The sequence below is a fragment of the Calidris pugnax genome, unplaced genomic scaffold, assembly GCF_001431845.1.
Source record: "Calidris pugnax isolate Ruff unplaced genomic scaffold, ASM143184v1 scaffold146, whole genome shotgun sequence".
In the NCBI taxonomy this organism is placed as follows: Eukaryota; Metazoa; Chordata; class Aves; order Charadriiformes; family Scolopacidae; genus Calidris; species Calidris pugnax.
This window is the reverse complement of record NW_015090869.1, coordinates 470,343-542,431: the sequence shown is the minus strand read 5'-3', so window position 1 is coordinate 542,431 and position 72,089 is coordinate 470,343. Positions and strand designations below refer to the sequence as shown.

At 41.8% G+C, this 72,089-nt stretch overlaps 2 gene segments (V, D, J or C); both read left to right on the top strand.

Annotated features, from left to right (window-relative positions):
* The window catches only part of LOC106890108, a 54,481-nt gene extending 46,644 nt beyond the window's left edge, over window positions 1-7,837 (top strand). Inside the window, 4 exon segments of the C gene segment in view lie at window positions 5,204-5,485; window positions 6,051-6,110; window positions 6,447-6,566; window positions 7,194-7,837. Of these exon segments, the coding sequence occupies window positions 5,204-5,485; window positions 6,051-6,110; window positions 6,447-6,565 (461 nt within the window).
* A 41,053-nt stretch (window positions 7,838-48,890) lies between these two features.
* On the top strand, window positions 48,891-69,577 carry LOC106890080. The segment is given in 5 exon segments: window positions 48,891-49,003; window positions 66,947-67,204; window positions 67,649-67,696; window positions 68,881-68,987; window positions 69,441-69,577. Coding segments are annotated over 5 exon segments (519 nt in total).
* The last annotated feature ends 2,512 nt before the right edge of the window (window positions 69,578-72,089 follow it).

Sequence of the window (72,089 nt, the reverse complement as noted above, 5' to 3'; positions counted from 1 at the left end):
TATTTCTACAAATTATGTTAAAATTAAGATGGGGAAGGACAAAGAAATCTAATGGTTTGGGTTCACCGTAAGAATTTTCTGCTGCAATAATCCCTAGAGCGCACTCTCTTCAGCCAGGGTTTCCAGCTAAATCCTCAGCTTGTGTCTGCTTAGGAAGGCTTCACAGGAACAACTGGGCTACCTCTGTATATCACCATTACTCCATGATCCCCAAACAGCTGGTGTGGACTGCTTAACATGTCATAATTGATTCCTAGTCTGAATAGCACTCTTGCCCAAATTTACTGTGAAGTGCCCTATCCTCCAGTGGATTTTCACTGTCTCATTTTGAGCAAGAATGCACAGCTCAGTGAAGAGCTGACAGTTAAGAGCTGGAGGAAAGTTTTGAGAGAGATCTTTAGCTCTCTGATATGAGCATACTCGTAGTGCCACCAGGCTAGTAATTCCACTGGCATAAAGACAGAGGAGGAAAGATGTTAAATATCCTTGGGCTTAAAGTTGTACAACTGCCTTGTATCCAAGACCACTTATAATGTATGAAAATTGGCTACCAAGTTGCCTAGGCTTTGAAAACAGACATGGTCAGTAGGGATTGTAACAAGCCTTAGATCTTCGTATCTTCATTTGGAATTTCATGATGTACAAAAAAGGTGGATGTCACCTAAGCTTTTCTGTGGGAGTGTGAATGTTAGGGCAGCAGAGGTGTTTGTTAAGTTGACATTTAGTTAGGCATCCAGGTGCCTAACTTACAACTTGTTACAATGCTTTCAGAGGTCTGCATGTCTTTAAAGTGCTGCAAAATGTACCATGTCATTTTACATACCTAAAACATCCTTGCATGGTACATAAAGGGCTGTTTTGGAACAATTTAATTCTACTTCCAATTCCAAAGGGACAAAGGAATGCAACGTTATTTTTCTGAAGAAAGATCTGTTCTTTCCAACCAGTGAATCCTCAGTTGCAAATGTAGGACCAGAAGAAAATGCCAGATTCCACTATTTTAACATCAGTCTATATTGATTTGGAGATGATATTTGTCAAAAAAAAAAAGAGGCAAAATATCCCATAAACAATAGTAGAATTTGGCAAGAAAAAAACAATCAACAAAACAAGCTGGCAGGTGGAAGACGTTGCCACTTCAGACGTGCAGAATTGTTGATATAATACTCTTGTTTCTCACATAAAGGGTCTCATTTTTTTTTTTAAATAGCTTAGCATGCTGGTTTGTCTCCTGACAAGAACAGATTTGTTTCTAATCAGCTGAAGGTAGCATGTGAGTCATTGGCTGCAACAAGTTATTCTTGGTTTAAGAAAACTTTTACAGTTTATTACTCAAATTTCTAAAATTACTTAATTGGGTTTCCCACAATTTGGGTTAGAGAACAACTCATTTGACAAGAGAAAGGTATTAGCCTCATCCTCAGCCTCTACCCTGAAATGTTTTAAATCATTCTTTCTCTGTTTTTCCTGCTTAACTAGTCTCTTTGACATCCTGATGCAATATTACATGAAACTTCAGTTGAGTGAAGTTCACATGCTGATCAATAATTTCTCTTTTTGTAGTTAAGGATAGGATGAGATTTTCAGAGATGCATAGACTTTAGGATTATGTTTGACAGTAAACAATGTTAGGCCGCAAGCATCTACATCACTCGTCTGTTGAAATACTTAATAAGTTGAAGCCAAAGGTTCCAGAATTTGCACAACCTGTCCCCTTTGTTGCTAAAGTTGGATTTCTTTGGGAGATACTAATATGCATTTTAGATGTTAAGAAGAGACATACTTTATCAACTGAATCTTTTGAGAATCTCCAAACACAAAATGTAGAAAACATGTATTAGTAGTCACTATAGGATATTCAATGCATATGCTCCTCTTGAAGGCTCAGTTAAGGACAGATAAGCTTTTTGTGTTGGTTTGGTTTTGTTTATTCTAGAGAAAAACTTTCATTAAGAAAAGTAGACCCCACAGCATTAAGGAATTTGTAAGATTAAAGGGAAAAAGAAGTACAACTTTTTGTGCTAATAAAATGCTGCTGCCAAAAGATAACCTAAAAATCCCTCCCAAAAGCAGTGGGAAGAATTCATGGATGTATTTTTAGGTAATGCAAAATGATGGGACTCAATTGAGACTTCTGGGGTCTGACAAAGAAACAATTCTTTATTAACTAGAATTGTTCATGTGTTCTTGTTGAGGAGCAACCCAGTAAGTTTTGCCAGAGAAGCAGCTTGGTAGTGTACTGGCTGTTTGGAAATACTGGAGATCAGAAAACATGAAAAACCTCTAAAGATCTTATTAGATAACAAAGAATGCACAGGAACAACAGGCTCTGTCAAAACCATACTACAGCACCTGGAAAGGAAATGTATGCAGAAGAAATAGCAAAATGAGCCCTTTTTGATTTACACATTTTAACTGTGTGTAACTGCTGCTCTTGTCTTTGGGAAGGGGACTCAACTGACTGTGGAGCCAAGTAAGTATTCTTTATGTATTAACCTCTTCTGAGTTGCTATTGTTTGAATTTTCACTTTTTTTCCTTTTCTTCCTCCTAAAATCGAGGCAGCCACTCCTCCATGATTTAAAGTCATGAGGGGAGACCTTATCAACGCCTACAAGTATCTCAAGGGAGGGTTGAAGGAGGAGGGAGCCAGACTCTTTTCAGTGGTTCCCAGTGAGAGGACGAGGGGCAACGGGCACAAGTTGGAACATAAGAGGTTCCACTCAAATATGAGGAGAAACTTCTTCACGGTGAGGGTGACAGAGCCCTGGAACAGGCTGCCCAGGGAGGGTGTGGAGTCCCCTTCCTTGGAGATTTTCAAGACCTGCCTGGATGCAGTCCTGAGTAACATGCTCTAGTTCTAGGCAATCCTGCTTCAGCAGGAGAGTTGGACTAGATGATCTCTATGGTCCCTTCCAACTCTAAAAAATTCAGTGAAATTCAGTGAAAAGTCACTAATTAGACTTTAGGCTTTCTATGCCTAACCTTTTGGTATGCAATTAGATAATTTAAGTATAAAAAACATGCTGGTTGCACCTCTTGGGAGTTGCCAAAGAATTTGGACTCCACCAAGGCAAGTCCTGGCTGCTATCATAATGAATTTCTTTGGGACCTAACATTTATCTGCTTACTGAGGCATCCTAATAAGCTTTTCATTGTAATTGTTAGGTTTCAAAGCCATGCTTGGACAGTAGTGAAAGGAGCTAAAGTTCCTGTGGCTATTGACATTGATAAATTCCTAAGAATTTCCATTCTGTGAGAGTTAGAAAGACAGCACTGAGGGGAGAGGATAACATACAAAAGCATTACATGTAATCTTATGCAATATTTCTGTACTAGTTTAATCTTACTACATTGTTCAGAGTTTGAGTTAAACTGAATAGGTCAAATGATTCCTATTTGGCATCTCTTTGCTGTAGGTGTTGACAAGCATGGAGTGGTGTCTGGTTTATTAGTAGAGCTAACCCATGCAAAATTCAAGGCCTAATGCACCTCTCTGTAGCAAAGAGGCCCATCAGGATGCTCCTGTCAAATTGGACATGTAAATATTTTTGATATGTGTCATAGCCTTTCCTAAGCTGAGCCCTTTTTGATAAGGAAGCATACTAGATTATTCCCTTCAGTTCCATGTTTTTATTATAATTCATGTTGCTGATCTTGTTCTGACATTGGTATTTGGAATCACCCTGGTTTCTTCACCTGAGGACAAAGATATTTCATTTTTTAAAAAATCATGGTATCATAATGTTTTTTTGGCTACTAAATTATTTTGAGGCCACTATTTTGAGGTTCCTGAAAAGACATGCCCTTCAAGTTTAAGCAATCTTATTTCATTACTTGTGTGTCTTACAAGAAATTATCAGAGAAGGCTGCTGCTATATATGTACGTTGAAATTCAGGCTTTTGCAGTTGTCAAGTCTTTGTCATTCATATACGTTGTTTGGAATTGGGAATTCAACTCTGAAATTATTTCAAAACAGAAAAAATACATCTGAAGGTTTCAGAGTAAGTCTTTTGAAAGATGCACAAGAGAGCAAGGATACCAAATCCTGTGAAAACTTGTCAACATCTTTCAAGTTCTTTCAAAATCCCCGTTCTAAGGCATATTTTTCATACCTTGATGTTTGTTGGTGACCTAGGGAACTATCACTGCATGTTATTACACTAACCTAAGGAAGATTGTAAGAAGATCCGTCCATAGATATCAGGTTCCTAGACCTTGGGATGTTCTTCCGTCAAATCAGTTTATTTTACTGCATTATATTAACTGCCCCCGAACCTGTGGGACTAACAATATGGCACAGCACATAGATGAGAAAGGTCACAGTTTTTGGAACAGGCACAAGAATTTTTGCTGAACTAAGTACCAATCCTATTCTCTTTTCATTTTCTCCAGACTAGGTTGTGAGGTTTTACACCATGTGCAATGTCTAGTGGGGAAAACCTCCCCCACAATTGAAAGTTCTTGACCTTATCAGATACTTCTGGAGAAGTGGAGACATGCAATTTACAGATTTCTGATTGCTTGCCTCCTACTTTCCCATCTTAGAGACAAAAATCCTTCTTATCTGAGCATTTGTTATGGAAAAGATCAACCTTGTCTCCTACTCCAGCAACATCACTTTATTTCTGCAAGTAATGTCGTTCACTGGAGTAACCTTGCACAACAGTGAAGCAACAAGCTGACTTCTCTTTGCCTTATCACTCTTGCTATGGTTTGAACATCTAGCCACATCAGAAGATGATTTGGGGGAGTGGAGGGAGAACAAAGAAAAAGCAGTTATTCCCTCATGTTTCATGAATATGCAAGACATTCCTTGATAGAAGTGTTGTTTTTTGGAATTAAATTGTTGAGAAAATAATTTAACTCTTGGAGTGGCATGCATAAAAGTTCTCTTCTCATTTGCAGGTCCCTTATAAAATAAAGAATTCACATACAGGCATGAGCTTTGGCAAAAAGAAACTTAGAATCCTGTGGAATTAAAGCTCCTATAAAAAAAGAAAAACCTACTCTAATACATTCTTTCTGACTTTGATCTGATCTTTTGGAAGTAGCAGCAAGAAATAATGACAAAAAATCAGTTAGTCATTGACAATGGTAGAAATTAGTCATAGCTGGAGTACATATAATCTTTATGTGACTTAGCACTCAGGCAAGCTTGCAATAAAATCAAATCATGCCCAAATAATGCTTTTTTTCTACAGACAATCAAAAAAGTTCTAACCCAGAAGTTATTGTGATGAAATCAAAGAAATGGAAAGATGACAGCAAAGGGAAAGCAGCTTGTTTGGCAAGGAATTTCTATACAAAGGACATCAGCTTGGAGATGTCTCCTAATGAGGTCGTATATGAACCAAGTACATCCATTTTGACATCAGAGTACTTCTACGATACTATTAAGGTGGTTGATGTAACAAAAGATCAAAAGGTGACCTGCAGCGCCAAATTCGACGACAAGACTATTACAGATAACATCACATTGTCAGGTACAATTTTGTGGTACAGCTGCCACTTAGTTCTGGAGGCAGTGTCTTCTAGCACTTGCTATTCTGTTGGCAGGCGTTTCTCTGGGTAATCATGTGAAACAGGAAAGACATCTGGTACTTAAACAGGTAGAGCTGAAAGATATTTAAAAGCATCTAAAATAAATAATCTTAACTGTTTAACAACTTGGAGTTACTTTTTTGGGAGGAAAAAAAAGACAATTTTTTTTTTTTTTAATGTTTGTTCACTTATGACTGAATACTTCACCGCAGAGCAGCAAACCTCCTAGAGCTCAGCCTGAAATAGGCTTTCTAAAAACAATAAAAAGTTAAAGTGGTGGTGTGGTTTTGGGTTTGGTTTTTTTTTTTTCCTATATGACTTTTTATATTTTGGGGAATTGTTTTTGTCATCAGCTCCTCAAATTAATGTTAGAATTAGTGACCGGTCATCTGAGCTTCAGACTGTCCTGCCCACATGTTCCTATGGGAAGGGTCATATGAACATTTTGTTTATTCCTTTTTAAAATCCGGATATAGTTTATAATGCCTTTTCTTTATCATGCTACAGAGGAGGCTGAAGAACAAGGAACAGTGAAGGTTTGCAACACCACAGACACCTCTGTACAAGGTTAGTTACCTAAACAGTTTGTGAAGTTATATTACTATGTTGGGGATAAATGCATGGAAATGCATTTTGTTGGGGCACAGGCATCAGAATGCAACATATTCATCAAGCACAACCTGCTTTTTAAGGGTATCTAGTTTCATAATCGACTTCAACAGGAAGCGCTATCCAATCTAGAGAGACATCCTCCTCCCCTTTTGTTCCTGTTTCTCTATCATCTTTTCCTTTGCTGCTGTTTCTTTCCCTGAAACTATTACTTGTGGTTTTTTCCACTTTCTGCCAATATCACAATGTCCAAATCTAGACCCTGATCTCTCCTATCTTTTCTCTATTACTAAGCAGATACCAAAGTGGAGAAAGCAAACATGCTGTCTATGGCTGTATTGGGTTTGAGAGTCCTGCTGGCAAAAAGTATCGCCTTCAATACACTCATGAGTATCAAGTTGTTTCTTTTCTGAGGTAAGGAAGCACATTGCTTGATCTGTAGAAATACTGGTAGTACATGCCAGGAATGATTGCCTCTATATCTCTAACTGCACAAACAATGATACCTGTTTATCTGCTCCTGTTTCCTTTAAATAACTCTTGTAAATTTCTGGAGAAAAATCCAACAATGAGGACAACCGCCCTTAAAAAAAACCCAAAAAAAACCAACCCAGAAAAACAACTACCACCCTTCCTCTGAAATAACTAATAAAAAAGCCCCCTTCTATATCCAAAGCTCAGCTCTTGGTGGTTGGTCCCCAAAGTTTTGCAGAAAACTTACTTTGCGAGAGCAACTCAGATATTACCAGAAGTGCCTAAGAGATATCTCATTGACTATTTCGAGTGGCAGAGCACAAAGCCTGGAGAAAAATCAAGTCAAATAAGGAGTCAAAAGCAAGTGTCCCAAAATGCAAACACGTGAAGTAGTGGGAGGAAAGAGAGGAGAGGGGGGGATTTTTAAATTAAGGTATCCAAAGAGGTACAAAAGACATTCCAGACTAAGTTTTGTAAGTTTACCTGCCTTGACCTGACAACTATCCAACAGTGGCATGTAGGCCCACTTGCATTAAATGAATTAAACAACATACTTCGCTCTTGCAGACAGCGGGGAAGCAAGGCAACAGCAATCAGAAGAACAACAGGAGGAAGTGTGTACCAGCAGCACAAGGGGGTGAACAGCCAGTGTCAAGTGTGCTGATAATAACCTACCAGAACACAACACAGCACCTTCTCCTTAGGACATTTTATACTATTGAATCCTGCCTGCTTGTTTATTTAGTTTTAACAGTTGTAACTGCTTTTGCTATTTCTTTCTCTCTGTGAACCGAGGAGAGTGTATTTTTCCTCATCCCACTGATAAGTAGAAATTGATCTAGGCTTTGCATCCAACCTGCTTCAATAGTTTTGAAAACTCCAATCCTCACTATAGATATTTCACTCTGTTAGAAGACATTTTACAGGCATGTTACATTACTGTCCGTAGAACTGATGTATCGCTGCTGAGAGAATTTGGGCACAGTAGATGCTGTTTATAGACTTAATGTTGTTTAGATAGCTTTAATAACATTAGTTTTCTAATGTAGATGAGAAGACCTGTGTTGGATCTGAAGTGATTCAGTTCAACCAGATAATGTTGTTGAGCATTTCTTTATTAAACCTGTATTTCCTCTGCAAAGTGTATGACATATACATCGTAGTAGTAGTTGATGTAGTAGTGACCAAATTAAAGTCTTTCTAAACCAAAACGCTGTGGTTTATTCTGTGCTTTTTGTTCTGAATTTGGGATGGAGATTGCTGAAATCTCTTTTGCTGAACTGTCATAATGACTACTGAGATTAGAAATACAGCTTTAATAAGCTAGATTTCCTGTTGGTTGAATTTTTCTTTTCCAGACTTTGTACAGGGAAGTGGAAATGCTCTTTGGCACATTACAAAGCTTCAGTAGGGCCATGAATTCTAGACTTAGGGGACTGAAATGAGGTCTGGTCTTTCAGATCACTTTGAAGAGACTCCAAAAAAATATTTTGTATCATTGCAAGAAGAGACACGTGTCTAAAGAAAAATCAGTTAAGAGGCAGCTTGATACGAGCATGATGAAGGAAAATACACATATCAGAAGAGAAGAAAACATGCTGTTTTTTCCACTCATTGGTACTAGGAAGGGGCCAACAGGAAATAATATACTGTGCTTTGATGGAGTGATAGTTTCCATAGCACCTTGGTCAAAAAGACCCCAGTACACATATTCTCCAACTCATCTTTCTCTCTCAAGCAACAGGCAGGATGCTGTGGTTGACATTTATGATGAAGTCACACCATGCAAGATTAACTCCCCCTTGTTTTGAAAAACAAGTTAACCACATCCTGAAGGGGAAATAAGGTTTTTCACATTCCGAGTTAGTGCTGGCTTCAAGACAGCCTCTGCAGCTGCATAGTAATTTAATTAAGCTTTGCCAGCTCAGTCCCTCAGACCCTGCAGAAACCTTGAAGACAACCCTCACCCTATACAGAAGATAAGTGAAATTTGCATAGCAAGTCCAAAACCAGTAAAATGCTTTTTATCTTGCACTCCACACCTTTTCACAGTCTCTCAGACTCAGACTGGGAGTACCACCATGGATGGTGACTCATCCACTTCCCTGGGCAGCTTGTTCCAAGGCTTAACAACCCTTTCAGTGTAAAAATTTTTCCTAATATCCATCCTAGACCTCCCCTGGTGCAACTTGAGACCATTTCCTCCTGTCCCATTGCCTGTTCCTTGGGAGAAGGAACCCCTGCCTCGCTACAACTTCCTTTCAGGGAGTTGTAGAGAGTGAGAACGTCTCCCCTCAGCCTCTTTTTCTCCAGGCTGAACACCTCAAGCTCCCCCAGCCGCTTCTCAAAAGATTTGTGCTCCAGACCCTTCCCCAGCTCTGTTGCCCTTCTCTGGACACGGTCCAGATCCTCAATGTCCTTCCTGTTGTGAGGGGCCCAAAACTGGACACAGCACTTGAGGTGGGGCCTCACCAGTGCCCAGTAGAGTACTTCCCTCATCCTAGTCATGATACTAATCCTGACACAGACCAGGATGCTGTTGGCCTTCTTGGCACCCTGGGCACACTGCTGGTTCATATTCAGCCAGCTGTCAACCAAGACCCCCAGGTCCTTTTCTGCTGGGCAGCTCTCCAGACACTTTTCCCCAAGCCTGGGATGTCCATGGGGTTGTCATGCCCCAAGGGCAGGACCCGGCCCTTGGCCTTGTTGAATCTTATACTATTGGCCTTGGCCCATCCATCCAACCTGTCCAGATCCCTCTGCAATGCCTTCCTACCATCAACAGGTCGACACTCCCACCCAACCTGGTGTCATCTGTGAACTTACTGAAGGCACACTTAGTCCCCTGAAGTGGGCTAGCCTGGTGGCCAGGCCTGTAGCTCCCCTAAGACTTTATTTCAGGTCAGATTACATGAAATAAAAGGGCTGTGTCACAGCCAGCCAAAATAATATTTCTGAGTCAGGCTACCAAGGATGGATGCTGAAGACAGCCCAGGCATCCTCATGCTGTAGCCAAAGAAGGTGCAGTCTGTTTTTCTCACTTTATGTGGAGAAAACTATTTAATTGTCTGTGTCTAGCCTTGTTCTGGAGGCAAAGGCAAGAAGCAACTTATGGTCGTTTAGACTAACTGGGGATAAGAGAGGAAGAGGGAACAAAGTGCATGAATGCACCCTTGGGGAGAAGAGAGGTATCTTGTGAGGAATTTTGGCATCTAGGTAGCTGCTTTCTAGAGAAGGGAAGATAATGGGAAAGGCAGTGCTATTTTAGACCACAAGATCCAGCTGGAATAAGCAGATACATGTGCAGACGCAAAACCCCTATACAGCTCTTAAACTTCTAGAAAAAAATGTGCTGGATTTATTAGTTGAACCATTTCCCCTGACGGAAGCTATCTAGGTCTAATTATTTTACTTTAAGTTAGAAAAGAGCCTGTACCCCTCTGTTCTATTTTCTGTCATTGTGATTGCCTCTGATTGCCTCCACTGGCAGTGGTTTTTCACTTTACAGTTGCAAATCTATAATTTTGAGCCAATGCAGAATGTGTAAGTTAAGAAAACAGAAGAATATGGTTGTTTGCAGAAGAAAATCAATAACAGGGAGCTTTTGTACAGCCCAATAGTAAGATTGTGTTGGTGTGGCTAATTCCACAGAAGAGGGCAGAGTCTGCAACTCTCCCAGCTGATATGAGCTAAGGAAAAGTTTTTGTAGAGAAATTGTGCTCCACAGTAAAGGCTCATGGAATCATAGAATGGCTCGGATTGGAAGGGACCTTAAAGATCATCTTGTTCCAAGCTCCCTGCCATAGTCAGGGACATCTCCCACTAGACCACGTTGCTCAAATCACTGTGCAACCTGGCCTTGAACACCTCCAGGGGTGGGGCAGCCACGGCTTCCCTGGGCAACCTGTTCCAAAGTCTTACCTCACTCAGAATGAAAATTTTTTTGCTAATATCTAATCTAAATCTCCCCTATTTCAGTTTAGAACCATTATTCCTTGCTCTACTCCCTGATAAAGAGTCCCTCCCCCATTTTTCCTGTAGGCCCCCTTTACATACTGGAAGGTTCCTCTGTTAAAATCAGCACCTTGGGATTTGCAATTATCCCTAAATGGGAAAAAATAACATTGTCCTGTAAGAGATCTGATGGTATCAGAATAATTGATGATGATGATAAGCAGAACTCTTTAGTTCAAAACATTTTAATAGTACTATCAGTATTGACTGACAGATTTAGTTGTGTCCATTTTTGATTGTATTCAGGAGGCCTTTGAAAATGTCCAGGGGTGGAGTCACTGTCTCTGGAGATATTCAAAAGCCAGCTGGACCTGGACCTCAGTAACCAGCTCTAGATAGTCCTGCTTGAGCAGGAAGACCAGATGACCTATGGAGGTCCCTTCCAGCCTCAATCATTCTGTATTTCTGTGATATTTTTTGTCATATATAGAATGTTTGCCTAGACATTTCAAAGATGAAAACCTAGGATAGGACTACAATTATTTGAATAGCAGAAATAAATTGCACATTAACAGCACAATTCAGTAAGGAAAAAAAGCAGCTTGTCCTGCCCGATAGTTGCAGATAGAGTGGTCAGGAGCACTAACAGAGTCAAATAAAGCACAAGAACATAAGTCATGAGGTACTTAACAAAAGGCAAGAATGCAGTATGGGACATGAGAAGACAGTGCTAGCATTAACACTTAGTACAAAGGCTTGAATATTTTTCTTTACCATCTCTCATGGTGAGAGGTGGAGGACAACTGAAGCTCAAATAATTTCAGTATTGCTGGTGTGAGGCAGGCTGTAGGCAGCTGAAGCCCACAGCTCTTGAGTGAAGACTGTTTTGAGCAGCCCCAGGGGAAATGTTAGAGGCAACGAGCAGAAACTTGGCTAATGTGGCAATTCAAGCTTCCAGAGCCTGAACACAACCTGAAATTTCTTGAAGACAGTGTAAGGTGAGCAATGTCTTATCAGACAGACAAATAGGTGGGATACCTTTGAACCGTATAAAAGTATTTAGCCTTCAAGGTCTCTTGACATGATTACAAAAGCAATAATGCTACTAGTGGAGCTGTATTACACTGTATTACCCTCCATCATCTCTGTTATCCATCCTGTGACAAATCCTTTAAAAATATATGTGTCTCTTTCAGTGAAGCTGCTTCCCAAACCTTCCACTGTAAATTCCTTTGCTTTGTTGGGACACCTACAGGGAATGGCCCAGCAGGTTATCTGCCCCCTCCTTTGCTTTCAGATTGCAGCAGCTTCAGTTGCTCTTAGTACAGGTGCGTGGGTGTTTGCATATTCTGATTTTTCTTCCTTAAGCCTGAAGAAGACCTTCTTCTTTTTGAATAGTCCTTGCTTGGACCTTTTCTGAGCATAGTATCTGCTGCTTTTGTCCTTCTTGTAGAAGATCCTATGTGATTTGTTAGCTTTATTTTAAGGTCTGCTATTCAAGTAAAACAGAGTTCACCTATCAGTGTGTTTGTTTAAAATATATATATAAAAAAAGAAACAAGAGAGGGAATAATTTACTGTTCTGAAGTATTATTTTTTTAAAAATACTTTATTGAGCTACTGAACTTCATTGCTCTTATAGCTACTTTCGCTCTTGTCAGGAGGCCAAACTGAGGCCAGACAAGGAGACAGGATGGGATCAAACAGGGAGCTTGCCAGGAAAGGACAGTGTTCAGTATCACTGTAAAGAGGGAGAGAGGAAGGAGCCTGAGGGCAGAACTGTTCAGGAAAGGGACTTTAGCAATCACTGAGAAGCTATAGCAAACAAATGCTGTGATAGCTTGGATGGGCAACTATATGTTAGATGTTTGATAGCAGAGACAACAACCCCTTCATTGTCTCATGGATGTACATACGGGAAATTAAGATCTGTCCAGTTTAGGGCTAATAGTTATTCAACAGTATAAATGAGAATTTTTATAGCACAGAAAAGTATTCTAAAGTCACTAGTAATGACTGTAGTTTGACCTTTCCCTCCTGTCCATCTGACTGCACCGTTTTTGTCAAAGAAAGTATTCTTCAAACTTAAGCCTGGCCTAGGATTCAGAAACTGCTCCCAATACTGTTACACTTTCAGAATAAGAACAAACTTCAGAGATACGTTCATCCAAAGTAGGAGCTTGCTCTTAAGTCCCTCCAAGCAGTATTTTCTCTCCACCCAGTGTTAAAGCCTGGAAACAGCTGATGTGAACATCGTCTCTATATGCGAGTGCACATATCCAAGGTGCAGTCTGTGGACTTACATCTATCTATCCGTGTTCATGGCTCTTCACAATGATGCATTCCTCCATTCTCACCTCTAGGCTTAAGGATCTCTCAAGCAGGTCTGAGCCATACTAAGTCACACAACAAAAGTACCTGTCTTGGGGCTAGCAAATACTCATCTTTGTAGGTAAAAGTCATGCATGTGTCAGACTAGGGGTCTGAATGCCTTGAAGTTGTTCATTGTGAGTATTTCCTCACCTCTTCTGTGAATTGCTGTTGTGTTTAGGGATTTTTTATTTGGTTTTTTGCTTAAGTTTCTGATTCACACCCTTTCCCCTTTTAATGTGAGGCTGTGGTGGGCCTCACAGATACAGTATGCTATCTAACACCTGTGTGTCACTTCTTGCTGAACAAGTCAAAATGCTGATAGCTCTCTCTTGTGGCAGAGAACATTAAAGCACGCTAAGTGAATACACATCTTTCTAAAATGTTACATGGAAAAGTATAATGAAGAACAAGGAAAACTGAATAGTAGGTAGAATATTTTGCATTTTATCTCATATCTTTATTTATATATGTGGAAAAAAGTCTTTATCCTTTCAGCCTATACATTTCTTGCTTCTGCAGAAATGTATGGGAATGTCCCAAGCAAGATTAAATAAGTAAGGGTTCAGTGCCTAGCCTCCCACAAGACACAAAGGATGGCAAAACTTCATAGTCTGAAAGGCTCTGACAGGACAAGGCAGGACTCCCTGTCTCATTCCTTTTGTGTCTTGGCTTTCTCAGAGCCAAGAGTGTCACAAAAAGGAGCACTTCAGGAACAGTATCAACATCTCTGTGTAGGGTGCCAGAGAAAAGTGCTTGGACCAGCCTCAAAAGACACACAGGATTTTGTATCATCTGCTGAAGTGTTACCACACAAATGAATACTTCAACCATAAGTAAAAAAAAAAACAAACAAAAAACCAAAAAACAAACCAGAAAAGAACTCAGCCCCATGAATGTGCACATATCAAAGATTCAGTCTTACCCTTGCAGAAAACCTTGTTTCTAACATTTTTTCAGGCAAAGCTGCACTGTCATCTACAGCTAGAATACTTCTCACTCTCAAATCTTTAAGCTGCTTATGTGCACAGCACATCAGCCTGACTTGGGGTTTATTTAATACTTTCTTGCTAAGGAGGATAGGGAAGCTTGGTAAGCTGCTCTTAAAATGAGTCTGTATGTAATGGGGCTAATGTTTTTTTCTTACTACTGTAAAATCCAGCTTGGTGTAAGAGCTGTGTCTATGATTATTACTGCATGTGCTTCTGTCTTCTTGTGCAAGGGTTAGTTTTGTAAAAGTAATGAAAATATGTGAAATGAAGTGAAAAATCACCACCCTCCCTTTTAAAATCAAATCTGATCAGTATATTCTTTTCAATTTAAACTTTATAATTGAGATGATGGTAAATCAGGCTTTATTTCACTTTCTGGTCATATAACCTTTTATAGATATGTTTTAGAAGATAAATAATAATCAGAAAACTGATGGCTTTCTTGGTATTGCAAATATCAAATTGCATGAGAATGGTAAATGTTGAATAGCTTTTTGTACAGGTGAATCCTTCTGTTGTCTTATAAAGCATTAAATGTACAATATAACAAAGATATTCCTGCATTCTGCTGGGAATAATCTGTCTTGTCTGTTCTGTTTCTCCAAAATACTAAAAAGTTCCTGATAAAATTAGACATACTGATGTAAACTGAATTTCTTTCCTTGTTCTCTCCTGCTACCTGCTGGTCAAATTGTTTATTGTTCTCACAATATTTTGGTTTGATGAAACCCAGTAAATAGATCAAATGAAAAAAAAGAACAAAACACCAAAAAAAAACAAACACCAAAACCCCATAATAGGTGTTGTCTCTGCACATACCACAAATTAAACCTCTTTGCTCTTCATTTGCATTCTTGCCTTTCCAGCAGGTGCAGATGAAAACCCTTGCTATGTGATATAGCTTTAGAAGTCCAGTGACAAATACAGAGGTGAAAAGAGATGAACACCTGAACTGAGATTCAAAGAAGCTTCATTTGAAGACATAAGCAAAAACAGTTGTACAGTTATAAGTGATTTGTAACAGAAGACATGGAGTAGAATATGGGAAACTCAGGTTTTGAAATTCATTAGTATTTCTAAGGGAGCTTTAAATTGTAAGTTATTCAAGAAACTCGGTGATGAGAATGTCCTAGGCTGGAAGAAAGGTGTCTTGCAGGGATTAAGAGATGTGTTTGTGCCTTGGAAAGCTATTATGTTTAAAGCAGGCTGGGATCTTCCAAAGGTATGGATGTCTCACTGAACAAGGAGGAAGTCTGAAACAGCAAAGAATGCAGTACAAACTTGTAGAAGAGGCTGATAAGAAGATGGATGAGTACAAGTGCCAAAGTGTCTCGGTCCCTAAGATAAAGGAATTGTAGCACAGGTTGTTGCATGTAGGAGGGCTACAGACGAGATGCACTCAGGAGCTGGGTTCTTCTGGTGAGGGTCTCTGCTCCTCTGAATGGTGAGGTTTTCTGCAGACTGGTTTCTTGCTGTGGAAGGACCAAGCCATGTCAGTTCCATCAGGTCCTGCCTACGGACCTGGCTACTTCTGGAAATAGGTAAGTCTACTGTTGGCCAGCAATTTTGCATGCTACAAACCTGTGCATATAATACTTCTTTAATTTTATCAGCCTGGGAATTCAGGGTGCTATTCATTGGAATCCTTCTCTTCATCAGGTATACTGCAGTCACAGTAACAACTACACTGAGGGGTGTGCTCTTGAACAGAGTAATCGGGTCTAGTGGTACAGTCAACCAAGGGGAGTGCAGATGTTAAAGGACTGGCTTTAGAGAAGGTCACTTGCTACAGGACTCCAGTAAAATGACTTGTCCTTTGGTGTCCACTATGTATGAAATAGGCGAGAGAAATTAAATTTCTTAAAACATCTTATGCACCCAAATGCTGCAGGGACTTTGAGGAGGATGGGACGACTTAAACAGAAAGACAGAATTAGTCTGTTCTTGCTTTTAATTCTGTTTTGTTTTATATTTTATAGTAGCCTCAGTGGGAGAGTTTCCAGTTGTTGAACAAATTTGTGTATTTGGAACTCTGGTGAGATGTTTAAAACTGCTGAATGATTTAAGCTGCTGCTTTCCATCCTGTAACAAACCGGGCAGTTTTTCCTCCTCATGTCACAGACAGCTTTTAGTTGAAAATCTTTGACTTTAGTAAGAATTGCACATACAGAGCGTCTTGGAAATCTAACAGTTTTGTATATAAATCATTTTTGCATGGGCAGACACAAAAGTTTCCCACTGTCAAACTTATAATTGGAACAATAGTAATTCCTTCCCCCACTTCCTTCCTCCCTCCCTCCCTCCTTTATTTCCTTCCTTCCTTCTTTTCTTCCTTCCTCACTATCTTGTACAGTCCATTTGGAACCCGGGAATGGCACTGAAAGAAAATTCCCAAATATAAATTGTGCTATAGCTGACCTACAGATAAAAATTCATCTGGATGTGCTAACAAGGAATTTATTATTTTTGTGTGTGTGTGACGTGATGTTAGGCTGTCATGCCGGGAGTTGAAGGGGAATTTGCTCCCGCAGAGGAACCACATATACGCTTCAATTCAGCAACTATAGCTCCGAGTAAAAACATAATCCCTGCTGTTTGCTACCCAAGAAAAAATTTGATCAGCTAATGATTCTATATTTTTATTCTTTCATTTGCTGCAAGTGAATGTGCTTGAGACTGCTTGACTGGAGGGGAACTGATTGGCTAAGCTATTCTGGAAAAATTTGCCCAGATTTTTCTTCAGCTGATCCTGGATATCCATTCAAAATGTGTTTCTTCTCTATACAGTGTGACACAGAAAGAAAGATTACATTCATGAGAAAAGTGAAAGTTTTAGCATAAATGTTCTTTTTTCGCTCTAAAGAAAATCTGTAAATATTCACTTATTTTGGAAGAGTTACCGCAGAATTACTTATTTCATAACATTTATGTCAGTTACCTTTTCTCACCAGAGGTGTGGCTGATTTTTTAGATGCTGTTCATTTTAATAGATTTTTCATTGCTTTGAATATTTAATCCCTGTGTATAATTGTCAAGTTGTTTAAAAATAAATATTATCAATACCTCTATGTGATAAGGAATAGTTAAAATTCATAATATGCAATGAAAATATCTTAAATTTCAGGAGAGTATGGAAGTCAAGTTTTTGTAAAGGGCTAAGCTGCTGTGGGTGCAACCACGGACAAGTTCATGTTCGTACGTGGAATACATCTAACAGTCCATTCAGGTAAGCTGCTCGTTTTTAGCTAGAGAAGTATAAGGCTGGTATTTCCAAGGATCTTGGTCCCATTTAAAATTCCCAAACATGAAAACTTTGACAGGAGCAGAAATCACTTTCTTGCCAACTTTAGCAGCTAGTTTTGTGAAATAAAAAGAAAGTAATTGGTAAAATCCTGCTTGCAGTAGGTTCTTTCAAAGTTATTGTCTAATATAGCAATGAAGCAGCTTCCCAAAGGTGACATTCAGAACAGAAAGAGCAGTCAGGTAAGAATGACTGGGAAACTCCACTGCAAATAGATGGATATGAGCAAAATAGATCATATTATTCCCTGTGCATTTAAATGAACTGAAATTAAAATAAAAATAAATTAGTGAGCCCTGTGTATTATTTTTCAAGGCCAGTATCAACTGAGATCTTTGCTACTAAATAATGTATTTTCATTTTTATGTCATTCTGTAAATTCAGACCTGTTTTCTGACTGGACAAGCTGTGATTGCCAAGCCATTAGATTGGCAATCTACATTAGAAAGGGTTTGAGAGTTACTGCCTGTTATAGACAGAAACACAATGTAGGATGGTTTGTCCTCAGGGGAAGGATTTGAAGTTGTATTTGAGAAAAGTAAAATTGGGAATCAAATCCTACAATACTTCTTTTCTGTACAGCAGCAACTTGAAAACACTGGATGTAGTGCGTGAAATGAAAAAATAATTAGATGTTTCAGTCTGCTCTGGATTTTGGTGTTTTTTTTTTTTTATTTTGTTGTTGGTATTTTTTAAATTCAAATGACTTTTGGCGGAGCTTTCAATCCTAGTGGAAACACCTGTAGTAAATAACAAATTAAGTTTTGTGAATTTTTGACAAAAATTCTGATTTTTTTTCCTGTTTTAATTTTTTTTTTTGCCTAAAAGACAGGTTATTTCTTCTTAAATATGAGAAATAGATTACACAAATCCATCTTTTCTGTCATATTCATCTTAAAATGCAACTTAAAGATAACTATACAGATATCTACATATTGTTGTCTAGAAACACTGAGACAGTTCTTACATAGTTAATGTTTTTTTATCCTTATTTATTATATCTCACATTTTATTTGCTTCTTGGATTAGTTCCTGCAAAATCACTGAAAACCATTACTCAAAAACATAATTTTTATTTGTTGCTGAGAGTCATAAATTCTAGGCCACTGATTTTGACAGCACTGTTTGTAAATTATCTGGGTTGTTAATGATGCAAACATTATTTATAAAGAAAAGAGACTGTACATACTCAAACCCCAATAAAGTAAATGCTACACTGATGTTTTAAGAGAAGTGACTGAGTTTTGTGAGCAAATAAAAGGAGCTCACAGGGGCGATCTCTAGAGGTTTTATGTTAGCTTTTATCTAGCAACACAAAGAGGTTATTCCCTACAAATTTCAGTAGAAAATCACAATAAGTAAGACAGATCATTGAGTACTAGGAAATGGCCTTCACCTGCTGTTTACAACGCTAGCTGCTTGAAAGCTTTGCTGTGGTGGACAAGCCATGTGCAGAATCCAGCTTGGAGGTCAACCAGTTCCTAACTTATGCTTATTTTTATTAAGACACAGCTACATAGGAAAGAAAAAAATGTACACCAAGCTTTGATCAAAGTGTAATGCTTTAAAGATATTAAGCTGTAACACTTACTATAGGATTTCGGTAAGCCTCTGATGCTTTAGAAAAATTGACGAGGTTTGGAAATAGATTTAAAGTGTTCCACAACTGACAAAGGATAATTTTATACCATTTCCTTGAACCTTCCCTCGTATTGAATAGTTAAAATAATGTGTCAGGTGCTGGCTGTTTTACATAGGAAAGAAAAAAATGTACACCAAGCTTTGATCAAAGTGTAATGTTTTAAAGATATTAAGCTGTAACACTTACTATAGGATTTCGGTAAGCCTCTGATGCTTTAGAAAAATTGACGAGGTTTGGAAATAGATTTAAAGTGTTCCACAACTGACAAAGGATAATTTTATACCATTTCCTTGAACCTTCCCTCGTATTGAATAGTTAAAATAATGTGTCAGGTAAATATTTTCATGGTGGCATAACACTGAACAGTTCATATCAAGACATATATTCGTAAGTGAATATATTTGCATGCGTATTCCAGTAAGTCCAAATGGGGAAAACATCTCCATGATATCTGTTGGTTTACAGCTAAACTAGACAAACAGGGTAAAATCAGTACTTGTTCTCAGTACTTCAGCAGCTGTGATCCAGTGCCCTCTTAATTCAAAGTGAACACTGCTTTTAACATACTTCCAGTGCTTAAATTCTCAACATCACTATAGCAGACCGTACAATTCTGTAGAGTGCCCATCACAGTAGAAAATTCTGTACTTTTGTAGTTTTACAGTGAAAGTCTGATACATTATTCTGAGAAAGAAAGTGGTGGGGGCAGAAGCATGTAGTTGTCTCAAACAGTTTTTCTAGATTGAGATCATGGAAGAAATATTCTAAATTTACCTTAAAGAACAGGGCATGTCTTGAATCAGGTTGAAACAAGTAATTCTCCTTGCCTAAATTGTGAGAACTCATCAAGTTTAAAGTTCAGATTATTGTAAAGCTTCTAAGGTTTTTGTAAGGTTTCTTACAGTTGTGATATATTCGTTTTGAGAAAATAATTTCTGGTCAAGGAACAGCCTAACAAAAAATGCAAGTGAGTCCGAAGAACACTAAAGAACCCAATCATTCTAAAGCAACTACTTAGCATTACAAGGCTTCCTGGAATTGGGTGGCTTCCACAGATTTGAGTTCTGAATGGCATTTTGAAGTGGTTTGGTAAAAACTTCCATGGCAGGGGGAATGCTAGAAGTGCCAATGCGCTTAGCTTTGGCACAAAGAAGAAGAAAAAAACCCATCCATTAGAAGAAAAAATTGTCTGAGTGTCTTCCACTGTTATGTTTGCATTTAAGTTTTCCGGTTTACTGATGTATAGCTAGTCACATGTAGAGAAGAAAGAGATAATACTGAATTTTGCGTTGGGGCTGCAGTGCCAGTTTATAGGAATCTGTGCATCTATTGGAATGAAATAGAGGCAGAAAATGAGACTGAGTTGCTCTGTAGAGTGCCTGTCTATAATTTTAGTTATAAAGGAAGATTATGGAAGTGTTTGTGGGGTTGTTTTTTTTCTCACTGGGAATGTGAGAACAGAGGCAGATTCCTATCTTAGAGAGGAACAAATCCTTAAGGCTTGGTCATTATTTTTTTGCTGGTTGGAAGATGGCAAGCATTTGAGAAAAAAAGGCCAAAGTGAAGAAATATCATTGTTGGTTTTAGGCTCTGTTGGATGAGGAGTTTAGACAGTTTTGATGTGAGGTGCCTCAATTGTGCAGGCTGGTGTAAGCACTCACTGGCATGGATGGAAGAAATGCTATAGAAAAATTTCCACTCCTTTCTTGTTTTTTCTTATCCATCTTCATGGTTACAGTTAATTATCCTGACTTCTAAGTTGCTGTTATCATAGAAAAATCCAACTACAATCTCCTCTGTGCTAGATGCAAGCTGGGCTGATGAGATAGGTTCCCACAGCAGTGGGATTCACAGTAGGAAATTGTCATGAGAATTTTACTAGGGTTTTGATCTAGGAACCTCGAGAAGAAACACTCTGGGAAATCTATGCATGCACATCAAAGTTAAAAAACTCCTTTGAGTCAAAAGCTACTGCCAACATTTTTGGTAAAGCTCTTTGTCGCAGTGAAACTCCTTGGGTGCCTATGAAAAGCTGAGTTTTGGAAAGGGGACAAGGCTGTCTGTTCATCCAAGTAAGTGCCAGAAATAAACATCTCAAAAACTGAGTTTGATGATTCTGTGATGAGCTTTGGCATTTAGGGTTTTAAAGATAATTTCTTTCCTTAATCAGAAACTTTCCAACTGTGTTTCCTCAGTTAGGGGATGTGTCACATTTCAGATAAAGAAGTGTTCATCTTGAAATTGTCAGACTTGCGAGTCCTGGTTTACTCTCTTTAATACAAAGCATTCAATGTTAAATCTGCTAGCCCAAGGTAATTTTCCTTCTGTCTTCATCAGTGTTTTCTGAGGTGTTTTTTTAGAATTAATGTCTTCGTGATGAGAACTGTGCTTGAAAATTGCCTATGTTTTTCTACTGATTATAGAGGGACGCTAAGACATCTATACTATGTTGAGATAACTCACATGGCTAGGACATGTTCCTGGTCTGCCTCAATTTCCTTGAATGTGTAGTCCAGAGTGTTGATTTCTTTGCATCATGTGAAGGTTAAAAAAAAAAAGAGACTTTTCAATTGAAGGTTTTTACTAGTTTCCCAGTTAGAAAATGAAACATCATTTAATAAGAAGGGAAAAAGTTTGTGATGAATCAAAAGTTTACATGGCTTGGATTTTGTAAAGCTCTGCTATAGTGTAACTTTGGAGGTGACAATCAAGAGCTTAAATGTGGAAAGGCATGTAAGCCTAAAAGAAATGTGAAATGGCTTAGAAGGCAAATGTCTGTGTTTCTGAGGATTGCATAAACACAGATATGGGCCACTGATGTCCAATACAGGTTCCCTATAGAGCTTGAGTGAAGATTGTGTCATTGTTTTTTAATAAGTTTCCAGAATGGGTATGGGGAATGACATGTGAGCATTGACATTCCAATATTCAAATAAATTTACATATAACTTAGCATTGACATTCCAATATTCAAATAAATTTACGTATAACTTAGGTTTTAAAAGTCCTGGAATATGAAAGTTTGTTAAGAATTTATGAATTTCGTTGCCTGGAGCCCCTGATCACTGAAATCTATTTATGAAAAAAATTTTTTTTTAGTTTCTTTATTATTTCTCTTAGTGTTTTGGCAACCAGCATTTTTAGTGTTCAGAAAATATCAATATGCATGGATTTTTGTCCAAGGCAGGCAATCAGATCTTTGATAGGGGCAGATAAATCTAAGTGTTTTCTAGAAGTATCTACTTTCATATACTTCCAGATGACTTCCAAAAGTCAGACAAAAAGCAGGTTTCATCTCACCTCTAGTAGCTCAATACTTTGGATGAGACTATTCCTGCCTGTGTGATTGGATATGACACAATCCTTTAAGAAGCAATGTGCTGCAGCATGTTTGCAATGTTCACAGGGAGCAACATCCTCTGGATATTAAGCCAGAGCTGATCATATGTTTGGAAGGCAATGTCTTTAATTAAGCCATGAGCCTCATTCAATAATAAACTGTGGATATCATCATTTAATATTCCCAATTGCGTTTAGTTAACTTCTCTTCCAGGAAAGGAGGAATTAAGAAGGCAGATATTTTTCTCTGAATGGTTTTTGTAAAGCACTTGCTGGCTGTGTGAATACAGGAAACTTTGGTAAATTAACATTTGGACAAGGAACAAGAATTGTCATAATACCAAGTAAGTGAGAAGTGAAGAATTTCATGTATAAACACAACCTAACTTCCATTTCCAAGATTCACCTACTCATATAAACTTAATTTTACTAATTACAGTTCTATGTGCTGTTTTTTAAAGCATTTATTTTGTTTGAAGGTTTAGGAAATCTTGCCTCTATTCTGAGGCAAGACCAAAAAAATTTTCTGTATTAATTTTTCTTATGCCAACCCAATGGCCTTCCCAAATATACTGTGCTACAAGGGCAGTGGTCTTGAATGATTCAGTAAAATCTTTTTTACTCTTTTAAAATTAGTATGTTGGCACAGCAACGGTTGCAGAGAAATGTTGCAAAGCTAAATACTGTCCTCTTTTCGTATCTGTGCTTCAGCTGAAATATCTTAAATAGATTAAAAAATAGTGAAATGTAAAACTTGTTTGCTTTTACAAACCCAAAATATATACTGATGTGGACAGTAAAGTATTAATTGGTGTCATTTGCGGTAAGATTGCGTTTACCAAAATTTTAATGAACAAAAGTAAATTTCTGTGGATACAGTTATCATCACAGCAAGACATTTTGCTTCAAACTGGCTTGTAAAGGATTTGGAAGGGCAATATTTAACTATAATGCAGTGGTGATTTGGAATATGTTAAATTCTTCCTGTAATGGTTTATGTAAAGTGCCTTGTCACAGTGTGATTGGTGGTTATGGAAAGTTCACTTTTGGTGGAGGAACTAATCTATTTGTGCTTCCAAGTAAGTCTTCCAGTAAAAATAGTGATCTCAGATCATGGTCTTTCAGCACCTTCAAGATCAAATGAAAGTCCATTTTGTGCAATTCCTGTGTCCTCAGCAGAGCTGGATGCAGAAATGTTCCTGTGCTTTGGTTATAGATAATTTCTTCCAGGGATTCAGATTGAGTGATGAATTCAGATGCATCTTAGAATTGTGCAGTAGTATAAATCAGACAGCTAACTTTAATTTAGGTAAGTTAAATCCTGTTCTGCCCTTCAAATTTCAATGAGATATTCTTATGAAGGAGTTTATATTCAAGCCCTTCAGTGCCAGGTTTTCATTTCCAGGCTAATATCTGATAAAGTCCATAGACTTTTTCAGGGGCTATGAGACACCTAGCTACTAATTTCCTACCCATTTTGAGTAGGTTTGATTGACTTCATTGTCTATTGAATACCTGTTATAAAATGGTCATTTGTGCTGATGTTGTGAGGCAGATATACCTGAGTAACAGAAAGCACTAAAATGAACTTTCTTTTTGCTTAGAAAGAAATTAGAGGAATCTTTTGCTAATAATAATTTCCAGGTTTTAGTTTAAAGAAAATATCTGAGGAGAAAAGGAAGAAAAACAGTCCAGACGGCACTTCCCAAAAATGTTTTTCTATATATGACTGGTTGGGTGTTTGTTTTTATTTTCTTCCATTTTTCCAGTTATTGGTCCACAATGCCAATCTGTAGAGTGTCATTCTTCTTCTGTTGTGACAATCTCAAATACTGCAGGAATGTTACACTCAATTTTCCTGCCTGTGTTTTGTAGGGATCAGGCTAAATAATCCTAGTAAGTCCTGATTCCTGATTTATGATCACAATGCTATTCTTGTCCGGTTTTGCCTTAGATTCACTGGTAAGAAATTGTGATTCTGCTGAATTCTGTGACATGCATTTCTCTTTTTCAAAGGGCAGAAAATACTGGTGTGGGATGATGCTGGTAATTAAAAGTTATATGTAGAAAATGATAGGAGGAAACCCAAGGTTTTCTTAGCAAGTGGGCACCACATCGTGTAGGTTAATTCAGCTACAAATCTGACTTGATCCAGATCCTATTCAAAACACAGTGAGTAATTTATGCCCTGATGAGGTATGAAAAGGAGGACTATGTAGGGTTGCATTCGTGACATCTTCCTTATTGCATTTCTAAAAACCTTACATAAACAAGTCAACCACTTAAATATACGTAGGACCACAGAGTATATGCAATGAATAGCTGAAATATGTATATCCATCACAGAAATTCATTAGGAGTATGGTTAATTATTTGACTGCAAGGGCAAGTTCCCTTTCTCTCTCTTCCTTATATTCTAGTCCACATGTAAGATCTGAATTCTTCGTAGGGAACAAAGAATGAAGGCTTTTAAGTAAGGGTGCAAGCATTTTCCTATCCGGGTAGCTTACAGAATACAAATGTTTTAATGAGATTTCAAATATATGCCTAGATTATTTTATTTTTTTTTGCCAGATTAAGTAAGTCTGGGATGGGATCATCATTCCTTTCCAGAAATCACAGATCAGGTATTTCCCTGCTTTGTGTACAATTGCAGAGAAGGAAAGGTTTTTGCAAAGGCATTAAATGATGTGTGAATTCAGGAACTAGTTATAACAAGTTGCAATTTGGCAAAGGAACAAAGCTCAGTGTTAAACCAAGTAAGTGCATGATCTAAGTAAAAGTGTCTTGAGAAATATTATAGAACCTGATGTTTGGAATTGGTAGTACATAATGACCCTGGGAAGGGAATCTCCTTCAGTATCTACTGCTTCTAGGGCTGAAATGGTATTTTGGCTGGAACATTGGGTGTAAAGACAGAAGCAAGAAAATTTCTGCGGTTTTTTTGTGAAGTCTGACAGTAATTGCTTATGGAAAGTAGCTGTTATGAGAGGAGTCCTTCTTACAGTAATTACAGTGGAAAGTTTCTGCTCACACAAAGAAAGCAAGGACTAGATTCCCAGCAAAATGAAAAGAATATAAATCAGCATGAAGTGCCAGAGAGCTGTGACAAATCTTTCCCCAAACTACAGAGCTGTCCCATTTCTCAAGCTGCTTGAGCTTCATGGTATTCCTTGGTAGAGAGAACCGTTGCAGACAGTATAAAAGAATGGATTTTCCTTGTGCTTTTCACATTTATCCCTTTTAAGGAGTATCCACATGTGGAATTACATGAGCAAGAAACAGAGAGAGGAGACAATGTCTCTTTAGAGAACTGGGAAGTTTCTGCCCTATAAAAAAGAAAAAAAATATGTTATTAAATATGCATTAACAGAGATAGAAGATGTTGCAGAATTTCTGCTCCTGTGAAATGCAGGACAAGGTGTCCTAGCCAGACATTCTGACAACCCAGTTATGTCTTCCCTTGCAAAACTGTTAAGCACCAGGGAGTGAAGTGCTTCTGGTAACCAAGGTACAACTTTGAAAACAAATGTTAACTGTATGATTTCTGCAGGGAGCGTCTTAGTTTATTCCTGGCTATGCCAAAGCATCCCATGTTCAGGGCACTTTATCTTTCTAGACCTGTAAAAATTTTTGACATGAAACCTGGTAGGAGATAGAGAAGAAAAAACCCAGCCTTCATTTTGTGGAGATATCTAAGTGAAATTTTGTACATATCATTTTATTTCAATGATTACAGTCCCCTGTCATGGAACCTGAAATGTGCAGGGGAGCATGGGTTTTTTTGTAAGGGAGCTTTTGACAGTGTGTATTCAGGAAATACAGCCAGAATCATCTTCGGAAGAGGAACCAGGCTGCTCATAAAACCCAGTAGGTATCGCTACACCAATATGGTTAGGAAAGATTCAGTACGTTAGGTCTACTGTCAGATCTTCTTTAAAATAGGAATGAAAGAGCACATGGGTCAGAAGAGCACATAGTCAACAATTTGCTTGTAACTTCTCTGTTCCATTGATGCGAGTGGAACAGATCAGGACTTGCTATTGTTCTGCTAAAGTCAGTGAATGACACTTGTGTTCTGCAAGCACCATGTTAATCAGGATGAACCCTACAGGGGAATATATTTGAGATCAGTTTTAATGAATAACCTTTGCTTGCTCAAAAGATTAGGTGAAAATGGCTTCTGATGTTTAGGTTTGGATCCCTTACTGGATTAGTTGCCAGCTGAATAAACATGAAAAATTAGGACCTTAAATTGATTTTCATTGGGAATTTCCTTCTGTTTATTTTTTCTTGGCTTCTTTTCTGATATTGACTGCCTGGCTGATCTGTCTAAACTCCTTCTTTAGATGATGAGAAATTTTAGAAATAGCTATGTTACTTGTTTAAAAAATGGTCAACATTTCATTCCCCTTTGTCTATGATGAGAAATTTTAGAAATAGCTATGTTACGTGTTTAAAAAAATGGTCAACATTTCATTCCCCCTTGTCCCACAGTGTGCTGTGACTTTTAAAGGCTGAGGCTTCTCTCCTTTACAATTTTTGTATAGAAGCTTATTACTGTGGGACAACTGACTCCTCCTGGAAACTCATCTTTGGGAGAGGCACAAAACTAATAATGAAATCAGGTACATCATAAAACACATAGTTGTTTCACATTATAAATGCAAATTCTCCTGTTCTCCTATGGCAAAAATTGTTCTACTTAAAACTGTCCAAGGAGTTTCCACTGCATTATGTTAATGGGATAATGAGCCTGATTTTCTACTTTACACATTTCAGAATTGTTTCTATCCGCATTTCTAGAGATAGATCAGAGGCATGCAGCTAGAAAAACATCCTGATTTGGAGTCAAAGCTATGTGACAAGGGTGACATCTGTTTTCCCCCTTGATCTCTTTTGAAAAATTCATATACTTGTCTGGTCCAAAAGCTGTGTGTGGTTTTTGTTAGTGGATGTGTCACTGTGTGAATTCAGTATCCAACTGGAAAGTCACCTTTGGAAGTGGGACACACCTGATGGTGAAATCGGGTAAGTAGAAAACCTGAAGGAGTAAGGGAAGGAAAGCCTAGTTCCCCTTTCTGTGAAACAACTGTTAAAATACCTTTTTTTTTTTCTTTCTGAGGGAAATTGAAGGTTAAGGTTGACCTTGCATCAGGGAAAAAAAATTATAAAGCTAAATACCTGTTTGGAGGACTGGACTCTCCTGTATGTGTCACTGAGAACTAAATGCTTTATTTCATTTGTGAATGTTCAAAATTACTTTGATGCAGGTTCTGGAACAATGACTACAATAAAAATTTTCTGGGCAGCATCTATTGAGGGGACAGATAGGGAGCAACCATCCCAATGGACTGTATACTGGATGCTTCTTTTTCTCCAAAAAGAATAAGCAAATCGCTCAGTTATAGCTTTCTGCAGCTGGAGAGAGAGTCCTACCCCAAATACTCCTTTTCTTCACTACTACATGTTCCCAGAAATCTCTCAGACCTGCAGGGACATTCACTGTCCTTTTAATTGCATTGTCCAGAACATTGTTCTCATTAACTCTCAGAAGCTGCAGATCTTGTCTCTGCTGGGCAAACTGTCTTACCTATTGCTCTGTTGCTCCTACTTCTGGCCACAGGTTTCCATCCAGGTTTTCACTCACTGACCAAAAAAAACCAACAAAACACAAAAAACCCCTGGGTTATCATGAATAGAGATCTGAACAAGTGTTGTTTTTTGGAGGAATCAAGAAAGGTATTTTGAAGATTTACACTGTGTATAGGAAGGTCCAGGGGGAGATGTCTGCTTTTAATGTTGATCTAATGCTGAAAGAGTAATGTAGCTGTTAATCCTTGTAAGATTTCCTCACTTCAATGAAAGACAAATCTTGCAGTCAGTGGTCATCTCTGTCAAAACTGAGAGAGACCATCAACTATGAAAATCTTTAAAGGAAATCTGAGTTGAAGTTGCCAAGGAATTTACTTGAGCAAACTAAGTTAAAAGAAATGTCAATAAGGAATTAATAAGTGACTGAAGGAGATAACAGGGTTTTTGTTTTGAAGAAAAATACTGTGTGAATAGCTATGGAAACAAATTCACCTTTGGAAACAGAGTGCAACTAAAGATAAAACCAAGTAAGTTCTAAACTATTTTCTGTTCAATAATGTATAAAAAAAGAAAGATATGTATGAGTTGAAGAAAGGTCTACTAAGGTATGTCCTCAATTATTCAGTTCTGTCAGTAATCTATGTCCTTCCTTTCACATAAGCAGTGTAGGGTCCTGAAACCATTTTCTCAGGGACACACATATTGTGTCATGGTCACTCAGGCGCAGACAGACTTTCTTCTAAGGATATGATGCACTTGTGTTCTTGTTGAGGTGAAAACCACTGTGTGAACTACAACAAGCTCACACTTGGCAAAGGGACACAACTTCAGATTTTGCCTAGTAAGTGCTGCCACCTTCTTGTACTCTTCTTCTGTGTAGGGCAAATCTACCCACTGCCCAGTGAGCTTTCCAGTGTCGCTCTTCTCAGCTGCTTTCCTCCAAGAGAGGCTTTGGCTTAGGACAGAAGGAACAGTGCTCCCAAATGAGGTTGTGTCCATAGGTCCAGTGGTCTTGATTGCACAGACAGATGGTAGGCCATTCTTCACTTCAGGTTGTACCTGACTCTCAGTGACAGACAGCACTTTCTAGTCAGACTGTGGATTCCCAGCTTGAATGGCTGTGTGTGACAATATCACCCAACAATTTTGTCTTAAAGCTTTGCTGCAGCAATAGCACTGAACAAGCACACAGGAGAGGGAAGGTGTAGTGAGGTCTCAGTGATATCTCATGTTGTTGCTAAACTAGAAAACTGATGACAAGAGTGTGCTTTTTCTCTTCAGCACAACAATGCAAGTCCATGCATTTGTCGGTTTTGTCATTCTGGCCTCAAAGGTCCCTGTGCCACTGAATAACTGCTCTTGTCCAAGTAGCCTCAGAAATCACCCCTCAGTTTTCATCTGTCCCTCTTCTCTGTCTTGCTGTTCCTGAGGAAAATGCCATTTCCTGTCCAAGGGACTCTTCCCTCTCCTCCAAAATGAGACCAGAGCAGGAGAGAGAGGATGTTGAGCCTTGGGTTCTTGTTAGGGTGTGTAGCACTGTGTTAACAACAATGCAAAGGAACTCCAGTTTGGGACAGGGACGAAGCTACGTATTCTGCCAAGTATGTTTTCAACTCCTGCTTCTTCACTTTATGCTGTCTCCTCTTACCACTTTCCCAATTTTAGGCAGCTTAAGGCCCTAAAAAAGTCAGAGGTGCAGAAGACACAGAGGATTTGTGTTTCCTTAGTCTTGGTGTGGCTGAGCAAAGGCTTGGGGATAGATGCTGCTTCTCAAGTGCCTCCCAGGGCTTTTTGTTATGGAAGGAAATGCTGTGTGATTATGGCTACAGCAACAACAAGCTGAACTTTGGCTCAGGGACCAAACTCTCTGTCCGGCCCAGTGAGTGTGCAGCTTTCCTGTGTATCTTTGTAAAAAACTTCTTGCAAGTTGCACTTCTTGCACATTTGCACCAAAGCACTCTGTAGGTATAACTTGTCCTGCCTGTGTCATCATTCAGAGGGGAAGGAGCAAGTAGGCAAAGCTTCAAGGTGCTCTTGTGTTTAGAAAAGTTTCCAGGTGGAGAACTTGGGCTATTTAGAGAAATGTTCTATGGATATTGTGCACAGGATGCTGATTGTACTCCAGCTAACAGGAATAGAGGTGTGGCTTAGGACAGATTGACCAACTTGTGCCCAGTACCTGTGTAAGGCTGGGGAAGACCCTGAGGGATATGTAAAAGGGGGATCAGTTCTGTTCCTTCCCTTAGGACTTTCAGGTAACTTGGGGAAGGCTCAGATTGTGCTTGGTGCCAGCGTTTCCTGAGAGTCCTGTGAAATAGCTCTAGGCAGGCAGACTGTCTTTCTGAGCATAACCGGAGAGAGGAAAGCTGCAGATCATTATGATACTTGCTTTCAGCCTGGATCGGGTGTGGAGAGTGAAAGGAGGAATCTGATTTACTCTGCAGAAACGTGAGGAGGCTGCCAGTAGAGTTGGTGGAGGTAATGCCAATTGAGAGTTAACCTGTGTTTCTGTGAAGTGCTCTGCTGTTGTGACAGTGGCCTCAACTTCACCTTTGGCTCTGGGACTAAAGTCACTGAAGTCACTAAAGTCACCGTCTTGCCAAGTAAGTGGGTTAATGCCTCTGTGTGTGACAATTTCACCTAACGATTATGTCCAAAGGTTTGGCAAGAAAAGGCATTTTCTCATTGAAATGCATAGTACTGATTTAAATACTGTGATAGTTCTTTCATTGTGAAAAACCACCACCTGTAGATGGAAATCTGGATGAGAACGTGGACTTCATCAGTTCCTCTGACCCGAGACTGGGTTCATCTTGTTATTCCCATCCCTTTTTTTCCATTACGGGACAAAGAGGCTTTGGGTAGGGATCATCAAGTGTTCCCTGCTACCTAGGGAGTAGGTTCTTCCATCTCGGATACCTGGGGGGACTGCAATCAGATCTTGTTATTCCCATGCATTTGGACATGGAAGAAGGTCTTTGGCCAAGAGAAGCTAGAGGAGGTTGTGGAAGTTTGCCTGGGTATTTATGGCTTCTCTCAGAGGCAGCTCCACGACTGTGTGTATCCAAGCCCTCCAGCACCCACTGAGGTGGCTGAATGAAGAGGCCCATTTTGTATAGGCCTGTCACACTGTGCTGGTGCTGGAGGATGGGGAAAACTCACATGGGGAAGTGGAACCAAACTTCTCGTTGCCCCAGGTGAGCTGTCTCTTCTCTGGGTCGAGGTGGACTCAATACAGGCGACGCTGTACTCTAGCTTCAAAACTAAGAGCGTAGTGGCTCTGTGGAGCAATTTGGGATGGTTTTAGTATGCCCTGGGAAGCTGTGGCAGACTTCCTATTTAACCAATGTGCACCAGGAAAGCGCCCATCCTGGGGGAAGAGAGCAAGTGAAAAGGGAAAACAAGCAAGTGAATTACAAGAAGAGAGATGTGGAAAATGCCTCATGGTCTTTAGTGAGCGGTGCCACTTTGGATTTGTCATGGGTGGAGGTGGAAAGTGAAGGAAGAGCCTTGTGGGTTTTCCTTGTGGTATTAATGAGACTGTAGCATGGGGAGGAAAAAGGACAAGCAATGGACATGAAGGCTAGATGTAATGGATTGCAAGTGCGTGTGGGGGAAATTGAAGGATTTCCTTGAGGGAAATTATTCAGGTGGACTGAGGTGGATAGGAATGTGCAAGGGCTTTTGCTATGGCAAGCAACACAGTGTCTGTGAATACCTACCAACTTACGTTTGGACTTGGAACGAGGCTCGTGGTAAAAGCAAGTAAGATTTCTGAGATTTGGGACATTGAGGTGTTTGGTGGAAAAATTCAATCCACCCAAACCCGAAGGTAATTTTTGCTAGGAGAGGAGCAAACTGCAGCTCAGAATCGGGCTGTTGCCAAAGGTCACATACAGTGACCGTAGTATGTGCTGGATATTGCAGGACAGGAGAGATGGTCCTCAGAGCAATGAAGTAAATTGCACAAGCTGTGGAGCTCTCCTGTGACAGAAGACCTAAAAGCCTTTCTTTCCAGAAGTTTAAGGAACTCAGGTTTGGAGTAGGAACTAAGAAAATTCATCCCTAACTATAAACAAGGGGCCATTTCCTGATAGCTGCTTGGATTGGGAGATATACAAGGCAAAAACACTGAAGGAAATAAAAAAGCATAAATCAGTTCTTTCCTCCTTTGAAAACTGTGAGTTTATACTCACACCCATGAAGTTTTCCTGAGCATTTGAATCAGAAACCTCAAGTAAATTTTTTCACTACTTCAGAAGTAAAATCTCAAGTAAATATTCAGCCAGAATTGTAGATTGTTCCAGATATTTTTTTTAATTTCACACCAAGAAAAGTAAAATGCTCTCAAAAGACTGCCAGACCAATATTTTTTCCCCATGGGAAGAGAGTGAAAGGAACAGTAAATACTTCACCTGTGGCTTTGATGTTCTCTCAGCTTTCTCAGAAAATAAATCCTGTTTTCTCTTTGGGACGGAGAGCAAACTGAACTATGGTCTCAGTTTTGCAGGAAGAGTGGGAGAGGGGTGTCATTGGTGCTTGAATGTTGTTTGCTCATTGAGTCATGGATTAGCCATGGTCTCACACTTGGTTGAATTTATAAGCTCTCCCGGGACAGGGGTCTTTTGTGGGTTGACTTTAAGGAAGGACGTTGGCTTGACAGTAATGAGAGACTGAGGTGTTGATGCACTGGGCTTGTCTGTCTCCTTGGAAAGCAGAGCAGGGGGAGTAAGAGAGGAAGCTGAGCCTTGGGTTCTTGTTAGGGTATGCAGCACTGTGTTAACACCAATGCAGGAAAACCTCAGTTTGGGCCTGGGATGAAACTACATGTTCTGCCAAGTATGTTTTCTTTTCCTGCTTCTCCACTTTATGTTGTCTCCTCTTGCTGTTTTCTAACTGGTGCGTGTGAAAGATGTGGTGGATTTGTGTTTCCATATCCTTGGTGTGTCTGAGCAAAGGCTTCGGGAGAGGTGCTGCTTCTTAAGTGCCTCCATGGGCTTTTTGTTATGGAAGGAAATGCTGTGTGATTATGACTCCGGCTACAACAAGCTAACCTTTGGCTCAGGGACCAGTCTATCCGTCCAGCCCAGTGAGTGTTTGTCTAGCCATGTGTTTTTCATATGCATCTCTTGCCATTGCATTGCATTTATATTTATCCTTTTGTTTTACCTTTGCACACCTGAAATGCCTTCTGTCCCATCAGAGGCTTCGAGAACACCTTCAGCACAGGCTTCAATGAGGTTGTGGTTGTACAGGGTAAATCTCAACTTGAAGTCTGCATGATTTTTGAAACAGTGTCCCCCGTGCCTTGCTGGGAAGGTCCTTGTCAGCCAGACTAATGGCTTCCTTGCTCTGGGGAGATGAGGGCATTTGTGTAATGGCTTCTGGTTTTGTGTCAGTGGGAACAGGTACACCTTTGGAGCTGGGACAAAGCTAAGTGTGAAACCTTGTGAGTACTGTCAGAGTTACTTTTAAGCCCTGCAGGGCAATGCAGAAATGTCCAAGGCAATAATGTCAAGGTGTAAATTTTAGGAAGCCTTCCTGTGAGCATGCACAACCCAGTGCACTGTCTCTGGGCATGGAAAAGTTGCAAGCTGTTGTGGGAGAAGCAGGGGCAGGGCAGAAGGTTTGTCTTTAGAAGGGGAGAAAGCTCTTTATGAAGGCATGTAAGTGCTCTCAGATGCATATGTCTCAACAGATGTGTCCTGAGCAGAACTGACCTCTCCTGAAGGGGCTCAAAAGCAGGGCTGCAAACCCTGTGGGCAAGGGCACTGCCAGAGGATGAGCAGTATGTGAGCAGTATGTGAACCTTGTGAATGGGGAAGGATGCTGTCATAGTTTGGGAATTAGTTACTTCCCTTGTCTTTCACTATTTTTTCCATATGCTGCCAGGAAAGACAAATGTCAGCCTCTTCTGAGGGTGACAGTGTTTCCTTTCTGCTAGCTGTGGGGTTGTTGTAAAGCTGGCTGTGACTGTGGGAATCTTCAGGGGCAAGTCTTGGCAAGCTCACCTTTGGGCCTGGAAGCAGACTTTCTGTGAGACCCTGTAAGTAGCTCTGTGTTGACTGGCTTGCTGGCTGAAATCTTGGGGAGGAAGAATAACCTGATTGCAGCCCATGTGGGTAGAGAGAATGGGCAGTGCATGAGGCAGGGCTCTTTAAATCTCTCTGCTGAGTTAAAAGTCTTCCTGGCATACGAAGTCTTCCTGGCAGCTGGATCTTCATGATCACTCAGTGTTTCTTGAAAGGGGTATCAAGCTGCAGGAGGAGCATCTATTGACTTCAGTACTCAGGTGGGACAGGGGATGTTGAGGAAAGGCAAGTGACTTCCACTTTGTGTGCTCCCACATAGTCACCGGGAAGCCACCAGTGCCACCATTCCTGAGGTCATGTTGTGTCTTCACAGCTCCCCCCTGCTATTTGTGGCTTTTGTAAAGTTCTCAAGCTGTAGGCTGCTGAGTGAACTATGGCCAGAGTAACATGAACCTCACATTTGGGAAAGGAACAAAATGCTCTGAAAATCCCTGTCAATGGGGGTGACTCTTTCCTCATCTTTCCACCCAGGCAGGTGCTTGGACTTCACAATCTTTTCTACCTGGATAAGTCAGCCCCTGCTGAATACATTACAGCTTTGGAAGGAATAAGGTAGTGCAGGGAGGACATGACTTAGAGGGTTTTTGTTGTGAAGGCAAGCACTGTGGGACTAATTATGGCAACCAAGTCACCTTTGGAGGTGGAACTCAGCTAAGGATAAAGCCCCGTAAGTTTTAAAGCCTTTTCGTGCTCCACTTGGTGGAACAGTTTTGTGGTCGTGAGCTAGCCTAACTGATGTGGCGGGAGACTGGTTCAATCTGTGGGGCTTTTTGCTCTGCTTTCTCTGGCAGCAGCAGACACCTTGATTCCACAAGGCCGTGAATTCAGTCCTTCTGTCCTTCTGTTGCTTACTCCTGCTCTCTGCCTTTCCCAGATGCAGGCCGTGGTCCTGAACCCTCTTGCTCAGGGACAGATATCTTTTGTGCCATGGCCATCCGTCCCTGTGACAGCTGGTGCCGGTTTCTGATGACTCTGTCTAGCGCAGCCATGGATGACTGTCACAGAATCACAGAATGATATGGCATTGTAAGGGACCTCTAGAGATCATCTAGTCCAACTCCCCTGCCAAAGCAGGTCTTCCTATAGTAGGTTGCACAGCAACTTGCCCAGGTGGGTTTTGAACGTCTCCAGAGATGGAGACTCCACCACCTCTCTGGGCAGACTGTTCCAGTGCTCTGCCACCCTCAAAGTGAAGAAGTTCCTCCTCCTGTTTAGATGGAACTTCTTATGTACAAGTTTGTGCCCGTTTCTTCTTGTCCTCTTGTCCTTTCTTCTGCTGAGGAAAGGCCAAATCAATAATGCTCTTGTCTGCACCAGAGTCCCATTTGTCATCCCTCCTGTCGACAAGATTCCCAAGAGATTCCTTATCAAGGCTACAGTTATGCCTGGCTTCAGATAGAGATCAGTTGTAGACTACCTGTCATGAGAGTTCCAGTTTTTTGCAAGGGTGTGAAGGACTGTGTGAACACAGGGAGCTACAAACTGGTGCTGGGGAGAGGGACGCGTCTTGTTGTGAAGCCCAGTGAGTACAACTGCTGCCCATGTTTCTTGTGTTCTGTGTTGCAAATCCTCCCTTTCCATCTCCCTGAGCACTGACCTTTATCTGGTCCGATCGATCAGGCATCCCCTGGATGTGAACTGGCTCTCCTGATCTGTTCCTTTCTTTCCCAGCCTACTCCCCTCTTCTGCAGGAAGTGCAACTAGGCTTGGTGTGGAAGAAGCGTGCACCATTTGGTGGTCACTGACCGGTTGTCTCGCCTTTAAAACCCACAGAGACCCAAAGCTAATGAACTTCCAGGGGATCCCTGCCCATAAAGAGGCATTTCAGGTGCATGGTGCCCCTGATTCTGGGCACAATTACCATGGCTGGGTGTTGTCATTCATGGGTCTTAAACATTAGGAAAGGCAAAGGGAAATGCTTTTCTGAAAAGTGCAAGTGAGCTGGGGAATAGATTTTCCATTGTTCAAGGGAGTGTCGCTGGACTTGAGCCTCTTGTGTCAGGGAGCTTGGCTGTGGCCTGAATGCAGGTGCTTTGTGTTTGAGATCATGTGCAAGGCTGATGTAGATATTTTTGTAATTGTATGTGTCAGAGTGTGAATTTTGCAGGCAAGTGTCACTGGACTTGAGCCTCTTGTGTCAGGGAGCTTGGCTGTGACCTGCATCCTTATGTAGAAATGTCTGGACAAAAGCCTGGGGAGAGATGCCACTTCTGAAATGGTTTTTGGACTTTTTGTTCTGGAACGAAATTCACTATGGGTTCAGCAAGATGACTTTTGGCTCAGGGACCAGATCATCCATCCCAGTAAGTGTGCTGCTTTTCTGTGTCCTTTGTCAAAAGTCCATGTGTGACCACTGGAATGCCTTGTTGAAGTGTTTGTTGTACCTAGGTCACCTTTCATAGAGGACGGAGAAAATTGGAGTATTTTCATTTAAGGGAGATCATGAAAAGGAGTCTCTGAGATGGTGAACTTGCATGAAATTCCTACTCGTGGCTAATGGCAGAGGCAGCAGTGCATCAATATGGGGTTTGAACCCATGGATCCAACAATACTCTTAATCCTACAGACCTATCAGGAGGGTCTTCACTTCAGGATGTAGCTGATTCTCAGTGACATTCAGCACAGTCAAGTTGGGATGTGAGTAACCACTTTTCCAAGCAGTTAAGAAGGTATTTGTTGAGAGAGGAAATGCTGTGTGACCACGGGAACGGGTCTGTATAAACCTGTCTTCGGTGCTGGGACGAGACTCTCTGTAAGGCCATGTAAGTCCAGCAGTGTTCCTACACTTTCTGTTTTCTTCATGTCTTTTCTATGGATGGTTAAGAGCAGTAACATAGTTGGTTCTTTCATCATTTAAGTGTGAAAATATGTAGTGATGAGCTTTGCTTTAAGGGCATGTGCGAGCTTGGTCCAAAAGGAGCCCCCTTGCTCTTAGTTTGCCTGGGATGAATAAAGCGGCCGCACCCCTGCTCTCAAACATCCCGTGGGGAGGCTGTCCTACTCCACTGGATCCCAGCAGGGTTTCTGTTGCAGTGGGAAGCACTGACACACTTCTGCACCTGCTGGCCAAACGCTTGGGGAGAGGTGCTGCTTCTCAAGTGCCTGGCTGGGCTTTTTGTTATGGAAGGAAATGCTGTGTGATTATGGCTCCAACTACAACAAGCTGACCTTTGGCTCTGGGACCAGACTCTCTGTCCAGCCCAGTGAGTGTGCAGCTTTCCTGTGTGTCCTTTTGCTAAGAGTTCTAGAGTGTACAAAGTGCCCTGTAGTCTTAGTTGTTGTAGCTGTGTCATGTTACAGATGGGAAGAACACAGGAGCTCCTTCATCTAATGCAGACAATGTAAGCCATCAGGGGAGTCTCTGAGACAGTAGATATGTGCAAAAACTCCCAATTGGAAGAGAAACTTTACCTGAAACTTTGCTCTTAGTTCTGGCACAGGCAGACTGTCAACCTCTGTTCCTGTCCTGTATCCTTCTACCTTGTTTCACCCTTCTGCTGCCACCCAAATCTAGACATTCTGGGGCAAATGCCTGGGGACAGGTGCTGCTTCTGAAGTGCTTGGCTTGGCTTTCTATTATGGATGGAAATGCTGTGTGATTATGGCACTGGCTACAACAAGTTGACCTTTGGCTCAGGGACCAGTCTTTCCGCCCAGCCCAGTGATTGTGCGTCTTTCCTGTATCTCCCCCCTGTAAAAAGTCCTTGAGTGTCCACCGGATCAGCTTGTAGACATACTGGTTGTATCTGAGACACATATGAGAGGGAAGGAAAAACATAGGCACTATGTTTTAGAGTAGCTGGCACGACAGCTGATGGTTTTTGCCTGGGTGTGAAGTACTGTGTGAATGCAGGGAACTACAAACTGATGCTGGGGACAGGAACACGCCTTGTTGTGGAGCCCAGTAAGTACAAATGCTGCCCAGCTGGGAGTATTTCTTGTGCTTTGTTATCCCAATCCACCCTTTCAAACTCCCTGAGCACTTACCTTTATCTGATCTGAGCAGGCCCATTCCTTGTTCTGACAAAACCCAGGATGTCCAGAGCCTTTCCTGAGGGAAAAGTGGCCTCCTTTGCCTTAGCAAGAGGATCAGGACCCTTCTTTTACTTAACAAGAAGATCTGGCCTAATCTGACAGAAGTGTGCACCAGTGGATAGTGGTTTAGTGCAATGTACAGCATTTCTGGATGTTTGCTGAAAGTTCTCTCTTTATGGGGAACAAAGCCAGGACCTCAGGCTCTGCGAGAGCAGGGATTTCCTTTCTCACTAAGAATGTAGATGAACTTGTGCTCTTGTTGAGGTGAAAACCACTATGTGAACTACAACAAGTTCACACTTGGACACAACTTCAGGTTTTGCCTAGTAAGTGCTACCACCTTCTTGTACTCTTCTTCTGGGTAGGGCAAAGCTACCCACTGCCCAGTGAGCTTTCCAGCATCTCTCTTCCTGGGATTATGGCTCCTCAGCTGTGGGTTTACATGCCACCTGCTTTCCTCCAAGATAGTCCTGGGCTCAGAGCAGAAGGAACCCTCCTCCCAAACAGCGTTGTATCCATAGGTCCAGTGGTGCTCTTGATCACATAGACAGATGGCAGGGCATTTTTCACTTCAGGATGTACCTGACTCTCAGTGACAGACAGCACTGTCTAGTCAGGCTGTGGATGCTCAGCTTTGCCAAGAGGTGGGGAAGGTTTTTGTTGAGAGAGGAAATGCTGTGCGACCACTGGAGCTGGTACATATAAACATGTCTTTGGCTCTGGAACGAGACTTGCTGTAAGGCCATGTAAGTCCAATAGTGTTCCTACACTTTCTGTGAGAGCTTGAGCCTGAATGCACTATGGGAAGGAGAAGGGGGGTCCACTTAGTTCTGGCCCAAGCCCTAGCCTCATCCCACACAGGCAGACTGCTAACCTCCACTCTTGCCCTGCGATCCTCCTGCCTCATGTCATCCTTCTACCTCCCCTCCAAGTTTAGACACGGCTGGACATAGGCCTGGGGAGATGTGCTTCTTCTCAATTGCCTGCCTGGGCATTTTGTTATGGAAGGAAATGTGGTGTGATTATGGCACTGGCTACAACAAACTAAACTTTGGCTCAGGGACCAGTCTTTCTGTCCAGCCCAGTGAGTGTGAAGCATTCCTGTGTGTCCTTTCTCACAAGTCCTTGGCTGTCCACCAGAGCAGCCTGTAGATATAACTTGTTATATATGCATCACTTTTCAGAGGGGAAAGAGAAAATTGGTACTATTTCAAGCTGCTGTTGTTCTTAGAAATGTTTCCAGGTGGTGAACTTCTGCTATGGACATGGTCTTGGTAGTCTGGCAGCCAACAGGAATAGAGGTGTGGTTTAGGACAGATGGACAGATTGACCAACTTTTGCCCAGTACCTGTATATGGCTGGGGAAGGCCATGGGGGATACATAAAGGGGGATCAGTTCTGTTCCTTCCCTTAGGACTTTCAGGTAACTTGGGGAAGGCTCAGATTGTGCTTGGTGCCAGTGTTTCCTGAGAGTCCTGTGGAATAGCTCTAGGCAGGTAAACTGTCTTTCTGAGCATAACTGGAGAGAGGAAAGCTGCAGATCATTATGATACTTGCTTTCAGCCTGGATTGGGTATGGAAAGTGAAAGGAGGAATGTAACCTGTTTAAACTGACAGCCAGAAGTGTAAGGACCCTCAAGAAAGCCAAGCAAGTGAAAGTATTCTCCACTGATCTACTCTGCAGAAATGCAGCAGGTTTTCACTTTAGAGTGAGCATTCTGCTCTCCCAGGGTGTATGTGAAGAGGCTGCCAGTACAGCTGGACTGGTGGAGGTAATGCCAACTGAGAGCTAACTTTCTGTGAAGTGCTCTGCTGTTGTGACAGCACCTCCAACTTCACCTTTGGCTCAGGGACTAAAGTCACCATCTGGCCAAGTAAGTGGGTTAATGCCTGTGTGTGACAATCTCACCCAACAATTTTGTCTTAAAGCTTTGCTGCAACAACAGCACTGGACGAATACATAGGAGAGGACAAGTAAACAGAACTCTGAGGGAAAGCTTATGTTTTCTCTATTTTAGAAAACCTATAAAGAGAGTGTTGTGAGCTTAAACACTAACTTGAAAGCTATTAATAGGACATTTGGTTTAAAACAACAAGGGCATAATTCACAAGTCAGATTTAGGTGGTAGCATTAGGGAGTTAGCAACTGAGTTTAATAGACTCTTCTATTTTATGTTTGGTAATGACTTTCCTGGTTGATAAAATTATTTGTTTGAGATTCTTTAGATTTTATTCCGCAATTTTGCTAAGAATTATTTAGTTATGAACTCTAAAAGCCTGATCAGTTTGTTAAAAATATGGATAGTAGGGTAAAGAGGATTTCTTTTTTTTTTTTTTTTTTTTTTTTTTTTTTTTAATTTGTCATGTCAAACCAAAGACCAAGGCATTTTGGCACTCTGTCCTGAAAAATCCTAGTACCAGTGAATGACTGGTCTTCTCCAAGCAGCCTCAGAAATCACCCCTCAGTTTTCATCTGTCCCTCCTCTCTGTCTTGCTGTTCCCAAGGCAAATGCCATCTCCTGTCCAAGGGGCTCATCCTTCTCCTTGCAGAAGGAGACCAGAGCAGGTGAGAGAGCAGGCTGAGCCTCAGTTCTTGTAAGAGTGCATAGCATTGTGTGAACACTAACACAGGAAAACTCCAGTTTGGGCCAGGGACAAAGCTACATGTTCTGCCAAGTACGTTTTCTTTTCCTGTTTCTCCACTTCATGCTGTCTCCTCTTGTCGCTTTCCCACTTAAGCAAGGGGGAAAGATCTCAGCTTAAATCTGAAAGATCCTAAAGAGAAGTCAGAGGTGCAGGAGAAAGACACGGAGGACTTGTGTTTCCTTACCCTTGGCATGGCTGGGCAAAAGCTTGGGAGAGGTGTTGCATCTGAAATGTCTTGCTGGGCTTTTTGTTATGGAGGGAAATGCTGTGTGATTATGACTCCACCTATGGCAAGCTGACCTTTGGCTCTGGGACCAAACTGTCTGTCCAACCCAGTGAGTGTGCAGCTTTCCTGTGTGTCCTTTTGTTAAAAGTGCTTGAGTGTCCACTGGAGTGCCCTGTAGACTTAATCATTGTATCTGTGTCACATTACACATAGGAAGGAGAGCACTGGAGCTCCTTCATTTAATGTAGACGATGTAAGGCATCAATGGAATTTCTGAGATCGTGGACATGCACAAAGCCTCCTGCTTGGTTGAGTGACTGTACACAAATCATGGTTTGAGGAACAGATTTTCCATGTTCTGGGCAGCACCTTTGAGCACTACCTTTGAGTCTGTCATGTTGGAGAGCTTTGCAATAGGTTTTTGCACATGGCCATTCACAGGGCAGACAGATACAGTTTTGTAACCTAATGTATCAGAGTTTGTATAGTGCTAAGAAATTCACTTTTGGAAAGGGAACTGTGCTTTCAGTTGTAGCCCATAGTTAGCCAATCGCAGTACAAACTGGAATTGCTTCATTTTTCTCTTCTTCGTGACTATCTAGTAGTAAAGATCTTGGGAACTGAACAATGAATTTCCCCAGAAGCCCCAAGGTCTTGTCTTAGGTGGGTTCCATTGTTTTGGATTCCTTTGAGTTATTTTACAGTGTTAATCTAAATGATAGATTCTCCCTTCACTCTATACTTAGTTAGGGGTGTGTGCTGCAGGCAATGGCACTCCAGCTCAATTTAGAAGCCTGCTTGTATCTGTGCTTAGACAGCTCTGGAAGCTGCAGTGATGCTATAGGGTGGGATTCTCAAAACAGATCTGGGAGAGCTACATGCATACACCTGCAACATCTCAAAGATGCTTCAATATCTGCCTTCTGTAAAGTAGCGAATTAGTTTTCTGCATTTAAATTGAATGGTTGTGATCTGCATTTTTTTTCCTTCTCTTGATACCTCTGGTGTTTTAGATGCCTAAATATTTTAAACTTCATTTTCCAATGGTTCAAAAGCACACCAATTCTTTGAAGACAGTGTGTCTTCCTTAGTGTCCTTGGTTCTACTTCTGCAGGTTTTGCTGCAGCCATTGCTGCCCGTCTCTCTGGATTAACACCTTACCGGTACTGACCCTTCACATTCCAGGATGACCAACATGGTGGCTGCTGTCTCATGGCCCAGTGAGTTACTGGGAAGGGGAGGAAGGGCTGCCAGCTTTTCCTGTGTGAGTGCTGGTGCGGGGAAGGTGATGTTTGGCAGGGGGACCATTTTCACTGTGAGACCTGGTGAGCATCATGGTAGGTTTAGGATTAGTGTGATTGTTAGTCAACATCTGTAACACTGACCTGGGCACTCAGCTCTATGGAACACTATGTCTGAGAATGCCAAATGGTTTGGAAATTTCCACAGGCCCCAACTCCACCACAACACTCCAGGAGCCTATAAGACACCTAAACAAAGCTGGTAGCCAAGCCCTTCGGTCTGTAGGTACCCTGAGTCTCCCCAAGATTTGGCTGTTTGGCTGCTTGAGAAAAAGTACAACTTTTTCTGAGATACAGTCATGGTACTGGTGTAGGAGAGAACTGAAGGCAGATGATGCAGCATGCTTAGGTCTCAGGGTGCAAGTAGGAGCATCTCGGGGCAAAATACATTTAATCAATGGTCAGGGATTGAGGAGAGTCTTTCCTCCCTCTCTGCGGATGAATTTCAGGAGTTGAGGAGGGGAAAACTGCATCTGTGCTCAGTGAGATTTTGACAGGGCTTGTTGCACTGGGTGTATGGCACAAAGGTTCTCTTTGGGACAGGAACAAGGTTGTCAGTGCTACCCCGTAAGTACACAGTGTTGTCTTTTGGGGAAGAGGGTCATGAATGAGCATGAAGGACAAAATGTGCTACTGAATTCAAGGGTAGGGAAGCAGATAGATTTTGCCCAGTATATAAAATGCTCTGTCATGATATGTAAAACTTAAGACGCTGAGTTCCATCTTTAAGCTTAACCTGTACTCTTCATATATCCAAACATGTTTTGGTAAACCCAACAGTTCTGTTCAAATTAGATGTGGATCAACATCCTTTTCATTTTTTCTTATCAAGGTACATTCAGTTTCTGTTTTTGAGAGGTCTGCTACTGATCAATGTGGAGAAAATTTGAGGGTCTGTTTTCTTTTGAGTAGGGCGATGCAGGGAAAAAAACATGGGTTTAAAAGAGTAGTATGGCTTCACTATCCTAATCTAGCTTGTACTTGTAAAAGCCAGAAATCACTCTATCCTTAAATATTTTATTTTGCATATATTTTCTGTAAGTAAGATCTCTCAGATTATTCAAGTAGGACATTTGGTAATGTGGCCAGTACTGTGTCACATATGAGGTTCTGGTGCCAAGCTGTTCTTTGGAAGTGGAGCAAAACTGAAAATTGATCTAGAAGGTAGACAGAAACCTTTATTTTGACCATATATAACTCTGAAATGGCCAGGAAAGGCTATACTTTGGCAAAGTACCTTCAGATTAATTTTATTCTGAATCGCACCAACATTTTTGTATAACCCATTCAATGGGGAAAAATCAAAATGTCTGTTTAAAAACAAATCCAAACAAAGTTACAGAATTATTGCAGAATTTTGTGGGTGATCAGCATAAATTTACAGATGCAGAACAGATAAATTATTCAAACATGTGGTGGGGAAGGATAGGAGAGAGTATGAAGGAGGCAGGTCTGTATATCTTCATAAAACCAAGATATGATTTGATAAAATGTCTTAACTCTGTTGAAAAAGTTAAAGAGTTTTTTACATGATATGCAGTAGTGAATTGACAGAATCAAGAACCAGAAGTTTAGACTTGCAGAGTAAAACAAAAAATAATGATAGCTAAACACCCTTAAAAAGGAATGAAATCTCAAGAGTAGTGAATGTGTGTGTTGGAAAACTTTCTGGAAACTTCATGCTTCCAGAGCATCTCATGGAGTAGTAGAAGCTGGATTAGGTGTTTAAATTCCCATATGCCCATCTTTCCATGAAGAAAGTGCTGTAATTTTTTTTTGGTTAAATTTTCAGTCGGTGTATTTGTGGATGTGTAAGTGATGGCTTCAAGGATGGTTTTTGTTGGGTTGTTTCTCACTGTGCGGACACTGCATATAAAGTCTTCTTTGGAAAAGAGACAAAGCTTCTTGTGAAACCAAGTAAGAAACATGCTTATATTTATTTACCTCATTTATTGTGGATATAGAGCAGAGGCCCTTTTAGCACCATCACTTGGTAATAAAAGGAATTGTTTAGCTGAAATAAGTAGTAATGATTTAAATTACTGTAACAGTTCTTGGATTGTCTGCCATCTGGTGTATTGTGGAAGCTGGAAAAAAACCCCACCTGCAGATGGAAATCTGGACCCACCAGAATTTGGACTTCACCAGTTACTCTGATGCTGGACTGTGTTCATATTGCTGTTCCCATCCCTTTTTGCCAATCCAGCACAACAAGGCTTTGGGGTCAGGTCTGCAAACATCTTTGCAGGACCTGTTGTGCCAGGTCTAACTGTAAAGTCAATAGACTCATTTTTCTTCTAAGGAGGATCATAAGCAGCTTCATTACTAAGGGTCCATTTGCATAGTTTCATTTAACGCAGACATGTTTAAGCCATCAGAGGAGCCTCTGACATAGTAAACTTGCATGAAATCCCCACACAAATGAGCGATGACCGCTGAAAAGTGATGTCATGCTTAGAAAAGTTTCTAGCTGGGGAACTTCTATTTACTGAATACGATGCTCCAAGCTGCTGATGGTCTGCCAGTGAGCAGGAATTGAGGCATGCATAGTAGAGCTGTGTGTGGTATTAGTAAGTGTTGTCACTGTGTGACTTGAGCATCCACCTGGAAAGCTGACTTTGGAATTGGGACACAACTTATGGTGCATTCTAGCAGGAATAAACCCTTCCTGAAGGAGTAAGGATAGGAAAGTCACATCACTTACCCTGATAAATCCTGCTGGGCTGTATTGGAAACTGGTATAAGCAGGGATGGAGATTGTGTGTATGTCTGTAGGGGAGAGATACAGCATACAGAACTGAGAAAGACATTTTGAAAGTGTAGACTGTGTGCAGGAGTGCCCAGGAGAACAGTTTTGTTTTTAACGCTGATCTAGGGCTGGAAGGGGAGTTGTGATCAGAAATCTGTGGTCACAAACAAGTGTAGCTATATTGGAGGGGGACTGTTCAGTCTGTGGGGCTTTTTGCTCTGCTTTCTCTGGCAGCAGCAGACACCTTGATTCCTCAATGCCATGAAATTAATCCTTCTGCTTACTAATTCCTGCCAGCTCCTGCTCTCTGCCTTTCCCAGATGCAGGCCGTGGTCCTGAACCCTCTTGCTCAGGGACAGATATCTTTTGTGCCATGGCCATCCGTCCCTGTGACAGCTGGTGCCGGTTTCTGATGACTCTGTCTAGCACAATCCCGGGTGGCTGTCCTTTGCTCTGCCGAGGAAAGGCCAAATCTGCACCAGAGTCCCTTTGTCATCCTTCCTGTTGACGAGATTGCCAAGAGATTCCTTATCAAGGCTACAGTTATGCCTGGCTTCAGATAGAGATCAGTTGTAGACTACCTGTCATGAGAGTTCCAGTTTTTTGCAAGGGTGTGAAGGACTGTGTGAACACAGGGAGCTACAAACTGGTGCTGGGGAGAGGGACGCGTCTTGTTGTGAAGCCCAGTGAGTACAACTGCTGCCCATGTTTCTTATTGTGTGATACAAATCCTCCCTTTCCACCTCCCTGAGCACTTCCACAGGGGTCAGCCTGGAGAAACTCTGGGGGCAGGAGGAGGAGGTTGTGTTCAGTTCTGGGCTCCCCGGTTCCAGAAGGACAGGGAACTTCTGGAGAGGGTACAGCAGAGGGCTACAGAGATGATTAGGGGCCTGGAGCATCTCCCTTATGAGGAGAGGCTGAGGCACTTTGGTTTTTTTAGTCTAGAGAAGAGAAGGCTGAGTGTTTTTTTTGATCTTTTTATTATGGAAGGAAATGCTGTGTGATTAGAGGTACAGCTACAGGAGGCTACCCTTTGGCTCAGGGACCAGATTGTCTATCCAGCCCAGTAAGTGTACAGCTTTCCTGTGTCCTTTATCAAAAGTGCTTGAATGTCTATTGGAGTGCCTTGTAGATGTCCTTCTTGTATCTAGTCACCTTTCATAGAGGAAGGAGAATATAGGTACTATTTCATTTAAGTGAGACAACGAAGAGGAGTCTCTGAGATGGTGAACTTGCAAGAAGTTCCACATGTGACACTGGGCAGAGGCAACAGTGCATCAAAATGTCGATTGTACCCATAGGTCCAACAGTGCTCTTGAGCCCACAGGAAGAATGGGGGTCTCTTCGCTACAACATGTATCTGACTATGAATGACACCACTGTCTAGTTGGGATGTGACTGACTTGCTTTGTCAAGAGGTGGGGAAGGTTTTTGTTGAGTGAAGAAATGCTGTGTGACCACAGGATCTGGTTTGTATAAACATGTCTTCGGTTCTGGAACAAGACTCACTGTAAGGCCATGTAAGTCCAACAGTGTTCCTACACTTTCTGTGTTCTGTAAGGCCGTTCACTGCATGGTTGGCAGCAGCAGTGTGGCGCAGGGTTTGACCATTTATCTGTGATGATGTCTAGTAATGAATTTTTCTCTAAGGGAATGTGCCAACTTGGTCCAAAACAACCCTCCTTGCTCTCAGTTTGGCTGGGTCGAACAAAGTAGCCACGCACCTGCTGTCAGCTATCCCATCAAGATGCTATCCTGTGCCACTGCATCCCGGTGGGTTTTCTATTGAAGTGGGAAGCACTGTCACCCTTGTGCTGCCGCTGTTAGCCTTGCATGGCAGGACAAAGGCTTGGGGAGAGGTGCTGCCTCTGAAATGGCTTGTTGGGCTTTTTGTTATGGAAGGAAATGCTGTGTGATTATGGCAACGGCTACGACAAGCTGACCTTCGGCTCTGGGACCAGATTGTCCGTCCAGCCCAGTGAGTGTGCAGCTTTTCTGTGTCTCCTTGGTCAAAAATCCTTGAGTATCCACCGGAGCACCCTGTGGATATGCTTGTGTATGGGTCACATTACAGAATGGAAGGAGAACACAGGTACTATTTCAAGATACTCCTGTGCTTAGAAGCATTTCAAAGTGGTCAATTTTTGCTATTTAGAGAAATGTGCTCTGGACATAGTGCTCAGTTATGCTGATAGTCCATCAGCCAACAGGAACAGAAGTGTGGTTTAGGGCAGATGGACAGATTGACCAACTTGTGCCTAGTACCTGTGTATGGCTGGGGAAGACCCTGGGGGATACATTCTGTTCCTTCCCTTAGGACTTTCAGGTAACTTGGGGAAGGCTCAGATTGTGCTTGGTGCCAGCGTTTCCTGAGAGTCCTGTGAAATAGCTCTAGGCAGGCAGACTGTCTTTCTGAGCATAACCGGAGAGAGGAAAGCTGCAGATCATTATGATACTTGCTTTCAGCCTGGATCGGGTGTGGAGAGTGAAAGGGGGAGCTGTCAGTGGGAGTGACTCTTTCCTCATCTTTCCACCCAGGCAGGTGCTTGAACTTCCCACTTCGTTTATATCACGATCTTTTCTACCTGGATAGGTCAGAGGAATGTGATTACAAAGACATTCTATTTGTAGTGAGAGGTGCATGACATCTGTTTTCACCCTTCATCTCTATAGGAAATCTTGTACTATTTTCTGGAGCAAAAATTGTGTGTGGTTTTTGTTAGTGCATATATCACTGTGTGATTTCAACATCCACCTGGAAAGTTGCCTTTGGGAGTGGAACACAACTGCTGGTGAAACCTGGTAGGTAAGGAGAGGAAAGTCACATCCCTTACTTGGAAAATAACACCTGCTGAGCTGTGTAAGAAACTAGTTTGCAGAGGGATGGAGTTTCTGTGTGTGTCTGTGTGAGAGATACAACAGCCAGAACCAAGATGGGCTTTTTGAAGGTGTGCCGTGTGTGCAGGAGAGTCCAGAGGAATATTTCTGCTTTTAAGTCTGACTTTTTAGGGCTGAGGGAGAAGTTGGGATAATAATCCTGCATCTTTTCCATACATGGAACAAGTGCACAGTCAGCGACCATCTCTGTCAGAGCTGAAAGGGATGACCATCTGTGGCTGTTTAACAAGTGCCCTGCCAGCGACTCACAGCTTTGGAAGGAATAAGGTAGTGCAGGGAGGACATGACTTAGAGGGTTTTTGTTGTGAAGGCAAGCACTGTGGGACTAATTATGGCAACCAAGTCACCTTTGGAGGTGGAACTCAGCTAAGGATAAAGCCCCGTAAGTTTTAAAGCCTTTTCGTGCTCCACTTGGTGGAACAGTTTTGTGGTCGTGAGCTAGCCTAACTGATGTGGCGGGAGACTGGTTCAATCTGTGGGGCTTTTTGCTCTGCTTTCTCTGGCAGCAGCAGACACCTTGATTCCACAAGGCCGTGAATTCAGTCCTTCTGTCCTTCTGTTGCTTACTCCTGCTCTCTGCCTTTCCCAGATGCAGGCCGTGGTCCTGAACCCTCTTGCTCAGGGACAGATATCTTTTGTGCCATGGCCATCCGTCCCTGTGACAGCTGGTGCCGGTTTCTGATGACTCTGTCTAGCGCAGCCATGGATGACTGTCACAGAATCACAGAATGATATGGCATTGTAAGGGACCTCTAGAGATCATCTAGTCCAACTCCCCTGCCAAAGCAGGTCTTCCTATAGTAGGTTGCACAGCAACTTGCCCAGGTGGGTTTTGAACGTCTCCAGAGATGGAGACTCCACCACCTCTCTGGGCAGACTGTTCCAGTGCTCTGCCACCCTCAAAGTGAAGAAGTTCCTCCTCCTGTTTAGATGGAACTTCTTATGTACAAGTTTGTGCCCGTTTCTTCTTGTCCTCTTGTCCTTTCTTCTGCTGAGGAAAGGCCAAATCAATAATGCTCTTGTCTGCACCAGAGTCCCATTTGTCATCCCTCCTGTCGACAAGATTCCCAAGAGATTCCTTATCAAGGCTACAGTTATGCCTGGCTTCAGATAGAGATCAGTTGTAGACTACCTGTCATGAGAGTTCCAGTTTTTTGCAAGGGTGTGAAGGACTGTGTGAACACAGGGAGCTACAAACTGGTGCTGGGGAGAGGGACGCGTCTTGTTGTGAAGCCCAGTGAGTACAACTGCTGCCCATGTTTCTTGTGTTCTGTGTTGCAAATCCTCCCTTTCCATCTCCCTGAGCACTGACCTTTATCTGGTCCGATCGATCAGGCATCCCCTGGATGTGAACTGGCTCTCCTGATCTGTTCCTTTCTTTCCCAGCCTACTCCCCTCTTCTGCAGGAAGTGCATCTAGGCTTGGTGTGGAAGAAGCGTGCACCATTTGGTGGTCACTGACCGGTTGTCTCGCCTTTAAAACCCACAGAGACCCAAAGCTAATGAACTTCCAGGGGATCCCTGCCCATAAAGAGGCATTTCAGGTGCATGGTGCCCCTGATTCTGGGCACAATTACCATGGCTGGGTGTTGTCATTCATGGGTCTTAAACATTAGGAAAGGCAAAGGGAAATGCTTTTCTGAAAAGTGCAAGTGAGCTGGGGAATAGATTTTCCATTGTTCAAGGGAGTGTCGCTGGACTTGAGCCTCTTGTGTCAGGGAGCTTGGCTGTGGCCTGAATGCAGGTGCTTTGTGTTTGAGATCATGTGCAAGGCTGATGTAGATATTTTTGTAATTGTATGTGTCAGAGTGTGAATTTTGCAGGCAAAGTCACTCTTGGAAAGGGAATACTACTTTCAGTGTTACCAGGTAAGCAGCAACTTTTCCTGGAAAATGGAATTGCTTCATTTTTGTCTTGCTCTTACTTATTTTGAGGGGAACAAATTTTGGGAACCACAATTTTGGGACACTGGCAATTTTCTAGGTGTCCCTTGAACTTGGTTCTCCCACATGCCTTGTGCTCCTGTGAAGTCTGTTACCACACCAAAGCTTCTTTACATGCCTGCTCTCATTGCTCCTGCCACCCTTAGTGTAGATAGATGTGCGTGCAATAGAGCACTGACACTTCAGAGAACTTTGGAAACCTGGTCCCATCCCCACTGAAGTTGTTCCAAAGGTGCTTTAGCTCTTCTATGTCACTGTGTCCCAGTGGGTTTGTGTTGCTGCTGGAAGCAGTGTGTGAAAAATGGTGCTTAGCACAAAGGTACCTTAGGGAGTGAGACAAGGCTCCTTGAAATGCCCACGAAGTGCTTGCAGACCTCAGCAGAAGTGCCTGCTGCTTTTAAAGCTCTCTGAGCTCCATGGAACATGCAACACCCAACTATTTTTCTCTCACCTTGGTAGAGTTTTCCCACACTAACCACAAGCCAGGGGTCAGCATGGAGGGACTCTGGGAACAGGAAGGGGATGCTTAGAGGGATGCCCCTTAGTTCTGGCACAGATAGACTGTCAACCTCCTTTTGTGCCCTGGGATCTTTCTGCCTTGTGTCACTCTTCTGATCATAGAATCGTAGAATCATAGAATGGGGAGAGTTGGAAGAGACCTTAAAAATCATCAAATTCTAATCCCCTTGCCACGGGCAGGGACACCTCCCACTAGATCAAGTTGCTCAAAGCCCCATCCAGCCTGGTCTTGAACACTCCCAGGGATGGACAAAAGCCTGGGGAGAGGTGTCACTTCTGAAATGGCTTTCTAGACTTTTTGTTATGGAAGGAAATGTTGTGTGTTGATGGCTATGGCTACAGCAAGCTGACCTTTGGCTCAGGGACCAGACTGTCAGTCCAACTCAGTAAGTGTGCAGCTTTCCTGTGTGTCCTTTTGTTAAAAGTCCTTGAGTGCCTTCTACACGTGCTTGTTGTACCAAGGTCACCTTTCATAGGGGAAGGAGAATATAGGTGCTATTTCATTTAAGGCAGGTGATGAAAAGTCGTCTCTGAGATGGTGAACTTGCATGAAATTCCCACTCATGTGGCGCAGGGCAGAAGCAGGAGTCCAGAAGGTTTGTACTCATAGTTCTAGTGGTGCTCTTAATCCCATAGAGAAATGGGGGTGCTGTCTCTTCAGGAGGTAGGTGACTCTCAGAGACGTACAGCAATGTCTAGCTGGGATGTGATTTGACCAGCTTGTCAAGTGGTTGGGAAGGTTTTGTTGAGAGAAGAAATGCTGTGTGACCATAGGAACTGGTCTGTATAAACCTGTATTCCGTTCTGGAATGAGACCCTGTAAGGCCATGTAAGTCCAACAGCATTCCTACACTTTCTGTATACTGCAAGGCCTTTCTTTGTGTGGTTCAGAGCAGTAACGTGGTTGTTCCATGTTTAAGTGTGACCATATCAGTGATGTATTTTGCTTTAAACCCTTCTTGCTCTACAACTATAACAAGCTGACCTTTGTTTCGCTCAGGGACCAGACTGTCCATCCAACCAAGTGAGTGAGCAGATTTTCTATGTCTCCTCTGTCAAAAATCCTTGAGTGTCCACTACAGTATTCTGCAGAAATAATTGCTGTGTATGGATCACGTTACAGAATAGATAGGGACCATAGGCACTATTTAAAGATACTCCTATGTGTTTCAAGGTGGTAAAATGTTCCTATTTCGATAAATGTGCTCTGGACAGGCCGCTCAACATCCATCAGCCAACAGGAATAGAACTGTGGTTTAGGCAGATGGACAGATTGACCAACTTGTGCCTAGTACCTGTGTATGGCTGGGGAAGACCCTGGGGGATACATTCTGTTCCTTCCCTTAGGACTTTCAGGTAACTTGGGGAAGGCTCAGATTGTGCTTGGTGCCAGCGTTTCCTGAGAGTCCTGTGAAATAGCTCTAGGCAGGCAGACTGTCTTTCTGAGCATAACCGGAGAGAGGAAAGCTGCAGATCATTATGATACTTGCTTTCAGCCTGGATCGGGTGTGGAGAGTGAAAGGAGGAATCTGATTTACTCTGCAGAAACGTGAGGAGGCTGCCAGTAGAGTTGGTGGAGGTAATGCCAATTGAGAGTTAACCTGTGTTTCTGTGAAGTGCTCTGCTGTTGTGACAGTGGCCTCAACTTCACCTTTGGCTCTGGGACTAAACACTAAAGTCACCGTCTTGCCAAGTAAGTGGGTTAATGCCTCTGTGTGTGACAATTTCACCTAACGATTATGTCCAAAGGCTGTCCTGTGACTTGGCAAGAAAAGGCATTTTCTCATTGAAATGCATAGTACTGATTTAAATACTGTGATAGTTCTTTCATTGTGAAAAACCACCACCTGTAGATGGAAATCTGGATGAGAACGTGGACTTCATCAGTTCCTCTGACCCGAGACTGGGTTCATCTTGTTATTCCCATCCCTTTTTTTCCATTACGGGACAAAGAGGCTTTGGGTAGGGATCATCAAGTGTTCCCTGCTACCTAGGGAGTAGGTTCTTCCATCTCGGATACCTGGGGGGACTGCAATCAGATCTTGTTATTCCCATGCATTTGGACATGGAAGAAGGTCTTTGGCCAAGAGAAGCTAGAGGAGGTTGTGGAAGTTTGCCTGGGTATTTATGGCTTCTCTCAGAGGCAGCTCCACGACTGTGTGTATCCAAGCCCTCCAGCACCCACTGAGGTGGCTGAATGAAGAGGCCCATTTTGTATAGGCCTGTCACACTGTGCTGGTGCTGGAGGATGGGGAAAACTCACATGGGGAAGTGGAACCAAACTTCTCGTTGCCCCAGGTGAGCTGTCTCTTCTCTGGGTCGAGGTGGACTCAATACAGGCGACGCTGTACTCTAGCTTCAAAACTAAGAGCGTAGTGGCTCTGTGGAGCAATTTGGGATGGTTTTAGTATGCCCTGGGAAGCTGTGGCAGACTTCCTATTTAACCAATGTGCACCAGGAAAGCGCCCATCCTGGGGGAAGAGAGCAAGTGAAAAGGGAAAACAAGCAAGTGAATTACAAGAAGAGAGATGTGGAAAATGCCTCATGGTCTTTAGTGAGCGGTGCCACTTTGGATTTGTCATGGGTGGAGGTGGAAAGTGAAGGAAGAGCCTTGTGGGTTTTCCTTGTGGTATTAATGAGACTGTAGCATGGGGAGGAAAAAGGACAAGCAATGGACATGAAGGCTAGATGTAATGGATTGCAAGTGCGTGTGGGGGAAATTGAAGGATTTCCTTGAGGGAAATTATTCAGGTGGACTGAGGTGGATAGGAATGTGCAAGGGCTTTTGCTATGGCAAGCAACACAGTGTCTGTGAATACCTACCAACTTACGTTTGGACTTGGAACGAGGCTCGTGGTAAAAGCAAGTAAGATTTCTGAGATTTGGGACATTGAGGTGTTTGGTGGAAAAATTCAATCCACCCAAACCCGAAGGTAATTTTTGCTAGGAGAGGAGCAAACTGCAGCTCAGAATCGGGCTGTTGCCAAAGGTCACATACAGTGACCGTAGTATGTGCTGGATATTGCAGGACAGGAGAGATGGTCCTCAGAGCAATGAAGTAAATTGCACAAGCTGTGGAGCTCTCCTGTGACAGAAGACCTAAAAGCCTTTCTTTCCAGATTTTTTTTTTTTTCTCCCAGATTTTTTTTTTTGATTTCACAAAAGAAAAAATAGCCAAGAAAAGTAAAATGCTCTCAAAAGACTGCCAGACCAATATTTTTTCCCCATAGGAAGAGAGTGAAAGGAACTTTAAATACTTCACCTGTGGCTTAGATGTTCTCTCAGCTTTCTCAGAAAATAAATCCTGTTTTCTCTTTGGGACGGAGAGCAAACTGAACTGTGGTCTTGGTTTTGCAGGAGGAGTAGGAGAGAGGTGTCACTGGTGCTTGAATGTTGTTTGCTCATTGAGTAATGAATTAGCCATGATCTCATACTCTGTTGAATTAACAAGCTTTCCCGGGACGGGGGTCTTTTGTGGGTTGACTTTAAGGAAGGACGTTGGCTTGACAGTAATGAGAGAGTGAGGTGTTGATGCATTGTGCCCCGACCTTAGTTTTTGTGTGAATGCATTTTTCAAGTTTGGAATGACTTGATTTATAGAGCTTCCAGCATTGCTAAGGCAACTTTTATCCTGCAAAACTGGTAAGTTGTGCTAATTGGAATGATACATTTGGACATTCTTGGATAAAATACCCCAGTTTGTCTTCAACTGATTTACTTCTTGGATTTGGTTGTTGGGGTTTTTTTTGATGCTGGTTTTGTTGTTGTTTTTCCATTTGCTAGCTCAGATGCAAATTTCTTTGAATGCATGGCCTGAATTTAGGTTCTGATAATGTGATGTTTCTGCATTATTCTTTTTATCACTTCTCAAAGTAATCATCCATTCAGTTTCTTCTGCTATCAAGGGCAGCTCAGGTTCTCTGTGGCCCTGGATAATCGAAAATTGGCCCTGTTCCACTTACAGAGTGCTTGCTTGTGTTTGTAGCTGTATATACAGCTTTATATACATCACTGCTGAATCTAAACTGCTGTCAAAGACCTAGTTCTGGAGAGGATGGAGGGGAGATTTCTGTTGTGTGCTGAACTACTGCAGTCTTCAGGGCATGATACAAGCTCATGTTTGGTAGTGGAACCCCCTGTTGAGACTGGAACCCAGCAAGTATTAATTAATACAATATAAAGTGCAGCCTGCAAAGGAGGTTGGACATTGCAAGAGAACATAGAGAAAGGTAACACAGACTGTTGAGACTCAATAGCAGCAGTCAGAAAGCTTCTAAACACTGTCTGGAAAGCTGTATACACACACACTGATTGATGCTGCTATGGTGTGGAATAAACAGGCGACTAATGAGGTGGTGGACAATAACTAGACTAGTGAATGTCCAGAATGATTAAGCAGGCAGAGGAACGTGGCTGAGGGAGTGTTTATTTCAATACACATGCTGAGGCCAATAATTTTCATTAGATTATTCCAATAAGAATCTTGCATTGCCATGTTCTCAAGTCTTAATCCAGCATATGTGCACAGCAGTGCACCATTTTGCAAAGCAGAGTGTCACGGTGTCACTGTGGGTTATGGCAAACTTACATTTGGAGCTGGAACGAAACTGACAGTTTCTCCAGGTATGTCTGATTTCTCACATGTCATTCTTCTTGAAAGTACTTCTTTCACTTTGCAGGTTATTTTGCCTATTTCATCATTGCACAATATATCAGGAATAGGACTATAAATGTTCAGATGGTGTAAGAGCAAGTGATTTCCATGGCTGCATATATATTTTCTCCTTCCTATTCCTGATGATGAACTAGCAGAAATTTTATATATGTAAGAGGATTTTTCTTGGAAAGTCAACAGGAAATGGGATCCTAAATCAAAAATTCTCATGTAAAGGAGAGGCAAAGGAAATGGTGAAAGCTGGCATGGGCCAGCAAAATGCAGAGTGGTAAGACTAGTCTCATAAAGCTGTAGCCAGTAAAAAGAACTTTTCTAGCATGTGGAAGATCATACTTTAAGATAACAAAACTCCTAATTGTACATGGATGCAAAATAAAATATATTGAGTCTTTCCTTTGGAGATCCTCAATAAAGCTGCAATGACAGAGGATGGGTTTCTGTTATATTGTGCAGCATTATATAAACGCTGGAAGCTCAGGAAGCAAGCTTACCCCTGAGAATGATACCAAGTTTGTATTCACAGCCAGCTAGTTGAGTACTGTGAAGTTACCTCTGCCTTCAACATCCATGGAGCACATTAGGAGCGAAGCTCTGAAACTGCTGAGGAACAGTGTGACAAGTCTTAAAAGCCAGGGGTGGAATAGATGGATATCCAGAGAGAGGGGAAAGAGGTCAAGAAGCAAAGTTCATTACTGAATGATTTTTGTGGGAAGATGGAAAGGTGACCCTGGTCACAAAACAATTTTCTCTGAAAAAAGAACATGAAAAAAAATGTGCTTGGTTGCTCCCACAAGTGTCTGAAAAAAAATCCCCCCAAAACTGCACAATTCTCTTGTCTGAAGCTCTTTTGAAAAGGGAAAAAGAGTAAGGCAGATCCTGAGACACCAATATTTTTTTTGTAAATGTATCAGTTTTTCCAAATTTCTTAAGAATACTTTTAGGAGCATTTAATATCTAAATGCCTTGGGTTTACTCTTGAAAAATAATGTTTCCATTTCTTGAAATTGTAGTGATTGTTAAGATACTTTCAATATAATATTATTCTGAAAGTTAAAAAACACAGCAATATAAAGAAACTATTCATTCTGAAAACATCTGGGGAAATTCCTCATATTTCAAATGACCCTCCTGACCCTGTTCAAAAACATCTGAGAAAAATAAGAACCTCAAGTTTATAGGGAGCTATCAGCAAGCTAAATGAGCCATAAATCAAGGCTCTGCCTGAGTTCATTTACATGTGCCCATATTTACCATTATAGTCATATTTATATGCAACTGCTCCAGATCTTGCTCTGGTCACAGTGTAGAACCTAAGTGCTTCTTGAATGCCTACTGAAACCTCAGTGTTTAATTGCAGAATAAGCAATGGTCTCCCTGTCACAAATAAATTGCCTACCAAAAAGTGCACTTTCTACTTACAAGCTAAATAACAAATTTACTCTGGAATCACTCTTGACTAATTCAAATGGTGAATCCAAGAGAATGGGATGATGGAGTTTTTACTTTATTGTTGAACACTAGATGAGCTGTGAAGTAACAGTAAATAAACTAATTTTTGAGAGAGGAATCTGACTGGCAGACTGAATAAATGAGGAATGAGATGAAGAATAAAACTTGTGAAGCAGGTAGCTTTCTGGATGCAATGGAATAAATATGATGGAAGGGAATATTAAGGAATATATGTTTGGGAGTTTGAAAGATGCAAAACAATACATGAAAAGAAAATCAGAAAAGAAGGATAGTCCTAGATTGATGAATCTGCCTAATCACAGAGATAAATAAAATTTTTTTTGATGGAGTGTTTCACTGTTGAAGATTCCATTCAATACCACTCTGGATATTGTAGAGGTCTGTGCTATTGTGTGAGTATGGAAGTAGTTATAAACTCACATTTGGATCTGGGACAAGACTTCTGGTTTTGCCAGGTACATTTATCCTGATTTTTTTTGGCTGATTTACAAGATTGTTGTAGATAAACACCAAGATCTTGGCAGTTGTCAAAGGCCTGAGGTCTTACTTCAACGAGCAGAATATATTCCACAGCAGATGTCCAAGCAGTCTGCCTTGAGGCCTCTGCAGGTGGGAATGTGATTTCCATGCTCTTCCATCAATTGCATTCCTGTGATAAGATAAGACAAAGACTGCTTTTGCTCTTCTGTTAAGTCAGTCATATAGATTTGTTTTCTCCTAAGGGGTTAATTCATGCCACTTCCATTGGCCTCAAGCAAAGTGATGAAATAGATCAGATGATAGTGCATTGAAATACAAGAATTGTTATAATATTTATTTTGCTGGACATGGGCCAGCAATGTGCACTCACAGCTGAGGAAGCCAACTGTATTCTGGGCTACATCAAAAGAAGAGTGGTCAGCAGGTCAAGGGAGGTGATTCTGTCCCTCTACTCCACTCTGGTGAGATCCCATCTCCTGTACTACATCCAGCTCTGGGGTCCTCAGTACACAAAAGACACGGATCTGCTAGAGCAGGTCCAGAAGCAGGAATAAATAAATATATCAGAAGATAATAATCAGAAGGATGGAACACATCTCCTATGAGGAAAGGGAGAGAGATTTGGCATTGTTCAGCCTGGAGAGGGCTCTGAGAACATGTTATTGTAGCCTTTCAATACTTAAAGGGGGCTTATATGAAAGATGGAGACAAACTTTATAGTAGGGCCTGTAGCGATACGACATGGAGTAATGGTTTTAAAATAAAATAGGGATAGTGTGGCCAGCAGGGCTAGAGAATCGATTGTCCCCCTGTACTTGGCACTGGTGAGGCCACACCTTGAATACTGTGTCCAGTTTTGGACCCCTCAAAACAGGAGGGACATTGAGGTGCTGGAGCATGTCCAGAGACAAGAAACAAAGCTGGTGAAAGGTCTGAAACACAATCAGAAGGATGGAACACATCTCCTATGAGGAAAGGGAGAGAGATTTGGCATTGTTCAGCCTGGAGAGGGCTCTGAGAACATGTTATTGTAGCCTTTCAATACTTAAAGGGGGCTTATATGAAAGATGGAGACAAACTTTATAGTAGGGCCTGTAGCGATACGACATGGAGTAATGGTTTTAAAATAAAATAGGGATAGTGTGGCCAGCAGGGCTAGAGAATCGATTGTCCCCCTGTACTTGGCACTGGTGAGGCCACACCTTGAATACTGTGTCCAGTTTTGGACCCCTCAAAACAGGAGGGACATTGAGGTGCTGGAGCATGTCCAGAGACAAGAAACAAAGCTGGTGAAAGGTCTGAAACACAATCTTATGAGGAGTGGCTGAGGGAACTGGGGTGGTTCAGTCTGGAGAAAAGAGGGCTGAGGGGAGACCTTCTCACTCTCTACAACTACCTAAAAGGAGGGAGTAGCAAGTGGGGGTTGGTCACATCTCCCAAGTAACAGGCGATGGGACAAGGGCATCTCCTGTACTACATCCAGCTCTGGGGTCCTCAGTACACAAAAGACACGGATCTGCTAGAGCAGGTCCAGAAGCAGGAATAAATAAATATATCAGAAGATAATAATCAGAAGGATGGAACACATCTCCTATGAGGAAAGGGAGAGAGATTTGGCATTGTTCAGCCTGGAGAGGGCTCTGAGAACATGTTATTGTAGCCTTTCAATACTTAAAGGGGGCTTATATGAAAGATGGAGACAAACTTTATAGTAGGGCCTGTAGCGATACGACATGGAGTAATGGTTTTAAAATAAAATAGGGATAGTGTGGCCAGCAGGGCTAGAGAATCGATTGTCCCCCTGTACTTGGCACTGGTGAGGCCACACCTTGAATACTGTGTCCAGTTTTGGACCCCTCAAAACAGGAGGGACATTGAGGTGCTGGAGCATGTCCAGAGACAAGAAACAAAGCTGGTGAAAGGTCTGAAACACAATCTTATGAGGAGTGGCTGAGGGAACTGGGGTGGTTCAGTCTGGAGAAAAGAGGGCTGAGGGGAGACCTTCTCACTCTCTACAACTACCTAAAAGGAGGGAGTAGCAAGTGGGGGTTGGTCACATCTCCCAAGTAACAGGCGATGGGACAAGGGGGGATGGCCTCAAGTTGCACCAGGGGAGGTTTAGGGTGGATATTAGGAAAAATTTCTTCACAAAAAGGGTTATCAAACATTGGAACAGGCTGCCCAAGGACGTGGTTGAATAACCTTCCCTGGAGGCATTTAAAAGATGTGTATACATGGTGCTGAGGGACATGGTTTAGTGGTGTTTTTGTCAGTGATAAGTTAATGGTTGGACTTGTTCTTAAGGGTTCCTTGCAACCTAGATGATTCTATGATTCTGAAAGAGGGTAGATTCAGACTACAAATAACGAAAAAAAGTTTTTACTATGAGGGTGGTAAAAGACTGGAACAGGTCTCTCAGTGAAGTGGTAGATGCCCCGTCCCTGGAAACATTCAAGGTCAGGTTCGATGGGGGTCTGAGCAACCTGATCTAGATGAAGATATCTCTGCTCTTTACAGAGGGGTTCAACTAGATGGCTTTTAAAGGTCCCTTCCAACCCAAACAATTCTATGATTGTATAACTTAGAAAATATCTATTTAAGGTGATTATCATCATTTTAGCTGGTCTCTGTTTGTAGCAGAATCCCACCAAGGAACAGTATATGTATAAAATTTTTAATATTAGTGTTGGAAAGGAATTGGACTGCCTTGTAGCTGGTTTGTCTGATGTACAGATACTGTACATCAGAATCCAAAAATATGACAAGTGAATTCTGTTCTCAACTGGGACTTGAATCCAGATATGTTGAGCTGTCACAGCTACAAGGCCATGCTTAATGCTTCCTTCTGCTACCACATATCTAAGTGAGAGTATAAAAATCCTGAAGTAATAGAGTTAGAAGGCTGAGATTGCCTTTGCAACTGCCTGTGAAGCTCTAAGATCTAGTCAAGGTCACAGTGTGCCACTGAAACCTGTAAGGAGATAACTGTAACCAAGATTAAAGGGGTTCTTGCAAAGGTTTCCCGGGTTGTGTGAATTATGGGGGTGGAGGATACAAGCTGACGTTAGGAAAAGGAACCTTGCTGGTGGTCAAGCCAGGTGGGTAGTAAATGCTAAAAAATTCAGGAGAAAACTTGGACTGAAAGGCAGTGGCCCTAACTATGTCCTGTCCTGGTTTGAGGTAAAACAGAACTAATTTTCTGTTCAGTAATTTTACTTTTTGAGCTAGGCCTCTTCTGACTAACTAAACTCTGAAATTAACAGCATATTGTTCAGAAACCGTTCACTCTCACAGTGATAAGACCTGATTATACCAAGGAATGGTATGCAGAGAGGCCCCTGCTTATACTTATTGCTATAACAACCAAGGTCAAGTAAATTTGTTATTTGCCCCGTTGGAGGGTCGGAAGCAGAGAAGCGTAGAGGGGTCCCACCTGTAGGGAGGAACGGACAGGACAGGTGACCCAAAACTGACCAACAGGGTATTCCAACCCATCCGCATCACGCTCAGTATAAAAGCTGAGGGATCAAAGGGTCAACTCTCTTCCTTCAATGGCCGACGTCCAAGGAGGACCCTGTCTGTTCGTCTGCCTTTGATCCCGATCCGAACGTTCCTGACTCCAGAGCTGGAATCTGGCTCCTGTCCATCACCGAGTCCGGCCTGGGACTTTCCCCTGCACTGGCTGGTGACGTGATCGTCATCCTGGGAGCTTGATATGGTTTTGTATATACTGTATACATTTTAATTTTATTTTACTTTTTTTCTCTTTTTTTTTCTTATTTCATTATTTATTTATATTTCTTTAAAGTAGTTTAGTCTTTTTATAAACTCATAGTTTTTTTATCCCCCTCTTCCTCTCCTCTCTTTTCCTTGGGGCAGGGGGGCATCTGTCATTCTGGTCAATTCGGTCAAAACCACGACAGTGGCACAGTGAACAGGAACTTTAGGTGATGTTACAAATGGAAAACCACAGGTTGTTCCTAGTATTGCCCTGAAAGGTGTAATACACAACTGTAACCAGTGAGTGAATGAAGATTTTTTAGATTTGATCTCCCTGGTTCTGATCCTAATAATTTTCTAGTAGATTTCTTTGGTACTTTGATGGTGACATATAAGCAATGTTTATCGTCATTGATCCTGCTCTGTAATGTCTGCTGACCTGATTCTCAGTATACACTGGGAAAACCTGTCTACGTTTTTGTAGAGGTTGACACAACTGTGTCAATCAGGGATATGTGAAACTCACATTTGGAACTGGGACCCAACTTCTTGTTATCCCAAGTGAGTTTGAGCTTTCTGTTCCATATTAACACCAGGATTGGCAAATCGTTTGTTCATTGGGTAGGTGGACTAGGCACTTTAATGGAAGCACATTCCAATTGCTTTTCAGCTTTCCTTGACAAAAAACAGTTGGAATAGAGACGCTGTCTTGGAATCCAAGAAATGCTTGGCTATGGTGTAGCGATGACCCATTGCAGGAACAAACAGGTAGAGAAGATGGTAATGTTCACACAGGTTTAATAGCCACAGCATGGTGCAGTCACACATAGAGCGCTGTAAGCAGTTCACACATGGCTGAATGCTACATAAAAAGTTTAGCACTTTTATAAAGTATCTGGCTATTTCGTCTTTCAGACTTGATTTAGCATCTTTAAAATATTAGGTGGAGATGACTCTGACTAATGGCTTGGAGATTGGATTTTCAGCCTAAGACAATATGTCATTATTTTTTGGTTTTAAAATCCAGAAGTCCCCTTCTATATCTGTAAAAACTTATGTTACAGTGTGAGCAGTTGGGAACTAGAAAAATTTTATTTGGAAGTGGAACCAAACTTGTTGTGATGCTTGGTAACTGCTTTTCCTTTCCTTGGTTATGTTTTAAAATGCTTTAGGAACTTGAAAGGATGGAATGAAAATTCAAATATCTTTGTGTGTCATCCTCTGGTAGACAGCTTTCCCACATATTTTGGATAAGGAGCCCTTGGAATATGCAGCTGGTAGCCAGGAATTTATTGCAAAGGCTTCTTGTTGACCGAGAAACTGAAAGATACAGCAAATTTGTGTTTGGAAAAGGAATTAGATTTAAAGTCAACCCAGGTGAGTAAGATTTGGAGGACAGACTATGAAGATATGAAGGTGGGAGCAGTGTCCACTGGTTAGTGTTTCTGAATAGGTCTACCTTTATAAAAAATGAGCATAAACTCATAAATTAGATGAAGGGTGGACAGAGAAGTGAGGGCTGCAAGAAAATGAACGCAGAATTATTTCTTAACAGGATGCTTGTGAAGATGGAGCAGGGCGACTAGGATGATATTGGCATATCATTAACTTCTGAGTCCTGATAGACAGTAGTAGTGTTTTGGTTTAGATTGAGGGGGAAAAAATCAGAGATACTTATGGGTTCATGTTTAACTCTTAGTTTCACACAGCATTGTGAAGAAATTTCCCAGGTGACTTAGACTACTGTATTTGCAATGATTCAAACTGGGCTGCGTGGGATACTGGAGCTAGGAGAGTAATTTTTGGAAATGGCACAAGATTATGATCCAAAATAAATTATTTAATTAAATGTACCCATTAAATAGACTGCTCAGGAAAAGATTCAATTTTTGTGTGAAATAGACATCTACGTCTGAGGCAATTATATAAGTGTAAAATCAAAAGTTGTTCTGAGTTTTTGCTATCAACAGAAAAATGATTTTCCACCTGTTTTTAGAAAGGGATTTTAAATTAATTCTTTTTGCATAGTTCTTTTTCTTACTTATTAAACAAATGTGGGTTTTTTTTTTCGCTAGTGCTACATGAATCATGTGCCGTTCTGATCATCCTGAGTGTCATTATGCAGAGCATGAAGGATGCCCAGGAGATCAGGCCCAGCCAGCACGGGTTCACCAGGGGCAGGTCCTACTTGACAAACCTGATCTCCTTCTATGACAAAGTGACCCGCTTGCTGGATAAAGGAAAGGCTGTGGATGTTGTTTATCTGGACTTTAGCAAGGCCTTTGATACAGTCTCCCACAGTATCCTCCTGCAGAAACTGGCTGCCCATGGCTTGGATGGGAATAGTCTCCACTGGGTTAAAAAGTGGCTGGAGGGCCAGAGAGTGGTGGTGAATGGAATCAAATCCAGTTGGCGGCCGGCCACGAGCAGTGTCCCACAGGGCTCGGTACTGGGACCCATTCTCTTTAACATCTTTATCAATGATCTGGACGAGGGGATCGAGTGCACCCTCAGTAAGTTCGCAGACGACACCAAGCTGGGTGGCAGTGTCGACCTGCTGGAGGGTAGAGAGGCTTTGCAGAAGGATCTGGACAGGCTGGATCAATGGGCCGAGACCAACGGGATGAGGTTCAACAAGGCCAAGTGCCAGGTCCCACACTTGGGTCCCACCAACCCCATGGATGCTACAGGCTGGGGGCAGAGTGGCTGGAGCTGCCTGGCAGAAAAGGACCTGGGGGTGTTGGTCGACAGCCGGCTGAACATGAGCCAGCAGTGTGCCCAGGTGGCCAAGAAGGCCAATGGTATCCTGGCCTGTATCAGCAACAGCGTGGTGAGTAGTACCCAAGAGGTGATTGTCCCCCTGTACTCGGCACTGGTGAGGCCCCACCTCGAGTACTGTGTCCAGTTTTGGGCCCCTTACCACAAAAAAGACATTGAGGTGCCAGAGCGGGTCCAGAGAAGGACAACGAAGCTGGTGAGGGGTTTGGAGAGTAAGTCTTATGAGGAGAGGCTGAGGGAACTGGGGGTGTTCAGTCTGAAGAAGAGGAGGCTGAGGGGAGACCTTCTCGCACCCTATAACTACCTGAAGGGGGGGTGTAGAGAAGCAGGGGTCGGTCTCGTCTCCCAAGTCACAGGAGATAGGACAAGGGGAAATGGCCTCAAGTTGCACCAGGGGAGGTTTAGATTGGATATTAGGAAAAATTTCTTCACTGAAAGGGTTATCCAGCATTGGAATAGGCTGCCCAGGGAGGTGGTTGAGGCACCATCCCTGAAGGTGTTCAAAAGACGGGTTGACATGGTCCTCAGGAATATGGTTTAGTGATTTTTTATTGCTTATTTCTTATTTATTTTTTTTGTCAGAGTTAGGCTGATGGTTGGACTAGATGACTTTTAAAGGTCCCTTCCAACCCAAACCATTCTATGAATTCTTTTCTAGGAACTAGATCTCTGGCATATAAAATTGAAAACTTGTTTTGGCAACTAAAACTCGCTGTGATTTTAGAAGAAAAAAGCATTCAAATTATTTTGTGAAACAGCCAGAGGTTCTCAGGAGGTTCATGAGCAGCCGCTTCAAGTCTTTTTGTTTCCAGACAATTGTTACACAGGTAGATTAAGCCATCTCATTCAACTGTGAGCTTTAAAGAGTGGAAGGAGCAAAATTGCCCCCAAAATCTTTCCTTAACATTGTTGAAAGGAGCAGCAGACAAGATTGTAGTAAATGTCTCTCACAGTTTATGTGGTACATGAATAAATCTATAAGTGAACACAAATAGTGTGTTGCTTCCCAATATGAAATTTTAGAAAATTTTATCTCAACTTTTCCCTGATATAAACACGTGATATAAACCCAGGACACTGAGGTGCTGGACCGTGTCCAGAGAAGGGCAACAGAGCTGGTGAGGGGTCTAAAGCACAAGTCTTGTGAGAAGCGGCTGAGGGAGCTGAAGGTGTTCAGCCTGGATAAAAGGACGCTGAACATTCTCTACAACTCCCTGAAAGGAGGATGTAGCAAGGTGGGGGTCGGTCCCTTCTCCCAAAGAACAGGTGACAGGACAAAAGGAAATGGCCTCAAGTTGTACCAGGGGAGGTTTAGGATGGATAACAGGAAAAAATTTTACACTGAAAGAGATTGAGGTTATCTCAATCTTTTCTGCAAATGCATGTCATAAATATCAATAAAGCATCTCCAACATATCCACCAACTCATTAAGACAGAAAAACAGAAAACACTGGTGACAGGGCTGTGGTTATAATGGTTATAATAGCTGGTATTTACCCAGACTGATATCTGCAAACTTTCATAACAGTTTGCAAATATGGAAAGGAACTTACCGGAAAAAGACTTGGGTACCAGAACAAAGGCAGCAGCCCTCTGAGCAAGAATGAGAAATGAGTGTTTTGCAAAACAAGCACTGTTGAAGCTGCAAAAAACTGCAAAAGTCTGCAAAAGACTGCAAAAGTCTGCAAAAGACAGACATTTTTCTATCTTCTCATGATAAAAGCATTGCACAGATTGAAAGGGAGAAAAACACCCTAATTTGCAGAGAGGTGGATATGTAGTTCTTTAGAAAGCATAGTACTCTCTATGAGAGAGAAGCAGAACAGCTCAATCAATTCCTCCTTTTCTCATTCATGTCCATGCACTCCATGACAATGATGGGCCCTGGTTCCATCTGTATTTTATACAGGGATCTACCATCAAGCTTTTTATCTGTTCCTGTCTCCCTAACAAACAATCACTGAAAACTATTTTCAAAACAATAACTGGGAGTTTGGGAGATGGGGTTGGGAGAGTCAGGGTTTGGGAGAGTGGGGTTGGAATGGTCTACATTAGAACATATATTGTGTAGCTGGGACAGAGAGAGTCTCATCAGGTTTTTCAAAGCCTGAGAATGAGTCATTAGACTTTGTGGATTAGTTTTTTTCTGAGGTCATCCTAATAAAGAAGTATGGCTATTTCTCTAAGGTGCCGACATCTGGTAATTGAACAGATGAAAAGCATCTATCTCAGTGACAGAACTAGGGTCTGCACCTCTAAAAGCCAAGAGTTAGTTCAAACTTCTCCCATGAGAAGAAATTAAAACTTCTTCATTGGGGAGCTTAGCTGTCTTTAATATTTCTACAGTATTTATGTGTGAGCAGGGACGAAGCAAATATTAATCTAAACTCGCAGCCCTACTCGATAACATATTGTCAGTTTGGAAATGTGAACTGAAGCTCCAGTTCAATCCTGTGACTGTGAAGTCAAATGGAAAATGCAGCTGGAGGGTTGCTGAGAGCCCTATATCTGCAGCTTGGCTAAAGAACGTCTTTAATGGCATTTCGTCTACTCATCATTAGAGTACTGCAATGCCTATAAGATTTTACTATTGTGCATGAACAAAGATTTAGGAAAGCACCTTCTTAAAGAATCTCTTGAAGAATTCTCTTCAAGAGCTGGACAAGATGAAATGTATGCTAAGAGTACAAGTTTTCAAAGCTAAATGTGCAAAAAAAAAAGAGTTTAACCACAGGTAGTGTTTTGACGTGTGGAAAATCCTAGTCTAACTGACTTCCTAGCAGAATTTGAAGTAAGAAACAGAAATAAACCCCAGGTGTCTTATATCTGCCACCTTTAGTTCCCCAAACTCCTCTTCTTCAGGGCAAAATTAAGTAAAAAAAAAATCTTGCACCATACTGTTGGGTGGTGGAACATAATGAAACATTCATTTGTTTCTTCTTTCTTTTGCTAAATGCAACCATGTGTTCCTCCTTTTCAGTGTCTTTCCTAGCTTTGTGCTATAGGAACAAAATTAGCTAGACTGGTGGACACCCTTAAGACTTGGTGTTTATCCACTGTCCCTCAGGACAGGTGGAGGAAGTGGCATCTTGAATGTCAGTGGTGGATTTGAGTACACATTTGCAGGAAAGGCAGAATTCTCTTCAGACACACATCATAGCAGTGAAGCAAGATGAGAGAGCTCTCCGCCTGTCATACACATTCCTGAATGCATCCAGGCTGAGACACAAAAGGAAGCCCAGGCTGCAGAGTAGAGTTAGATGAGTTGTTACAGAGAGGAATGATGAGGTTAGGTATGGACATCTAGGCTGTGGTTGCCCGTATGAATATCAGCTATGAGGTACTCTAGGGATCCTGCCTGGCCACTCTGTGTCTCCCACACAACATAAGTCGATGTAAGTCTCATGTAGCTCCTGCATCATCTGCTGTGGATGCGTTGGTTCTCTAAAGGTGTCCTAGCACAAGATCTCTATGATCAGGGAACTTCCCACTGGAATAATGGAAAAACCTCCATGCTTAAGTGTCTGTATGTTAAGATTGAAGGAACTGTGACTGTATACTCTCAGCTAATGTCTCTTCTCTTCTCCTTTTTCAGATATTACTCCATCTCCTTCAGTCTACAGGCTGACCTCTAAAGATGATGCGGATTTGGAGATGTGCCTTATCACAGATTACTCCCCTGAAACTCTTAACTCAACTAATACTGAGACAAATGCTATTGTGGAGGTGGCAACATCTGAGAACAAACAGGAAGCAAGCTACCTGTCAACCTACTGGGCCAAGAAAGATGAAATGCAGTGTGGTGCAAATGTTAAGGACTTTGGAAAACTGAAGGGCGAGGATCCTGAAAGTGGTAATGTCATTGTTGGATGTGTATACAGTGCTAGAGCTACTCTGGTCTCTGTGATATTAGTGTGAGCAGGACTTCTTCATGTGTCTCAACCCTGCAAGCAATGCTGAATTATGGTCCCACACTCCAGAGGAATATTGCCTTGTTGCCTCTCTTTTGTTTTGCCTTTTTCCTCAGTGGAAGGGTCAGTAGGCTTGTACAGTCACAGCAGAGAGATCTTAAAGTCACACTGAGGGGTGGGTATAAAGCTTGAAATTCCTTTTTCTGATGGGACTCTAAAGTTTAATTAGGTCACATTTTATGCTTGCCCTGAAAACAGCAGAAATGAGTGTTTATGGGAGGGTTAGTGGCCAGAACCTCTAATCCAGCCCTTCTAAGTAGGGATATCTTTATGAATGTCTGAAGAAGTACATTTGTTTTTAATAAAATCTATTTTACTGTCTGCAGATGCCAGTGCTATCTGTGTTACAGGGTTGTCTCTACACTTCAGGACAGGTATGTACACAGCATTTTGGGAGTAAAGCTCGGCCTGATGAACAGAAATGTCTTCCCAAGTTTTTGCTAATGTCCCCTGTTTGTGGAACTCCTGTTGGAGCAATAAGCTCAGACTGGAAACTTCCAAAAAGGCCCGATAGGCTTTAAACATCAAGGCTGGGAGTCACTGGGTTAATGTAGTCTTCCAGATCTGAGCTGGTAATTTAATGTGACTCATGTAGCCAGTGCCTACAGGCTCTTACTAGGACTAGTGCCAAACAACTGGTCCCCAGCACATAATGATTTAAGATACTGATATTAGTCAGCCTTACTGGATGTCTGTCTGCATTTCACACTTCAAAAGACTTGTTTTTAATTTTGAGTGCACAAACACCTAATGAACCAGAAGATAAGCTGGTGGTTTCTGCAGGGAGTGCTCAGAAGCAGGGCTGTGCTGAAGATCGGTGCATCTGAGCAAGCTTTGCTTCAGCTGGTGGCTGTGGGAGTACATTGGCCACTGCTGGAGCACAAGCAATTGCTGCTCCTGCTGGTTCAGAGGAGCTGAGCTTGCCCCCGCGCTTGCCCTGTGTGCAGAAAAGCTGTACTTTTGTAAACACGCAGCCTTGCAGAAAAGAAACCAGTCAGCCAAATGTTTCCAAAACACCACTTCAGCAAAATACTCATCAGTAAACTTGGCTGATATGATCAGTCATTTCAGAGAGAGGTTTTCAAAGATAAAATGGCTTTTTGATGACAGCTCTCTGCTTCCCCAATATAGATCAATGTCTTTTCAAATGAAAATGGCTTTTAACTTAAGATTAATAGACAATCCAAACAGACTGTGTTCTTTGAATAAAATTTGACCTGTTTTCTCCCTGCCCACCTTAAAAAAATTTAGGAAGAGGAAGGAGGGATACCTCCAGCCTCCTGGGTTCATACAGTATATTTAAAAACCAGCCAAATAGTCAGCAGATTTGCATATTGGATAATTAAGTGATTGTTGAATGAAAACCCAGCCCTTGAAACAGCAACTGGAAGAAATGAAAGTCTTGAGAGTCAATCCTGCTCACTGTCCCGTTAGCTGTCCCGATGGCTGACTCAGTCACACAAAGTGGAACAGCTTCATTAAGAAGTGCTTTTAAGTCTGTCTGGAAGGAAGATTGCCTCAGTGCTCTTGTGACTTTCATTCTCTGTTACTTTTACAGATGAAAACCTGAACATGTTGCCTTTATCACACCTGGGTCTGAAAATTATTTTAATGAAAGGAATAATTTTTAATGTGCTGATGACGATGCTTATGTGGAAAAAAAAGGTGAGTACGTCCAGAGGTGGTAAGGCCTCTTACAGAAAACATCGGGATAAGTTCATTAGCTATGAATATTCCTTCTCTCTGTAATAACTGGTTATGCAATCTATCCATACACCTTTTGTCTACCAACAATAAAATCCCTCAACACCTTTGCCCACGCCTCAAGTCTACTTACTTTTCTTTATCCACATACAAATTTAACTTTTTTCTTCTTTCTAGACAACTCTCCTTTCTATTTCTCCATGCATCCCTTCCCTTGCCTGTATTCATCTGTCAGACTCATCCGCTGACCAGTCTCCAGCTGGGAAAGTTTGATGTTTTAAAACCTCAGACCTAATATATTAGTTTTGGCCCAGTGTCTCTTTCTCCTCTTTCTAGGAGACATTTCAGGTCTAGAATTGTGTACCTGTGGCTGTATCACAAACAACGATTTCACATACTTTCATTTTGCTACAGGAATGAAAGTAGCCAGACGGCGCAGTCCTCAAGTACCAGAAATGTCTGCTGAGGAATCTTTACCAGCGTCGTGTGCAAGAGGGAGCACAGGCGTTCCTGTTGCAAGGGATATCACTTGCTGTTTCTGTATATCACACCAGCCATTATAGTCTAAATGCTTTATTTGCATTGTTATAAAGGTACTCAAAAATAAGCTTAACATTTTCAGCATTCTGCTCCCCCCGGATATCTGATTCATTTAGTATGACAACACCCCTCTTTGCATGAAGCATAGTTTGCTATAGCTATAAATTGCGAATCATCACTATTAATTGCATTAAAATAACACACAATTTCTGCTTGGGACAGTGACATTGGTCAAAAACTGCAAACTAAATAACTCTTGAATGCGAATTTTTCATAGTCTGGTAGCTTTCAGGTATGCACATCTTAGAGTGCACCCCTAGAGTGCTGCAAACGAAACACGCCTAATAGCAAAGGGAGACTTTTTCAGGGTGCTGTGCTCCATGTCCTGATGTCATTTGCTAGATGAGAGCAAGGTATCTTATTTTTTTCTCCTAAAAATATGTTGCTAGATCTCCCAGAAGTCCTGAATTCAGTGAAATTCTCACTTCATTATCACAGAAAAAAAGGATGGGTTTCAGTATTTTTTGAAGTCTATCTGGCCTTTACATTTTCTGAATTAAGATTTGGCTTTGTGTTTAGTAAAAATATAATCTACTTTTGTTCTTTTTGTTTAGTTCTAGCAACCTTAGATTTCTCAATTTCTTTTTATTATCGTTGCTTAAAACAATACTGGAATATTTACCTGTCCGTGTCTGCACTCCTTGGAAACAGTGCATACATGTGAAATTTGCTCACGCTAATTCTTGAATTGTGCTGGCAAGCACATTGATGGCTTGGAATTTCTTTTGGCCTTTGGCTGCTATTAAACAGTTCTTATAAAAAATAAGAAACTTGTTTGTCTTTTGTATCTATAGTCTGTGGAACTTGTTTTACCCTTCGATGAGCTTTAGGAGTGGTGAAGAAAAGGGGTGTCCAGACTCTCTTCAGCCTGACATGGCCACCAGGCAATAACTGGCTGGATCCACTGCAGGGGGTGGGGAACAGCCACCAAGTCCCTTTCCAGGATGTCCTTGCTGTGTTGGGGTGAGAGCAGCGTGGCTGGCTCAGAGGGAGGGGAATGGGAGAGAGCACCCCTCCTCCAAGAGTAGACTCTGGGCTATGTAAAATATGGCTTGCCGACAGTGACAGGACTAGTAAGCAGTCCAGACTCTTGAAGGGCCATGTCTGGTGCTATGAGGAACACAGGAGCCTGAAGTGTCCTGCCTCTAAATGTCCCCCACTCCCAAGCATCACTGGAGAACAAGGTACTTGCTTTGCATTAATGACACCAACCGACTAGCCTGTATCTCCAGGTTCAGTCCGTGATTGGCAAGACTGGAAAGGAAATTTTCTCCTTTTATAACTTTAATTTCTCCATCTTCTTCTGAAGCAACAGATTCCTCTGAAGGGAGAAATGAAAAGGGTGCAGTAGAAGAAGCACACCCATGCAAAGTTTGAACCTTGCTTGTACCTCACACCGGTGCCCAAACAGAATGGCAGGAAAAGCCTGGCTGCACTGGTGGGGCCAATTCCCTGCCATGGGGTATTCCTCACCCTGCTGGATTCACAGCCATTGAAAGGAACTCCAATTTTGGAAAGACTCATGCTTCAAATGTTTTTAGTAAAAAGCCCTGATGCTTTGTGTGGGAGAGGATCCCCATGTGAAGACCATCCCTGCCACAGGATCTGACTCCAAGCGCTGAGCAGCAACACAACAAAGTCTCCCTGGTCTCCTGCCAAGGTGCTGCCATTTAGCATGTGGCCTGTCACAGGGGGACAGAGAGTTACTGACCCCTCCTGTCAAGGAACAACTTCAAACTTTCTGGATGTATTGCCCTGATTATTTTACAGTACTGATGTTCAGGGACTCATTTTCTTGTCTCTCCCTTGACACAAAAGTCACTCTCATTTTTCTCCAGGTGTAGAAAGATGGCAGCTCTTTAAATGCCAGATTCCACGCAGCTCTTGAGGTGCACATTTTGCTCATGATGAGGTCTGCTGCCTCACAGGGAAACAGCTTGATGAAGCTGTCTGAACTGTATCTGAACTAGAATGCAAGTCATTGCATTTCACAGATTTCCAACTGATTAACCTCATCCAGAAATCTTCAGGGACTTGGAAGAAAAGCTTCCATGCCCATTTACCTTTAGCATCAGTTTTTAAAATTAGTATCTACCTTAATTTTTTTTGTCTTGCACATCAAACCCACTCCTGGTTGTATGGCCAAGGAGGACAGTGTGCTGCCTCTGTTTCCACATCCCAGTCTTTTCTCTTCCAGGTTAAATGGCCCCAGTGATAAGATTTGCTGAGCGAGGGGATGAGTGTACAAATAAAGTTAAGTATGTTGACTAAAGTGACTCTTAGCATGTGATCTGCAAAACACTGAATTTGTAGGTCTGGTTCAAAGATACTTTCGGATATTAGGCTTTCAATCTCCCACCACCACAATGTGCCCCCCTCATCACCACTTTGCGCTTTCTTGTTTATTTTGAGAAAGAAAAACCGCACTGCAAAGCAAAGGCAGGAAATAACAAGGTAGAACAG